This window comes from Uloborus diversus, chromosome 5, assembly GCF_026930045.1.
Source record: "Uloborus diversus isolate 005 chromosome 5, Udiv.v.3.1, whole genome shotgun sequence".
NCBI lineage: Eukaryota > Metazoa > Arthropoda > Arachnida > Araneae > Uloboridae > Uloborus > Uloborus diversus.
Genome location: NC_072735.1, coordinates 111,793,170 through 111,865,258, shown reverse-complemented (window position 1 = coordinate 111,865,258; position 72,089 = coordinate 111,793,170). Strand labels below are relative to the sequence as shown.

Here is a 72,089-nt window from a genome sequence, read left to right as displayed (position 1 = left end):
TACCTTAAATTTTGCAAGCATTTTTCTTCCTCATATTATAGAAAAATACCATTTTTGAGTCTTAAAATTTAAATTCGAACGGTTTGGTACTTTTCTGGTGTTCGAAAACGTCCCTATGTCCTTTTTTGGGTTCCCAAACACCTCTCTGCCAAATTTGGTCGAGATCCGACGCAAACTGGATTTGTATAGGAAACATATATATATATATATATATATATATATATATATATATATATATATATATATATATATATATATATATATATATATATATATATATACTAGCTGACCCAGCCACGCGTTGCTGTGGCAAAGAAGTTGGATTAAAATAAACTTTTTCTCATTATTTTGATAGAATCAAATAAATATTTTTAATAGAGCTTAAAATAGTATAGCCGATTTTAAAACATATGAGATTGATAATGGGCGTGATTCAATGTAAAAACGATTCCTAAATGTTCCTGGAAAATTATGGGCAGCTGATGTGGCCAATTTCTGCTAGTAACATGTCCTGCCAAAACCCGGAAAGTTTTCGATAAAAGTTAATAACCTTCCTGAAATCATCTCGGAAGCCTCTTGAAAAATTCGAAGATCTTCCCATTTGAAGTTAGTCGTGTTTCTGGAACTTTAGTGTAAACTTAGGAAGGGATACAAAAAAAAAAAGCTTAGCACCTTTCTGATTTATAAAGGAACTTCTATAAGCAGTAATGCAAACATAGCCAAAGCTTAGCCAGAACTGCAAGCAAGTATCGAAAATTTTTACTCATTAACGTTTCGGATTTTTTTTTTTTTACAGTACTTACTAAATTTTATATGGAAAAAGCACTATACTTACGCTTAGTAAATTTTGTAAACATGACTTCCGCAAAACAACAAACAAAAATAACTTGAAAGTGATAGTAAATATCGAAACTGATTGTAAAATAACCGAATGTAGAAACTAAGCGTAAACCACCATACACTTTTAGATTCTACACTACATTTTATTCGCCTCAGCTTTCTCTATAGTTTGTAATCAATAACTTCTTTACAAAATACACTAATAGGTATGATAACTTTCCCACTCGTGAGTAGGCGATAGATAGTTTTCCCAGGAGATAAATATGTATATTTCAAGTATAAACCGCAAATAGACATTTTTTTGTCTTAAGATATTTATAGGGTGATTGAAAAAGCTAAACGCTTTGAAAGCTGAAGTCTTCTAAATATGCTTCAAAGTTATGACGCTATTAATGGATTACGTGGCAACACAAACATTTCTCCTTTAAACTTTCCCGACAAAATTGTTGACTTTTGATGTAGAAACGTGTACCGTTGCGTAATTTAGGTGGGTTTAAATCGCGAAAAAGAATAAATTGTTGAGCCAATTTTCAACCGGAAATCGTGTAGTCGCATTCCTGGTGTATCCAGGGAATTTAAAAATTCATTTGGAATGTTTACTGCTTTGTTTTCATATACAACTGTATAGGCTTGTTCAGCATTAATGGGGAGCTTTTTTTAAAGCCGTCAGTAATGGCTCATTATTCGCAATAATTGTAGCTAAGACAGCGTCATTGCTCTGTTGTTATACGTTGCAAATCAGTGTTAACTAAGTCGGTGGCCCAACTATCAAGTGACGGCATATCATAATAACTAAGTGGCAAATTTGAAATTGAAACGCAAAAACCTTCAGTTAAAACTAAAGCTTCATATTCATCTCTTGTGTAAAATCTGGATTTGGACATTTGTGTGTTTGTTAAACTTTATGAAATACGTCTTCAAACGTGAAAGTTATATAGTTTCTCCTTAAAAAAAAAGATGGTATCGGATAGTATGTCGTCAAAATTGTTTTAAACAGTTGACGAATACTGTTTCTCCGTATGTCAAACCTGCATTAGAAAGTGTCAACTCCCAATGACTTTGTGCGACCAATAAATACAATTTGCGACATGCATCATGATATGTATTTGATAGTCGACAATTGACGATCTACAAATATTCCTGTCTGTTCGGGAATGTTTTCCGAAAACAAAACTGCAACAAAACCAGCGCGATTACAGTGGAAATTATAAGTTTTAAAAAATTAAATTTATCTGGGAACATACTCTCAATTAGTTCACTTTTCGTCTCAACGGCAGTGTAGAAATTGTCTGGCTATTTCTTGTACTGTATATTTTGATACAGATCAATTTCACCGTTTCCAATACTCAGCAATTGCTTAGAAAATACTTATGCGATTAGATTATTTTGCGTTTATACTCGCATGTTCATGGCCAATCGCATTATCTCGACATTACGCTATAAAAACGATTGTTTTAAACATGCGTTGATTTCATCGGAATAACTGGTAATGTCTGCCGGAAGTCCCCAGACAGTATTCAGACGATTTCGCCTAAAAGTTTATCGTTACCGTTCAAATCTTGCACAATCCTAGGATGTGCTTCGAATGAACCCTTTTACTCGTGAGTCATAGTACACTTATCCCAAATTATAATTTCACTCTCTTGCAACACTACAGCCATACCACGTTTTTTTTCTTTAATGTTACACATTGCGTTTTGTTCGTTATGAATATCTAATAGGCAACTTTAAAGCTGAATGTGCTGTTCGTCTACCATCTAAAAAAAGTAGCAGCAATGACTGACGATGCAATTGTCACTGCAATTTTCTGTTGCGAACGTATCTTTGCAAGAATTAATGATATTAAAAATCTCTTGGGGAACAAAATAAAGAAAATAATTGTTTTCCGCTTAAATTCATTAACCTTCCTGAAATTAACCTGGAATATTTTTGAAGAATTCGGTAGACTTCTTGGTTAAAAGCAGTTATGATTCTGGCACCTTCAGAGAAGCCTAACGCAGGTTTAATATAATAGCCTGGAACCTTCCTGCTTTTCTAAGAAAGGTCTCAAAGCATTAATACACGCATTGCCAACGCGAAGACGGACTCTCAAGCAAGTAGCTCGAATGTAACTCCTCTGCAACTCTTGCAAAACTTCGTGATCCAGTTAACTTTTCGCACTCATTGGGTGTTGAGTCAATCTGAACGAACCGTAATCGCTCCGAAATCGATACACCTATTAAATATGTTTAGTTAATCTTGATAGTGGTGGAGAAAAATACTTTTCACAACGGTGTGAAATCTGCAATTTGTAGCAATTCAAGGAAACGTTTTGAAAAATATAGTTGATTTTCTCAGGAAGTAAATAATAACCTGTAATATCCCGAAACGTTATATGGAAATTCTAAGCAGCATTTATGAGTTTTTTTATTATGGTTTATTTAGTAGTAAGTCATACGATGTTAGAGTTGTATCGATTAATTAACTTACATCGCCATCTATTAAGAATTTTTAGAACTAAACAATTAATTCACACTATTATGCATAATTAATATGAAATTTGGAATAAAAAATTATAAAAACTATCCTATCTTTTAAGTTGAACCAAATTACAGATAGGTATAAAATTTGATAAAAATCGGTTCAGTAGTTTCGGAGTGTACCCCGAACAAACATCGTGACACGAGATTTATATATATATATATATATATATATATATATATATATATATATATATATATATATATATATATATATATATATATATATATATATATATTCTCTGGGTTTTTTTTATAGATTTGTTGTCACGTAAGAGTATGATGACATTTAAGTTTCACAACATTCCAATAAAACATGTAATAGTGGCTAACATGTTTCTGTAATTATTAAATGAAGATGTTCAAAAACGTATCAACCCTCATGTTATGCCCCATATCACGTGAGATATTAACATTCACGTTGAAAAACACTGTAAAATGTTGGATTTATTCCACACTTGGAGATAGTAAACCTAAAATGTCTAACCATGTGATGATTTTATAGCAGGGGTTCAACTTTGAATTCAATTTACTCAAACGTACAGCTTGGTGGATTGACCCGTTTTTGCACTCACTGACCAAGGAATTAGAACCCTTTGAGATTTGCATTTGAATACGTGCACTGTGCAAGAGTCTGGAGGAAGTATCATCATATGGAGCCTGCTCTGCTGGCATGGAAGTGGTGCCACAAACACCCATGCGATACCTAAATATACTGGCAGATCAAGTGCTCCCTGCAATTTTGTATTTTTGTCCTGATGGCGACGGATACTTCATGGACGATGATACAACTATACATCGTGTCAGAAACGTTGAAAATTGGTTCGCTGAGCATCAGGCAGACTTCCAACACCTTCCCTGACCACCACGTAGCCCAGACCTTAACCCCATAGAAAATGTGTCTGATGTGGTAGAACGACGCATTCAACAGCACTCTCCTCTTCCGTCTGATTTGCAAAATTCAAAAAGCTGCATAGCCAATGCATGGTATTCTCTGGATATAAATGCACTCCAGAAGCTTGTAGACTCGATGCCCAAAAGAATCAGAGCGGTTATCCATGCAAAAGATGTTCCAATAAAATATTGATCTTTGGTTTCTAATTCATTGACCAATGAGTGTAGGTTGAAGTTCAATTACGCACAAAAAAAACATTTATGCAAAGATATATTCAATAGCTAAAGTATTATTCTTTCTTTCTGAAAACAGTATGTCGAATTTTTCATTGATCGAGGAGTACTGGGACTGACCAAAGAGGCTTCGCACACTGTCCTAGAGTACAGAGGAGATCCGATCAGTCCAGGGACGCGTTCCAAGTTCGACAGTTCGTCAAGCCTGGTAGTTCCCGTCATGCCTCCTACTCTTATAGGGGTCTGCAGACTACTTCAGATCTACTACGTCCTAAAGGTGAGAGCTACGTATTTCCGTATTATCTGTACACAAAAGATTAAATGCTGGTAAATATTTGATTCGATGTTAAAACAATTTTTGTGTATTAAAATGCAGAGAAATGCAATAATGATTCATTGTGCGTTAAAGCTCTTCATTTATGTAAATAACGTGACTGGGAAGATAAGATGGGCAGAATGGAATACGAAATGCAGCCCCTTCCTTATCTCGGTGCTGGGTAGTTAATGTCAGAAAATATAATTACATTTTCAACAAAGATCTGCAAAAGTGCACGTTAATTGAGCAAAACCTCATCTTGTCACACTTCCTATCTTTTTTTAAACAGGTATGCGTTAGGTTTTGCTGTAGATTAATGTTTTGTATGTATTTTATATAAATAAAACGAATAGCTTACATTTTATAAGATTTTTCTCATTAAATGATTTTTGATTACAATAGGAAGATCTTTGGCTTTTCCCTCCAGTTTTAAACTATTTTCCTGCAAAAAAATAATTAGGAAATAAAATATTAAACTAACATAGATAACAATAATAATAAAATGAAGAAATAAGTAAAATAATAAACTAATGAAAGTATTCAAGAGCAGGTATAATTTCTTATAGGAATGTCTCTAAAAACAGCAAACTTCTCCTGTTTGAAGTTGGTGAAAAATTAAGTCACGAACCAAAATACATTAAGACAATAACATTTTCCCTTGCTAAATAGGGCTACGAAATGGGGGACATTTGTATCTGCTAAGAAGCATCTGCAAAAACATAAGCTTTACATCACAGTTTGTCATGTGCACTTTCTGGGCCATTCAAAAAAAAATCAGCTGAACACATGTTGTCCTTGGGTCACATGTTGAATATATTTGCTCTATTTTTAGACTTCTGAGCTGTGTTTTTTTTTTTTTTTTTTGGTTCCATATCTTAATTAACCTTGCGTAGGAAGGAAATGAATGTTTCCTTTTAAACCTTAGCTCTTGATGTAGTAAACGAAAACACGAGAGATTAAACGAAAACGGGGTTTACATAGCTTAAAAAATTTTCATAGTGTTAAATTTGTCCCACAGAGTTACTCTTAGGTAGGCTTCGCTGCAATGAGCAAAATTTTATCTTCCAATTCATCCATTTAAAAAAAATAGCTTTTAAGAATTAAAACATTTCCTGGCATAAAAGGAGGAAGCAGCCATTATTTGTAGCGCACTATTCACAATGTCTATGTTTCAAGCCACGTGTCTAAAAGTGAGGGAGACATAACGAAAAATGTTTACAAATTTGCTAAGCCTATAAAATCTTCAAACAATTGGACTCGCAAATGCATTGAAAGACTACCGTTGGGCAAAATCGCTATTTCACAACACAATTCTACATTTCAATTTTCCTAAAACTTCCGATATAAATAGCACTTTTCTTCAAATTTTTGTTCAGAATGATATCGAGTTTGAGAATCGGAAAGTTTTATGGTCTCTTAAAAGTGTAATAATATTTCAGTGTGCAGCTTTAAATATTCCTTACGACACTCACAAGAAGAAGCAATTCTTGCGTATTTTTCGTATTATAGGAATAGTAGAGTTAAAGAATCTTGTTTTCATGCATGAATTTAAATGACTGTAGCGAAAACTCCCGGACTCCTGCAAAAACCCATCAATTCAGTTTTGTACAAGTTTTCTATAACTTACTTCATTCTGCAGCTTCTAGCAAAATTTTCAGAACTCAAGAAAAGAAAAAATTACCAATCGTGCTATAGGATTTAACAATTCATGGTATTTATGGCTTTATTACAAAGACACTCAATGAGAAACAATTAGTGTAACCGACGCTTGCATGAACGGTTATTCTTAAACTCGGATGACTTTGCCCTCTCTATAGCGTAAAATTAGAAGCAATAAATCACAATTTGCAGATATGTTTGTATAGTTTTATTGGACGAAGCTTTTTATTCCTCAAATTTTTCTTTAAAGTAAACATTATTATCTTAATTACAAGGACGGAAAACTATAGTTTACTCATGCATGTTTTGTTTTTGTAAAAGGTATGGGTTGAAATGGAAAAATCAGGCGATGATTTGCACATGAACTTCCCTATTACGATAGCAACATGTCCATTCAGAATTCCCAACTCCAACCAACAGCCAAAGATTGAATACGGTAAGTACATCTTATGTTGTTCTGCTGATAATTCTAACCCGTTCTTCGTATTTTGTTTCTAAGGTAGTTTTTTGAAAGTCGTGATGTTATTCCCGGGAGCAGAAATAGAGACGCAGCGACGTTCGTCGCAGATTCTTGAGGAAGTCTACAGACTATTTTCTGAATTCGAAAGACTTTTTTTAATTGCTTACTGGGCGAATATGTCGTTTTTTAAGTTGAAAAATACAGTCTCGAACGAAACGGGAAGAAAAAGTAAAACAATAAAATAAATGAACACTAAAAAAATACCAAAACGTTACTACTGTCTGACCACGGATTGTATGGAAAGACAAACATCCGTTTTACAGCCGGAAACGGACGAATCTATTATTTTTTAGTGAATTTATTTTTGCAGAAGCAGAGTCTCATTCAAATAAGCGGAATAACGGCATCAAATTTTTACTTTTCCCCCTCATTTAGATAGATTTGTCTTATCTGGACATTTGAAAATTCCATACAATTCGTGGTTGGACAGTAATTATTTCCGTATAACGTTACAGGACTTCCCGGGTTTTCACCTATTTCCCCGTAAAACCAAGTATCTTTGCAAACATGGTTTCCTAAATTGCTTCAAGTTTATATATTCTTAAATTTTTATCAACCAGTTTAAAGATTAACTGAGTGTATTAATTAAGTGTATCGTCTTTAGTTCGATTACGGCCCGTCTAGGTAAATTAGCTCCCAATTACAGCGTATAAGTCTCTGGAAAGCTGCAGCTTTGCAAGACAAGAATTATAGGCAAGTATGGTCTTACTTGCAATTCTGTCTTCATACTTTTGCTATGGTTGCATTGAGGCTTCTTGAGCTTTCTCGGTAGCTCTAGAAGGTTCTAATCAATTGTATTATACCTACCAATTTTCCTTGAATGCTCTAGACTGGCCTTAAACGGTGAGATCTCTATATTCTTCAGAAAGATTCAAGGATAATTTCTGGAAGGTTACTGATTTTTTAGCGGGAAATGTTCCTGGTTTTGCAAGATAGGTTACTGTCAGACATTGGGGACATCAGCTGCCCATTTTTTTTCCAGGAACGTTTCTGAATCGTTTCTACAGTGAAGAACTAAAGAAAAACTTAAAACCATCGGAGACAAGTCACTAAGTTCGAAGCCTTCTGGTATTCGTAAAGCTGGTTAGTTTCTATTGCAGAATATAGGATTCCATTTTTTTTTTCAAAATATTTTGTAATGAATAAGCATATTTGAATCATTGCAGTATTGGAATCCCTTCTTTACTGCGCTAGTTTGCTTTCTAGTGAAAAAAGTCCATTATGCCACCACGTTGCTGGATTTGCAGTTGTATAGTTGCAAAATATTTCATTTTAAGGGAGCCATTTGCGGATTTTTGTATCATTTGTATCAAAATTGAAAAGTAACTATCAAATTCAATGGCTTTCTGAATTGTTAACATTGAAGTTATTAGAGGTATTTTTTGTCTTAAATAACTTCTAAATTTTGCTGTGTTGTATGAAGTGTATACCTAAGGAATCGAGATTTAAAAAGAAAATCTTGGATTTCAGCATTTATATACTTATGACTACTTGGAGAAATTTCTTGTCTCATGGACTATGTGATCTGGACGCGAAAGTTTTTCTCGAAAGTTAAATCTGAACATCCTTTTCCATTTGGAGAGAAATGTCTATTGTTATGTCTAATGGGTGGCTGTGAGGTCTAATTTCAATTCACCCCTTGATTCGTTATACGGCTAGCCCCAGCACCTTTATCTGGCATTAAAATCACCCGAAATAATTAAAGTGGCTGGAGGAATTGAAGTTAAGAAATCATCAAGTTCAATTAGGAACTCTTCAATGGGCTCTAATGAAGAGAAATGTGATGAAATTAAAATTATTGTAGAGTTATTTAGTGAAAGTTTTGCAGCTACAAAATCATATGAGACAAAAATTACGTATGGAGTACTTTGACTATTTGGGAAAACTATTGCTGCCTTGTCACTATGGAAAAAAATGCTTCCCCAAGGTAATTAGATACAGGAGATTTTTGATTTGTGCAACTATGGCTCTTGGATTAGGAAAACATTGACTTTTTCTTCGTTTCCGATTCCAGTTAGATTAGATGTAGGATAGATGTTAGATGTAGATGTAGGATAGATGTTAGATGTAGATGTAGGATAGATGTTATATTAGACATTCGCTTTGTAATTCTTTACCATTCATTACATTCCTTATTGTTGCAACTTATGCATATGCTTTTCAATTTTGCTGCGTGTAACCGGATGACACCCTTTCCTTTCCTTTCCTTTCCCTAAATTTTTGCTGTAAAAATTCAAAAATTCATTATGAAATTAATCAATGGCTAATAGAACGAAATATCAAGGATTTGTATTCTAAGAGTTGTGTGACCTTCTGGTAGGAGCATAATTACATCATGTTCTGCAGCACTCTCTTACGCTTGCAGACAGATGTGCGTACAGTGTCCATCTAGAAAAAGTAAATACATGGGTTTTTTCCCCTGCCAAGGGTGGGCTACTTCGATTAAAGGTTCCAGTCATTATACCAGTATATCTGTGTCAATAAATCCTGTTTCGGGATTGTACGAAAAACTGATTCCTGGTGGAACTGCATCTTCTAATCCTTCTGCTAAACGTGTGCGTTTGCAAATTAAAAATGGTGGGACAGTTTATCTAGTAGACCCGCAGTGCTGTAGTTGTAACCTCGTTCTCTAATCTTGATGGAGCCTACAGTCAGGGTCACCTTGAATTTTTAATATTTGAGAGAGGATAAATTCTCAATTTACCGAATGAAACTCAGAGTTTTTCCTAATGATACAATATGAGCATGCACGCATACCTACATCTAATAAGAAATGACATAAGGCATCATCTTAAAAAATAGCAATAATTGTTATAACAATAATGAATAATTGCACTGCTGTAATATTGTCTCCAAATTTTAAAATTCTCCAACAAAATTTGCCGAATAAAGAAAGTCTTCGAGAGGACATCGGTATCCCTTGACATTCCATCATTGTATCATTCAAAGCACTTATTTTCGAGATTTCGTCTGCACTGTTGACAAGCTTATCTCGTCCGTCTTGCATTGCTTTTATTCTCGTTAATAACCTCCACCAAGTCACGAACAAGGTAGCATTATTTTTGTTTGTTGTTAACATTATCTTTCTTTTTTCCTGAATGGAGGATACCTCATGATTGTCGCTCAATAACTGCAACAGACAATATTTACTGCTGCCTCACACGGTGTAAATCACCTTAAGGTTGGAAAATTTTTTCAGTGCAAAACAGTGACACATCGCTAAAGCGCTCTTTTTCTTCCAGAGATGTGCTGTGACCACGTCGAAGGTGGCATGTACATTGGTCCCGAATTCCTACTTGGCCAAGTGTACGACGGTACACTGGGCTGTCCCGAAGAAGGGGAGACCGTTGTCCTCTACAGGCCAGTCTACGTCAGTGTGAAGAGCGGCAAGACGAGGACAGACCAAGGATGTTCCACCAGAACGGACCAGGACACCCCCCGGTCACCCAGACCTCCCTCGGAGGGGACGACGACGACACAAGCATGAAAGTGATGACAGAAATCGGTGTCTTCAAGCGTTGATGATGTTCGGATCTGTAATTGTATGAATTTCTTTGAAACCGTGTTGTGTTTGTTCATGATATAAAAAAAGAGTGTGGTGATCAAACTACAATATCACTTGGTGTTTCAGCACTTCTTGAGGAAGAAGTTTCTTGTGTTTTCCACTGGATGGCAATTGAGTTTTACACAGCAGAACTCGAATGTTCTGTGCCTGAGCATTCCTTGTGATGTGAATGCTCTGCACTCTCTGTACGTGTACTGTTAGCAAACGAACTCTACTAGCAACAGTGACGTCAGTTTAATTTTGCTTAAATCCAGTAGATTTTCTTATATCTTCATTTCACCAGAAATACAGTTGTCACGAAAAGACTAATTTTGACGACGTTTTCCATAAAATTAAAAGATTTTAAATATTGTTACAGAACTCAGAAGTAATGATTTATGTTTTTGGATTAAATATTTATGCATAAGTTCTGCCGATTGGAGCGGAAACTATATTTACGTATGCGCGAACGATTGTACAATTGCAACAGATTAAGGAGATGATGCTTTTCTTCCTAATGACATGATCAGTTATGAAAAGAGGAAACAATAGCAAAACAAAATGGTTGTCATCAAATATGGATGCACAAAAATTACGATGGTGTAATGAACATTTTATAATAATTTTCATTTTTCGAATATTTTCCCGTTGATAGCCAAGTTTACATTTATTTACTATTTCGTTTTAAAAAGTATTATGCTTGGTAAATTTTTGAAAATTAACGTACTAGAAACGCGAAAAATCCAGAGGGGTTTTTTTTCTTAAACTACTTTCATCTATTTGCTCAAATGAGCATTCTTCGATCTCTGATAAAATGAAGGGCTCCTGGCAAAAATGTCATTTGTCACACGATGTTAATTTTTCAGTAGACCAATTTCCAACTTATAAAAAATATTTGTAGAATTTTAAAAGGTATTATACATTCTATATTCTGTAATACTAAAGCCAGATATATTTTTTTCCAAATGACATAATACATTGTTATGTTTATTTCAATTTTAGTTATGAGAAACAAAAATTTTGATCGAAAGGTCACTTCTTGTGGCAAGTCACATTTCTACCCAGAACCCTTCAAATATAGTTCGTTTATCACAACGAAAAAAAAACTTGAGATGTGAATACATAACATATAGGTACCTTTCGCATTACTAAAGTTACCTAGAAATCTGCGTAGTAATGATTTGCATCGTTCATTACTAATTTACAATACTTTTCTCTATGATTTTTGAGGAAAGAAAAATGCAGATTTGGCTTCCAGTTACAACAAAAATATTGATAACAAAACCATGATCGCACACTTGTATGTGTTTTACGAAAACTTTGGCTAAATTGCAGTTGAAAAGCTTTGGTTTCTATTCGTAAATATCTCACACAAAGTTGAAAGAGGTTATTACTATTATCAAGTAATAGCTTTTATAATTACTGACCGACGCTTCTTAAACAAAATGTTCAGTCAACCTTCTAAGTTTTTTTTAGCATCGTTTATGAGCATTATTTATGGAAAGTGGATTAATCAAAATAATTGTTGCGATTCGAGCTATCTCTGACTTAAAACAATAAATCATTTATGTTTTTTTTTTTTTTTTTTTGGTTTATCCTCAGTTTTGCCGACATTTCAAGTTGCCTCTCCCTTTAATACATCCAAAGGTATAATTAAAACTGAAAAACGAGGGAGGGGGATGAAATGTCGGCGAAACTGGGGAGACGCCTTTTTTTTCCTTGTCTTTGGTGCTAATATCAATTTTGAAGTAATAATATTCAAAACGTTTTTGCTGGTCATTGTGATTATTCAACAATAGTCATACTCTTGAAGAGAAAAGATAAAGAGTTCAAAAATGTTGCATTTTATTAGTAGATATATGCACTATTCTGCGACGCGACGGGTAAAAATCTCTTTAAGGATTTTCCTTAAAATAATCAACGATAGTAAGAGGAAAATGCACACTCATCGATATCGCAATCTTTTATTCATTGAACATCTGAAAGTCTTTTAATTATGAGTACCAACCAATGAATCAATCCATACTGTCTGGATTAATGACATTTTTTTAGTTAAAAAAATTAAGAGTAAAAGAAAATAATTTTGTTCTTTTGCCATTTTAGCAGAAGAAATCCTATTACATTTCATTGACCTTTAACATTCAGCCTGTAACTTTTTTTTTAATAGAATCTAAATGCATGCACCTAACTTATCCATCCTGTAAAAGACCTTAATTTATTTTGTTGCAAATGCAAAAGACGCTTTTTTAAGAACTTTTCGTATGACCAGTTTTATCGTTTCTTACCATGGACACCATATGATAGTGTAATAATGTAAAAAATCTAAATAAGTAGCAATCAGTAAAACATGTTCCTAGATGCATAAATTATTTTCCCTCGTGTCCCCGTTGTCGAAATATATGGTCTTAAAATCTGCTAGACTTTTGAGGAAAGTCGCCAAATTTAGCGAATTTCGGTGAGTAATGGAAAAAATCTTTCACACGCTTTGCAGATGGATGTCCTGTCGCATTCAGACGATGCAATTGCGGAGTACCTTCAATTTCTCGCCAAGTCCTTAAATTTGGAACGTTATGAAAATGTCGGCAGACTTTAAGACCTTATTGGTTGGTTTGATTGGTTTTTTGGTGTACGAGCCTTGGTAGGTTATACTGCGCCAATTTAAGACCTTATATCTTGATAACAGAGTCACGAGGACAAATGCATTTTGTTTCAGAACAATGTCTCAATATGCTCTTGTGATTAATAATTGTTTTTTTTTTTTTTTGTTATTACACTATTCTTGGGTTTTTTGGTCAGAACCTATTAATCTGTGTTCTGCATAAGCTCCGCTCTCCCCTCCCATACTTTTCCTATTTGCAACTTCGAGAACATGTCCTTCACAGCAATCAGGGCTGCCAACTGCTCCGCAAAAATGGCGAAACTCTGCGGCTCCACAAAGAAGTTCGTTTGCGCCTCATTTCCCAGCCGAAAGTTTTGAAGCTTAAATTTTGCTATTTTATCACAAGAAACATGTAAATATGGGAAATTAAAGATGCATGTACTCAAAGATTGAAATAGTGTTTAAATCTGGTTTATTAATTTAAAAGTAATTATTTTTATACACTCGCTTAAAATGTTTTATTAAAGCTATAAAACAATTTTAGATAAATGGTTTTAGTTATTGAGCAATCACGATTGCTTATTGTTCTCATTTGACCATTTTTGGTGTCCGTGCCTTTTTCAACTTGGACCAGAAACCTTTGCAGCACCACCGCCCACCGTCCTCTGCTGGCGGCGCGGCGCGGCTGCTCCGGTTTTGAGCTATCCGATCTCCTGGTCGGAGGCGTCCATGTCCTACACACACGCACGTTCACACACATACACACACACGACTTCACACACATACACTCACACACGCCTACGTGCATACACACAGATCTACGCACACACACAACTACGCACATGTAACCGCCCAGAAAGAGAAGCAGGCTTGGGGGGGACAGGAGCCGTTTCTAGAAACAATAACTCCAATGAGTAGGGTCCTGTCTCAGTTCGTGATTGCGAAAAACATAATTTGGATTCAAAATTTCAGAATTCAAATTAATTTTCTTTTTTTTTTTTATTAATTTTCATGCAAAATACCGAACTGCTCCGCAAAGTTTTAAATTGTTCCTTAGAATCACCACAGATGCTCCTCAAATTGCTTCTCCAAGGTTGGCAACCCTGCAGCAACTATTTTGGTTCTTGAAGTTCCAGATGCTGATATCATCATTTTCAGTAAATTTGCTCCTTATTATTACAGTGGTATTGAAATCAGAGTTGGAAAAATCTATAAAACATTGCTTTTATTTTTGATATGCAATGTGCTGCCCTTTTTTATGACATTTTTGTTTCCAAACTAAATTGTTTGTATCGTTTACGACTAAGAGAGATTGGGCATTTTCATACATTACACAGCACGATGTGTAAATTATTGGCTTTATTGTATCAATGTTTCATAAACACGAAGCACTTGACTTGTTCTTAAAGAGCTTATCTTTATATTCGCGTTTTAGTTTTTGGAAAATGTAGCATTTATTGTCGTATCTTTGGCTATAGGCATAAAATTAGAAGAGCTAGACCATTATAGTTCAATTATTGAACCGTAAATATAATGAAATTGTTCGTGTAGTGAACTTTTTATATCAGTTTTCACCACAAATATAAATATCTTTCAATCTTAATGAGCATTTTATTTTCTGATTCATGTTAGAAATAATTTTCCAGACTTTATTTCTCTAGGAATTTTATTTTATTTTGATGCATTGTAGGAAAGCAGCAAACATTTAGCGAATGCTGTGAAATAATTGGGTTGTTTCCGAAATTTTAAAAGTTTTTTTTTTTTTTTTTTCTGAGAGAGCATGCTTAAAAACATAGGATTTCACTATTTTTTAAACAGTTTGACAAATGTTTAATATTTTTTAACACTTATTTCAATCTGTGCGCAGATTGAGATTCATTTTTTACGCTTCTGCATATGACATTACAGGTGATGAAATGCCATTCACTGATGCCATCAGCGCAGAGCGTAATATTTAATTTGCTTCTTTACTGACATGTCGTGGCAACGATGTGGTTAATAGCAAGTGTAGAGCGCAAAATATTTAATCCGCTTCTTAATTATCATAATCTGGAAACGCGGTAGACAGCAATCGTAAGCATTCAGCATGCCAAAGTACATCACTCGTGACGTCATGAAGACCACGCCTTATTTCCACCATCAGACATTTAAAGAAAAAATAATTTAAAAAAACTGTTGGGAAAATAAAAGTTTTCTCTGGCTCCATGTGATTTTTTTTTCTTTTGCTTATTTGATCAATTTCAGTGACTAAAAGCAGTACTTTTGACTGAAGGAAACAACCCCATTCTAATACGTTTGTGGTACATGCCAATTAACATTCATAATAAAACATTGAAACGTACATTTTACAGAATTCATTTTTTTTTTAGAAAAAAAGCTTTTTTCTTCGTCAGACATGGAGTAAAATTCCTGAAAATAGTTAGAACAAGAAAAAAAAATATTCGTTTAAGAAACACGAGGTTTATCTCGAGTTAAATCGTTAAATCAGACATTTTGCTAAAAGCACATAAAATATTTAGAACGGACCTTTTTTTTTTCTTTAAAAGCATAAATCAAGACATGATTTCAACAGTTTTTATTTCAAGTCCAAATTTTTATCCCTCTCCCAATTACAATTAAGGCAGTGAGAAACAAAGGGATTAAGTGCCAAAATAGAAGTTTTGGAAATAACTACCAGTACAAACTATAGAACAACATCTTCCCTTTTTTAAGGGGAAGATGTTGCTTAAGGGAAGATCATTTTTTTAATCGAGAAGTTACTAGTATCCCTGGTAGGTGCTGGTATACGGAATGATGTAGAAAACTTTTCAATCAACACCTACTTAGGAGCCAAACTTGAAACATGTTTTGCTCTAAACCTTAAAACGTCTATTTACATCCCTTTGCTTCTTCCAACATCAATTATCCTTACTAATTATAAGATCTTGATAGTAGCACTTTATTAAACGATTGATTCAAAGAAAATTCAAGACCTCTCTATTGAAATCTTTTTAATAAAATAAGATCTGATAAGTTTCGAGAATTTACGTAGACAATAGGTAATCTGCGATATTTGCTAAGAAAAGATTGATTTCAAGCAATGCCAAATTTTTCAAGCATGTATAAAAGTGCACAAAACAAGTAAGACAAAACACTAGATAATATTTTTTGTGCTAATAAAGTACCCTAAAAAAGTCGTTTTAAAAAGAAAATAGATGTTACAAAAAATTAAATAAATTTACCAAAATATACTCAATCCAAATAATAGCTGAAATATTGTGAGGCCTTTTTTATTTTTAATTTTTCGTTGGAAATAATTGAAAAAGGAACTTTTAATTTAATTGCACAAGCTAGATAAATTTACAATTTAGAGACCTGCAGTATTTTTGGACGAAATCACGTGCTTCCTGTGCCTTTCGGGTTATCAGGCGTTGGTTATGACTACGTTTAGTTGGTGTGAATCAGTGACGTACGCAAGGTTTAATACCCCTCTCAACCTTTGAGTTTCGAGTTTATCTAAAAACATTCTTATGTTCCGAAGTTTTTTTTTTCAATTTAAAGATATTTTTCCTTTAGTTTCTATTGTATAAAAATAAAAAGTACTCCACTAGCAAAAATTTTCGACTTCTGGTTCGTCTTTGGGAGAGAGGTGGAAGGACGGGGGGGACAAAACTAAACAGCAACTTAAAAACTTGAAATTGAAATCGTTTTATGTAATCCAATAAAGCAGAGGCTTCCATTTCGAAGCAGTGGCCCTAAATTGTCCCGCGAAAAATGTTAGCATTGGTATATTTTTCAAGGAGGAACCTCTAAACTTCCTTCTTTCATTTCAATAAAACTTCTTTAAACGTTTGCGTGCTTGGAGCTTCAACTTCTAAAAAAACAATTGCTAAATTGAAATTCCTCGAACCCATACCTTTGCACAGCGTAACAAAAAAAAAAAAAAACCTTCATGCAATTGTTTTTTTTTTTTTTTTTAATGCTCTAATTTCGAGAACCTCTCTTCTTCTTAAAATAATATGTAAAAGAGCCTATAACTACGTTTTTGGAACTTAAATATTGAACCATTTCCTGGGAAAAATTCTGAACCTCATGCTCATACCTTCGCCCAACGTCGCTAAAGATGGCCTACAATTTCATTGAAATTAGATTTCAATTAAGGAAATTTTCCGAGTGGAGTCCCGGACTTTTAGACCCCTTTTAGCTTTCATTGAATCACTTCATATATATACTTTTTAAAAAATGAAAGGAAGCGACCTGCTTCATTTCTACGTTTTTTTTCTCTCTTATTTACATCAGTCACCCCGCCCCCTCCCTATTAATGTATTAGTCATTCGCCCCTTGGCTCCAATGCTCCTTTAGATTAAACCCTGCTCCTTCCCCCTAACACTCCCTTAAAGAAAATCATTTGTACGCCACTGATATAAAAATCATATAGTAGTAAATTATTGTTTAGATCTTCTTTTTTTCCACGAAAAGTACTTCCGATTAATGTAGAGTTTAGGCATTCGTGAGTCCTATCAATAAATGTATTACTCCGGTGTGGCAAGCTCAGCAAACAAGAACTACTACGTTTTAAGAAAGTATAAGTAAGAATTTTAAAAAAATGAAGACTTTCAATTGAAGCTTTTGATTTACAACAATAGTAACATAAAAAAGAGTTTACAACGCATTGCTAGTAATCGAATTTTCAACTGTCCGAGCTGAAATTACAACCGGAACAATATATGAACAGAATGTGTACATTGTCGACTTAATGCAAGCCAGAAAAACCAATTACTCGTTGCAGATATACTCTCTAAAAGTTGAACTATATATTTTATAGACTATTAACATAAAGGAACATCACCGTCAGATCGTTTGACTACTTTCTTCAAAAAAAAAAGTATATATATATATATATATATATATATATATATGGTTTGACGTAAAACTCATCCGTAAGAAATGCTGATGCAATAATGAAACGAGTTGAAATGTTTATTTAAAAAGTTATTCGCAACTCAATAAACTATAGGGGGCGCTGCAGCCACTTTCTAATGGCGGATGAAAAAGGTAAAACAAACAAATGCCGTAACTTATAACTTGCTTTGACGCTTTGTGAATGACAGTAACTTTTCATTATGCTTGTGGGAAGCTTTCTTTTCTATTCTTCTGAAATTGCATTGCACCATATAATGTCTGAAGCTTGTAATTTACCCCAAAGAAAACACGTGGAATGGAATGTTTTACCTTTTTCGGTAGCATTGTTAATCACCGCAAGGTTGTTATTTAAAATGCCATTAACATTTCCATTAAATCCTGAATGTCTTATTAGTTAAAATCCCTTTCAAGAAAATTGTTATCAGCGTAATATCACGAGCGATCAAAACGTTTAGAGATTGAGTGTCAATGTTAAGTGATTGAATGAAACACTACAATATTAAAATTTGTAAACTTCTTGACAAGTTTTTTGTTTTCTTACAGCATCTTTTTTTTTTATCGCGAAAGAAAAATTTGAATGCTTGAATGTAAACAGCTCTTAAATGGGACAATGAATGTTTATTATATTTAACAGATGTATATATGTATGTTACTTTTATATTTTCTATGAGAAACAGAAAGTGTTTTCCAAATGCTGTTGTAGATTTTTTTTTTTTTTTTAATTTTCAGTGATTTCTTCCGTACTCACATTGAAATACATTCATTCTATATATTTACATCATGCTTTCGTTTAGTATACTTGCACCAGTAACATATTGAAAAACATCATTTCAAGTGTGTTACCATCCTTTGCACTTCTTGTGAGCTGCGAATATTGCTTTCATTTTTGTCACTTTTCGATGAAAAATCTTCATGGACTAGCAAGATGGAGATTGAGCAGTGATGTTCCCTGCCTTAACGACCGTGGCAGCTCCTCAGATTTTAAGCCAAAATGGCGCCAAGCGGAAACATTTAGAAGAAACTTTTACATAGACATCGAATGTGCGTTTCTTTCTGTTTCCTAAACATATTTTGCAAAATGTCCATAGTTAAATGCACTTTGGCTCTTCAAAGTATATGAAAAACATAAAACTATATACGAAATCACTATTCCATTGTTTGCATATTCAAGTAACAAGAGTTGACTGCCCGATTTCTGCAGAAAATTTGAAAATATGTTGGCAGCTGTGAAATGTTTGTTTATTGAATGTTGGTTTTGTTTTCTTTTTCAAAATAATATGATTAAAGATTATTTCATTGTCATGTTTTGGTATTTTTTCTTTTTTGATATAGCTGAAAAACATTTCTCATTTTAAAAAAACCTAATTTCAAATGAAAAAAAAGCCACTCTGAATTAAGTAAAAGAAAAAATACGAAATAAAATGTCTTAACTTGCCATCCCTATTTTAAGGGTATAAAAATGTGGTTTTTTGTTTGTTTTTTCTTTCGTTTTTTTCCCTCACCTTTTTGTATTTCCTTGAAATTTGGCTCATCGATTGTAACCTTGGAGGTAATTAAACGTCCAAATTTGTAAATTTTTTTCTCTTTTATCATTTTATTGATGAAACTTCGATTTTTAGAAAAACCCTCTTTTTTTCATGGATGCTTGAACATGAAATGGACGATAACTCAGCACCAAATGCAGATAGAAAGATTTGGAAAAAAGTACAGTCAGACCTCCATATATCGAACTTCCACATATCGAAATTTTCTATATATCGAAATCCCAGCAAATTTCTATGTTCATTACATAGAAAAATTGTTCTATATATCGAAAAAGTCTCTACATATCGAAATTTTTTTCGAGACATTCGTAGGTTTTTTTCCACTTTAGACTGTTTGTCTTATGAAAAATGAAGGTTAGCGGAGAAAACTATAATCACTAAAGGTTGCTACGAAACTCATAAGGGTTGCGTTCGACGAGCTCGACCGAGAGCTACCGGTTAGTTAATCACGTGACAGCTTATGATCACGTGCTCCAATCGACCAATCAACTGCTTAGAATGGTAACCGCTGTGGTAACCGGTTGATCATAGAACGCTTCGGGTTAGTAACCAGTTACTTACTGGTCGACCGGTGAGTTTCGTCGAACGCAACCAAGGAATATGGGGTTCAGGGGTGTGTAGATAGGGTCGTTATTCCGTTCTGGAGTTTTACATTCCCTCAAGTTTATTTCAAATCTTAGTTTTGTTCAAGTTATCCCTTTTGTCTGTTGATTATCATTCCTAGTATTTTAGCTTCAGTAAAATCATTCAAGTTAAGTAGATTGATTTTTTTTCTTTTCTCTCGATTACATTGTTAAAACGAAAATCCCCTATTGTGGCGGTTCAAGTTGAATTTCCGAAGAATGAAGGTGTATGAAGGAGCAAAAATGTAATTTCTGTTAATTTTTTAATTATTAACTTTCCTTTAATCCGATGCTCGTTTAAATTAGCAGTTGGGTTTCATGCACGAAAATTAGTTTTAATTTTAATGTTTTAGGATATTTTTATGATAAAATAAGATTGTTTCTATGTATCGAAATTTCTATATATCGAATTTTTTTCCGGCAATTTGCTACTTCGATATATGGGAGGTCCGACTGTATTTTAAAGTACTTAGTTGCTGTTTAAATGTGATATGCAACGTAACTAATTTTAATAAAATTTTCATTTGAAAAAATTAAATTTAAATTTCAAATTTAGATTTCTCAGAAAATGAAAAGTATGTTTTGTTTTGTTTTTTATTCTCAAAAATATTTGTGTATTTTGTCTTCGTTGTGCAAAATTTCAAGATGGAATCTCAACGGGATCATATTTCTATGAATTTTTGAATAAAATTGACTTTAAAGATAAGTCGAAGAAATAATGATACTTTTCAGATTCTATTTAGTTAAATATGGGCTTCTCTTACTAGTGATGGTCAAGTGGTAGTAATAAACATGACTACGCTTGAAATGAGCTGGCATGGAGTCTAGGCACACACTATCACATCATTACGGACACTGTCCGGTTAGATTTGTCCCAACTATAGAGTCAAAATATATATATATATATATATTATATATATATATATATATATATTTATATATATATATATATATATATATATATATATATATATATATATATTCTGATGCAGTTAGTTTGATGCTTAAAGAGTACTAAAAACTATATAAAACATGTCATAACTTTTTTTTTTCGAAGCATTTATCAAAAATAAGGTTCCGAGGTCACAACTTTGGCAAAAAGTACACCTCTTTACTAAATATTAGGATAACGACTCCAGTAATTGGCACTTTAAGAGTTTGTCCTTAAATTTACCTCTGGTTTTCTTACTTGGAAAAAGATATTCACTTGCAAATATGTTTGTATTAATGAATGCACATCTATGCATCTATTTAGTTCACTAAAATGAAAAATATATGAGTAGATCTTTTTAAAAAAATGTATGTATAAAAAATTGCCAAAATCACCAGTAATTGCCACCTAATACCCCAGTTTATGACACCTTGTGATCCAGTAATTAGCACATGTTAATAAAACTGGAAAATCACTTTATTTTTCACTTTTATAATACATACAAATTTTATCATCATAAGAAACGTAATTAATGTTAATTTAAAGAAGGCAATTTTACATGAATTAATGTTAAATCACACATCTTGACGTTGAAAAGTATTTTAGAGAAATAAAAATAAATTTGGAGTGTTGCATGTAAAAAAAATAATGAGATTATATTGCTGTTTCATTAGTCGGTATGCAGTTTGGATTTTATGAATTATAGCTACAGAAAAAGGACTATTGACCCGATGATTCTAAGGAACCATAAAAAATTAACCGATTCTCTACAGTCGCAATATCTGACAAAAGGCCAAAAATTTTTGTTTTTTGTTTCTCTTAAAAATTTAACAGTTACTGGGGGGTGTTACCCTATGTTTCAAAGTCGTATTGTTTTTCCACAGAGCGCGTCAGAAACCCATTAACGCACAAAATTCTTTATTGCAGGGATAAATATCAATCGTTGTTCGGTATAAAGAGCCTAAAATAAAATTTCATGTGGTTTTAACAGTGAAATTTTCCCGGAGAATCATCCGTTTCTTTCTTTTTCTGTTCAGTCTACTACTTCCTCCATTAGATAAAATACGGTGTTTTGGGGACTCCTAAAGGGAAAACATTCATACTATGGGGTCGTTTCCAAATTTTAAAAGTATTTTTTTCTGAAAAAGCATGCTTAAAAACATAGGATCTGACCATTTTTTAAATAATTTGTTTTAAGTTTAATGTTTTTAAAAAATTACTTAAATCGGTGGCTTTCATTCTTTATGCTTCTGCTGATGACATCACAAATGATGAAATGCCATTCAGTGTTGCCATTCACAGAACAAAATATTTAATTCGCATCTTTACTCACGTGTATGGCAACGATATGGTTGATAGCAAGCATAGAGCACAATTTTAATTCGCTCCTTAACTATCATAGCGTGGAGACGCAGTACAAAGATGCGCCAAAAAGCATTATTTGTGACGTCATCTAGACCACGCCTTGTTTGAAAAATCGGACATTTTAAAAAATAACTAAAAAGTAACTGTTGGAAAAATGAAAGAATGTTCTGGGTCCATGTTTTTTTTTTTTTGCTTATTCTATCAATTTCAGTGACTAAAAGTATACTTTTGACTGAAGGAAACAACCCCATTGCGAAATTTTATGTAGTCAACTTATTGCCTATCATAGTTGAATCGCTTTTTCTCAAAAAGGCGTAAGTCAATTTCCGAACGGTGTTAACTTACGCCCCTTTTAACAAAAAAGGATCAGTCATCCATCATATAATACTTTTTATCCGTTAGCAACACCCCATTTTACATATTATAAATATAATGAAGCTGAAAGTCTCTCTGTCCGGAGGATGTCTGTAGGATGTCTGGATCTCTGTGACGCGCATAGCGCCTAGACCGTCCGGCCCATTTTCGTGAAATTTGGCACAAAGTTAGTTTGTAGCATGAAGGTGTGCACCTCGAAGCGATTTTTTGAAAATTCGATGTGGTTCTTTTTCTATTCCAATTTCAAGAACACAATTATCATACGATGGACGAGTAAATTACGAAATTATCATAACGTGGAACCGTAACATGGGTACAAGCCAATTGGGCGAGAAAATTCAGCATACATTATTTGTAAATATACAGGCGAACCAAAAAACCTTTTAATTTTTCTATTACGGCAAAGCCGTGCTGGTACCACTAGTACATAATAAGATAAAACATAACAGGGGAGTAAATATATTTCTATATCAATGTCACAATTTAGGTTATGCGTCAGCATTGAAGTAACAGATATATAATCAAACCAATACTATTTCTTTTCGCCTGATATGCTTGCAGTTTAAATAGAGAAACTAAATTACAGTATTTACAAAGATTCATTTTAAAACTCAATAGAGCTGTGAAAGTTTACGAATTGTAGTTAAGTTCATGCTTCTATCGGCATTAACACAACACAAAAATTTTCAACCATTTCAGTTCAAAAAAAAAATGCTCTAAAAGTTGAGTTGCTGAAGAAAATTCTAATCAACTAAATCTTCATATTGTTTCCAGACAGTATATTCTTTGTTTCAACATTTGATACGTGCCACGAATTAGTTTAAAGAATAATAGCTACCAAGTGCGCTTTAAAGGTAATTTACGAAATTTAAGGGAGAACAGTTAATTAAGTTGCTTCTTAAATTCTTCTTCCTTAAGTATTCCTTACGTAATTAACGAAAGGACGCCAGTACAAACTAAAAAGAAGAAAACAAGCTTCGATTAATTGGAGATGGAGTTGGAGATTTAAAAAAATGAAAAAATCCGAAGGAATTCGTTCACAAGACATGCATTTTTTTTTCCCTCTGAGATTTTTGTGGAAAGAATGTTTTATGTAATTTCAGCGGGAGTTTTATTTATCAATCACATTCAAAAAATTAAGTTCGAGATTTGCTCGACAATGCTGTTTCTTTTAATTTAGTTTATTTCGATTCCAGTGCTTTTCTTGCATAAGAAAATGAGTTTTGTTATTGTGTTTATTTCGATATCAGGTCAGCCAGTGCTGTGTTTGCATAAGTGCGAAGTGCTATAACTTTGGGCGATGAGGCTGTAAGGGGACACAATATTTTGTAACCAATCCAAAAAAAAGAAAAGACTTGAAACCGTTTCATTCAAAAAACTGAGCTATGTTTTACCTTTTTTTTTTATTTCCACAGGGTGATCTCAAATGATGAACCCGATTTTTAAAACTCGCATGTTCGAATCCATTGCACATGTTACAAAGTGATACTTGATTATGAAGAGAAATATACCATGTTTCTTTCCGTTAACAAACGTCATAAGTGTGAGCCTTTTGTTGCACGATAAACATCAATACTGTAAAAAAATCTGAAACGTCACATGCTATTTCCGGACAACGTTTCAGGATTTCCCAGGTTTTGACCAGTTTCCTGTGCAAAACAAGTATCTTAGCAAAAAGGTTTCTTAAATTGTTACAAGTTGCGTGAATGCGGACTTCTCACTGCTCTGAAAAATATTTTTTACTACCAGTTTCAAAATATAACCAGCATTTTTATTAAGTGTTTCAGTTTCAGCTAAATGTTTCACTTTGACTGAGCCCCAAATCATGGCAAAAAAGCCTCCGGATACTGTAGCTTTGCAAGAAATGCAGACAAATAAGAGGGTGGAGCTAGATGTTCGCTTGCAGTTCTGCATTAGCTTTGGTCATGCTTTTACGATTGCTTTTTTGGTAAATCAGAATGGTGCCAAGCGATTACTATAAGGGTCATCCTCCAGAAAACGCAACTTTTGAACGCAAATATTTTTCAATTTCAAAACCTTTTGTTTTCTTTTTTATTATTCTTACATGAAAGTGTTACCTACTAGAAGCAACCATAAACAATGGCCCAGCTAAGTTCCAATTATTTTACTCATAAATAAAAAAAATGCCTTGTTCACGGAAATAAAAAAAAAATTAAAAAACTTTTTAATATTTAAAAATCGAGGTCAATTTAATATCAAAGTAGTAATTTTGTTAATTGGTGCATACAATCAGATATTTTAATGATTAGTGGGAATGTAATATTAAGCTCTCTTAATTAAAGTACGTCTTAATTAGCAGTTTTAAATGTATGTTAAAAATAGTATTTAGTAAATTTGAGGATATACTTGCAATTTATAATTTTGTTAAAATGCCTATTATATTGATGTATTTCCCCTCCCTCATTTATTTTCACCTCAGAAATAATGACATTGATAAGGTCTCTCACGGAGGTGAGGAATTTTCCATTAATATAGGCCTAATAGATACATTTTTCAGGGAATTTTTTTTTTTTTCTTTGCTACAATCTGCACATGTTAAGCATATGAAGACATGTTCACTTCTTTTTCAACATTAATTTACATTCCTGAAATTCAAGGTTTATAAATTTCTCAAATGATTTCAATAGTTTATCACCGAATTTTAGCAGAAATCTTCCTGATTTTTGCTAGGTACTTAACTGGTTGAATTTAGGCACAATAGCTGTGCATTATTTTCCAGAAACGTTTCTGAACTGTGTTTACAGAGTAAAGTTGGGGAAAACCTAACCTGGCAGAATCATAATTCTGGTGAGTCTTAATTGCGCAGCCTTCATAATGCTGCCATGTTAAGTTGTCCAACTATAATCAGCTCTCCAGTTCGTTCCCCACGCTATGTGATTTATTTTATATGGGGTTACATTAAAGACATTGTTTGTCAATCCCCGAAACACCTATAAAAACTTCAAGAATGCATTTGTGCAGCATTACAAACCATTGACAGAGTGATATCTACTCTTGTGTGAAACGAACTGCATTATAGGTTAGATGTTGTCATGTAACAAAAGGTTAAACACACATGAGTGTAAGCATTTGTAATTGAACATTTTTCACAATGCACGTTCATGTCATTGAACTTTGATAGGAAAAAAAAACTTTTTCTATTCCTCTCTAAATCTATGTATCACTTATCGCAATATGTGTAGTTGTCTCCAAAATTTTATTTTTTGACATCCGAATCCATCATTTTCGCACCCTGTATATTATATCCTTTAAAACTTTTTTTTCCCCGTTTTTCAAATCCATTGTAATTTTTAATGCAGGATGGCTATCGTTTGCTAAAAGGTAACGAAACTGCAAAAAAATAAAAATCCCTACTACACCAGATTCTGTCACGAAATTTCGTCTCTTACCTTTCCTGCTTGCGTACCTTTCTTTTTTCTGTAATCATAAGAAGCAGTGCGTCCGAGGCATTTGTATGTGTATGTAACCATCACACTGCAAGTTGTTTTATGTATACCTGCTACAGGTGGCACAGTTGAGACCTTTTCTATATAGCTTATAACAGGAGGATACCACATCAGACCTGCGAACAAATTTTGTCCGCTCCACGAAAGCTTACCTTTTTTTTATTATAGTATGTAACATATTTCTTTTTAAGTAATTTTTCAGAAAAATATGCCAGAAAATTTCCAAAACTACCACTGGGCGCATGATTAAGGGGGAGGGGATTGTGGATGTACGTGTGCGGGAGGGTCCGCGTGGGGGAATTGTTAGCACGCTTCACTTCTAGAAACTTACAATGCTGCCCTTGAGTAAAAAAGGTTGGAGACTTCTGGTTTATATATAGATTTTAACTCTACCTTCGTAATAAAAACAGAATTCAATTCGTCTACTATAATGTCAAAAGAAGGAAGCCTCATGAAACACAATAATCCTACGTAAGCGTTTTATTCGCCTCAAAGCAGTTCAGAAAGAAAATGGTTCATTAATTAACACTTTTGCGTTATTCTAGTTTAGGAAATTGAGCTTAGAAAATTACGTAATTTTAAATATCGTCTTTAAATTAACTACAACGTGCTTTAATATTTTTTTTTTTTTTTTTTTTACAAAACATAATTTACGTATGAGTCAATAGCTTGCAAGTTGGAAAGTTTCAATAACCCAGAGTATTAAGAAAAATTAGCTGTCGGAACCAGCGTCTAAATGAAAAAAAAAAAAAAGGTTTGGTAGTTGAAAAATCAACTGTCAACCGCTACTTCAAAAATAAATTAATGACCTGAAAGTGTACGAAAAGCTTTTAGTAATTGGTAAAGTGATTTCCACTAAAATCAAAATTCAGCCATAATAAACTACTTAGTTTGGAATATATTATTTATGCTATTTAATTTAACATAATTTCAATAAATTTTAAAAATATATGAGGCAGGGAGAAACAAAGGTTTTTAAGTAGACATTTTCAAGTTTTGAGTAAAACGCACTTTAAGCTAGCTTATAGGTTGTCTTTCATTGACTTTTTTTTAGAAATAATTTTTATAGCAGGACCTATCAGAGCTACTAGTACTATCTCTTTCCCCAAAGCAGAGAAGTAGTTCACCTTCCATTTGCACTGGTTATCTCAAAATTTTTAAATTTGGCAATTACATCCCATTGCTTGTCACTGCCTCATATGCCTTTCAGTATATTTTGAGTATTAAAAAAAATACCGCCAGTAGCGGAGCTAGAATAAATAAAACTTTTTAAAAAGCAAGCAAATCGCGCGTTTATACTCGTAAAAAGTGGAAAGCAATGTTTAAAAGTTTGAGAATCTAATAATAATTTTAAATTCGTCTAATTAATTTTTCATACACAAACTACTATGGATCTGCGGATTGAAATAAAAGTAATAGATCAACGCAAGGTTGCACTTTCCTTGGAGTTAACTTTTGTGTTCCAGGATTAATTTCAGGTATTCTTTTTCAAGATTAAGTATGCGATTTTGCACAGTTTCCGAGGCATAGCGCTATTTACCTGAAATATTCATTTCGTGGATAGTTGTCTTTTTTTACATTGCAGCGTATTCTCATTGGAGAGATAATAATTACAGCAAGCAGAGAAATCATAAAACTCAACACAGAAAGATACAGGATAGCAGAGGATATTGATGTTATCTGTGATGATGAGCTGGCCCCTGGTGCCTCTTAGATTTCTGTGATATCCATGTGTCACTTGATCTAGACCTGGATTGACAAACGTAATATGGACGACTGTCAAATTCGTGCTATTGCATATGCTACTATTGAAGACAGATATCCTGCAAATATCTGTACTCGTGTCTACACAGATGGATTTATGTTTCAAAGGTGTATTGGAGCTGGTGCCGGAGTTTTTTGTGAACATTCTGCTTTCTATAGAGTCGTTGGCATTGATTCAAGCTTCGACGGTTAACCGGGGGCAATTTATTTTACCTTAAAACAAATGAGTGTACTGAAACATTAGCTAAGTAACGTAGTCATCTTGTCTGACTCAAAAAAGTCCGCACTCCATGCCATCTCCAATACTAAAGTTTGTAATTCTAAACACCTTTTTGACAATAGGTGTCTCATAAATTGTGAAGTTAAGGATACTGAAAATCTGATTACCTCGCAAAGAAATGTGTACCGCTGTTTTGAAGGGACCAAACAATCTATTGATTTTTCATTCCGTTAAAATTTTCATCAAAATGGAATTTGAGAATAATAACAAACTGGATATTTTAACATTAGTACGGGAAAGGCCTGGGAACGTCTTTAGAATGATCGATCGACAATTCCGGACCTTCCATGAAATTCTGTTTTTGCCATTTTTCGGCTTTTAAGCTCACACGATTGCCTAAATGTCAATTGATTTAAAATAGGACTCGAGGACTAATCCGCTTGCAGCCTATGCAATTCTTGACTTTTAATCAACAGTTTACAATTGGATACGTGCATTGCACTAAAAGATTTTAATTGTATGGTCCAAAACCATTGGGAAGCCAGAAGGCGAATAACTTAAAAGTTAATTCCTGGCATTCGTATAAATATTGCACCGTGAACAAACGTGTAGTTGTTTTCCCTGCATTAACACCATGCTAGCAATGAAACAGGTTTTATGAAATTCATTCAATAATAGAGAACACTTAACACTTAGAACCAGGGCTCGACTATGACTTTAACTTTTAAGGAAACTGGAAGGCCCATCATAGGGCGTCAGGAGGGTGGGGGGGGAATTTCCTCCCTGAGAAATTAATGTATTTACATATAAGTGCACATGCTTTTTGTAGCTTTCCAATAACATTTGCATTGATTATATACCTTCCCCCCCCCCTCCCCTCCGCCCTGGAAAAACTCGAAATGACAAGCCTGGACACTGGACTCAACTTTAATTTGATGACCGACCGCCCTTGCAGCGATTAACGCTACTGAAAATTAAAATAAGAATGATGCTGTTTTTTCGTTTGCAGTAACTTGATAACTGTATTATATTTTTTTAAAGTAGGAATAATGTCACAAAGTCATGGCCCCATAAGAAATGCTTCACAACTCCATTTGGTGTACGACCCACAGGTTGGGAACCATTGACTTAAAATTAAAATGGTAAATCGCAAAACTGGGGTTAGTCGTTAACCCGGTTGCAAAAACAACGCGACGCCGCGACGTACGTCGCTAATTCTTGAGAAAGTCTGCAGATTATTTCTTAGTTGGTGAGAAAAAAAACTTAACTTTTTTTAAGAAGATAATCTTACATTTCAGCGAGCGAAGATTTGTATGTATTTTTAAGGATATAATCCACTGACAAATCGTTCTTATAGTTTTTAACTTTAGCTTCTTATTTTTAAGCATTTCTCTGTCCTGATTTAGATTTTACAATTAATCTAGTGTCTGCTTATCTAGTAGACTATTTTTGGGCTTTTTAACCTGCGTCGCAGACTGCTGAAATAAAATCCGCTGTTGCGTCAATAATCTGTAATAACAAACAAATTCATTAGTTGTCACTTTTCTGAAATAATGACCACTTTGAGAGTGAAAAAGGATACATTTTTGGATTTCATTGAATTTAATAATCCGAAATACGCCATTGAACTTTTTAAGGGGGTGTTTTCAAAAAGATTTTTATGAGGGGGAGGCTCTGGTTCTAGGTAGTGTTCCATGGTACTTGGGTGGGGGGGGGGGAGTGCGCCATTGATCTTTCGGGGATGGGCACCCCTCCTTTAATACTACTCAAAAAAGAAGATCGTGAGTGATTCTTGCCGGTGACCTGCGTATCATTTCCTTCTATTAAGATTTAAATCTTCCCTGTGCATTTTTCTGGAAGCATTATCTGAGGTATGTAAAGCTGTTCAGATTCCTGTCACGTAACAAGAAAAGTTAATTCACTCAAAAACGAGTTTGAAACAATACGACTTGTCAAATATTATCATAGGCGGATACAGAAATATTTTTTCGGAGGGAGGGGTTGAGAAAAGTAAAATGTGCCCATATACGATTTTTTGTTTAAAAAATATATCATGAGGTTTCTTCAAAATGCTTTTAAAGAGTTCCTAAAGCTAATTAATCTACTTTTAAAAAGTATTACATACTAATTTAGTTCGAGTGTGGTGGTCTAATATTTTTAACATTTTAAGATAGCGTTTTTCAACCTTTCATTATTCACGACTCAGCTTTCAATCATTATTTTCGTCCCCCCCCCCACTCACTGCATACAATAAAGTGTGCAAAACAGTAATGTCTATTGAGTATTTTGATTGATGTTTTTAGATTAATTTTGGCTAGTTACCAAAACGAGAATAAAAGAGCGAGCCAACGTTGGCAAGAAACCACATCTGGCATTTTGAAGATTGTAGAAACTACGTTTGGAGAAAATTTTTCAAAACAACTGCAGTCCATATCTCTTTCAAATGATACTGTTGCTCGTCGAATTGGTGATATTTCTGAAGATGTACAGTGTCAGCTTTTCTTGAAGTTGCCTGACAAATTCTTTGCAATACACCTTGATGAAGCAACAGATAGTAATAAATATGCCCATTTCATTGCCTAAGTTCGTTTTTGTTGATAACATGTCAGTAGTAGAAGAACTACTTTCCTGCAAACCAATAAAACTCGAAGCAACAGCGCGCCCATTATTTGCTATTTTAAATGATTTTATGAACGAGGTAAACATGGAATGGGGAAATTGCGTCGGAATATGCACCGATGGTGCTTGCTCAATGTCCGGAAGAATCCAAGGTATACAAGCACTTGTAAAACAAAAATCGCCTCAATGCGTCTGCATGGACACATTGCATGATCCATAGAGAAGTTTTGGCTTCCAAAGAAGTGAGTCCTGGTCTGAATATTGTGTTAACTACGGTCAGGGCCGTCGCTAGGTCAAAAATCTGGGGAGGGGGGTACGCATTTGGCGACCCCTTAATTGTTTCAAACGCATGTTCCAATATGCAGAAAGAGAGAGAGAGAGAAGATTCAGCTTCTGGTTTAGCAGGGATAGTCATATTAAAGGATAATATTCAGTCAGAAATAGGGGGTATCGAAGGGCTACCTCCTGGAATTTTTTCAAAATTGAAGATATAAAAATGCAGTTTTAGACTATATTTTAAGTTGGGGAAAAAGGGGAGAAGAGGTCCAGGAAAGCCTCTCCCGATAATTTTTCCAACTTTAAGTTCCCAAAACATAATTGTACGTTATAATTGGTTCTGTTCAGGAGAGAGAGGGGGTCCGAGGGGTTCTCTCCCGGGAATTTTTCAAGATTGTTATTTGGAAAACGCAGTTTTAGACAATCTATGGTGATGTTAGGGGAGGAAGAGACTCGGGGGTCAGCCCCCGATAATTTTCCAAAATTCTAACTAAAAATACACAACTGTGAATTATTTCTGACTCTGACAGGTAATATAAAGGGGTATAAAGGGGAGTCAGGGAGCTCTCCCCCGCGAAAATTTTCAAAATTATGGTTCGAAAAATGCAATTTTAGACGATCTATGGTGATATTAAGGTGAAGAGAGATGCGGGAGCCATCCCCCCGTAATTTTTTGAAATTGAAGCCATAAAAACGCGGTAGGAGGCTTTTTTTCTTTAAAATGTGCCCTTGCCAGTTTTTTGAAATTAACGCTCCGAAAACGTAACTTAAGCCAACCTTCGGTAAAAGGGGGGGGGGAGTTTTGAAGGGGCTCGCACACAGAAGTGTTCCGTAATTGAAGCACTAAAAGCGGGATTTAAGATGTTTTTCGATGGTGTTGGCTAGAGAGAGAGAGAGAAGAGCATTCTCTTGAAAAAATTTCGATCTCTATAGAAAACGCAGTTTTAGAAGATTTTGTGTAATGGTAATGGTGGAGAGATTCGGAGTCCTCCCCTAGCAAATTTTAAAAATTGAAATTCAATTAACGCTATCGTAGGCGATTTTCAATACCCTTAGAGGAGTAGGGGGATTGGGAGATCTCCTCCTCCTCCTCCAAAAATTTTTCTGAATTGAAGTATTATCAATGAAATTTTTAAGGAATTTCGGTAAGATTAGGAGGAGGACAGGTTCGGGAGAGTTCAGGGAGTTTTTTTAAATTAAAGTTCAGAAGACGAAATTTATTCGATCTTGAATGATGATGAATGAGTAATTGAGAGGGCTTTTATCGGGGGTTACGTTGGGAGTACTTGCATAGTTTTTAGAAATTGCAGTCCTAAATACTCATGTGGAAGATATCTTTAATGACGTTAGGCAGGGGTTGGTGCTTGAGAATGTTTCTCGGAATTTTTTCAAAACATAAGTTTGAAAAACTCACTTCCAGACCGGCTTTGGGGACGTAAAAAGAAAGGTTTGGAGTTCCCCGCTCTGCCCTCAGTTTGGCTAGATCCTTATCTTCATTTATAATTTTAATTTCTTTGATAAAAATATTGTGTCAGGACTTTCTTACAGTTTTCCTTTGCCGAAAACGATTTTTTGCTTGGATTTTCCATAGTAAAATTTTCAATTTTCTCGCTAATATTTTTGTTTCCTTGAAATACAAGCATCTGCGGCCCCAGAAAAAGAGCTTTTAACATTTTGAACGGATGTGGTAATTTTCTGCTATACCTTAGGTCTTCATTCCGCTTCATTTTATTTTAAATATGCCTCCTGCATCTCTTGATCAAGCTTCGATTTACTTATGATTTTTATATTCAAACATTTAGAACTTCTAGTGTGAGTATTCATTGCAATACTTTAAATCTCTCTCTGCATTAACTGTGTTTTTTTTTTAAATATATTTCGGCGACCCATGCTTTTTTCCCCACTTAGCAATGATTTACAGGACATGTTTTTCATCAAAAAAATTACATATGGGAATGTTTTGGTGGCCCCAATGAAGCTATCCTGTTCATTTATTTTTTTTCTTTTAACTGAAGAACCATGTTTTTGTATAACCGGTGCCGCCGAGAGACAAAGCGTGCACCATGTTAGTTTTGTCGCCGGTCCTCCCTCCCACTATGCTAGTTTTACTCTATGCACAATACTTTAATTTGAGCCTGACCCATAGTTTCCGACTAGCCAGACATACCCACTCTGCGGCCTAGTGAATGGTGCACTGAATACTTCTTTTTTCGCGTTAAAAAAGTTTGAAGTGTACATTTCTGCGGCCCTTACTTAGATAATCTTAATAAAAGGGTTTCATGGATGTTCCTAAATTGTATTTTAAAATTACATTTTCTGCTCAAATTTTACAGAAAAAATGCCTTTTGTCACTATTGTTTCAATTGTTCAGTTATAAATATTATTTTACTTTTTTAAACAACGAATAGTTTCCCCTTTTTTTCGTTTTTTGCATCGCAAAAATGAAATTGGCGGCCCCACTTCTGAAAAATTGGGGGTTCATTGCCCCTCCCCCCCACATCCCTCCTTGGCGACGGCCCAGACTACGGTTGTAACCGTACTAAACTATATAAAAATGAGACCCCTGAAATCAAGAATATTTTCCGCACATTGTAAAGAAATGGGTGCAATACATTCAGCGTTACTATTTCACTGCGAGCCAAGATTGTTATCAAGTGGGAAATTCTTGCAACGTCGTGTTTATAAATTATGAAAAGAAATCGCCATTTTTATAAAAGAAGAAAACAGACCGGTAGCCGAAATTTTTCGCAATGGTTTATTTGTTATGAAATTCAGCTGCTTGGTGGACATATTCTTAAAATTAAATAACTTGAATTTAATTCAACTGCAAGGAGCAACTAAACGAAAAATCAAGCATTCAGAATAGTTCATTTTAAAAGCTGTAAAAGGAAAATTTACACCGTTTTCTTTTATTTTTTCTCGAACCAATTAGTGCATTCATATGCGCTACTATATTTAACCGTAGCTCTAAGTGGTGAAAATAAGAATAGTAAAAAAAAGAAGTTTTTATTACTTTTGAGATTTTTTTACACCACATCGTAGTATCATACAGTAGAGCAATTATAAAATGGTTTTTTTTTTCTGGTGGGGGGCGCATTTAAAATTAAATTCTCATCTGTTAGGAAAATCGGCCGGAGTCCCCCTCCCCTTCCCGAAAAAGTTTTGAACTTATAGCATTAAAAAAACGCAATTTTAGACATTCTTTGGTAATGTTGGAGGGAAGAAAGTTACAAGGGACTCAGCGGAAATTTGTAGAAATTTAAACCTTACGCGATTATAGGTCATATTTATTGATGTTTTGAAAGAGAAGGAGCACACGGACTATCCCCGATCTTTTTTTTTAATAAAAGTTATATTCAAAACCAAATCTTTGCCCCCCCCCCCTCCAATTTTTCGAAATTGAAGTTCCAAAAATGGAGTTGTAGACAAACTTAGATTTCCTTGGAAATGAGTTCTAGAGCTCTTGCCTGAAATTTTTTTCAAATTAAGTTCCTAAAAATTTAATCAATATTTTATGAGATTAAAAGGATAGGTTCAGGTGCTGATGCTCCATAATATTTTCGGTGTGGGTGGAAGGAGGGCTCCGGAGAAGTAGCATTTTGAAGACTTTCTTACAACTATGCTATTACTATACTATACAACTATGCTAACTATTAGAAAAGAGAAGAAATGAAAGAAATTGAGCGGGTGGAAGGCTGGAAGGATAATCAGCTGACCGATAAGCTTTAATTATCAAATAATTTTAATTCGAAGATTTCTTTTTAAAAGAATTTAAGATTTTCCTCCAATATTATTTTTTTCTCATTAAAATCACGTTGTTTTAAAAGACGCGTTCTTTTCTTCTCTTCAGTAATAAAGAATGGTTTTGAAAAACATTCAGCTCAACATTCTGAGGTCTGACATGGGCCCTGCACCCTCCTGGTTGCACTAGAGTCCCTATATGAAAGCGTAGGGACTCTAGGTTGCACCACTGGTATCATATGAAGTCGATGATGTTCTGCCTTAATGGCTAAGCATTGTGTTCATGCGCGTCAGACCTCTAGCTTCCTTTTTGCTGAATGAATCGAGTTCCTCAATTTTTTTCAACAAATTTATTTCTAAAAAATTTGGTTTTAATAGTACTTATTCAAAAACTTGTATATTAATATTGTACTCGTAATTTCCTTTTTCTAAGGGATTATTTTTATTTCAAGGGCTGCGTTCGACGAGCACGACCGAGAACGACCAGTTCATCACGTGACAACTAATGATCACGTGCTCCAATCAACCAATCAACAGACTGGTTACATACCGGTAGACCGGTGAGGTTCGTCGAACGGAACCATCTAATTAAAAACTAACTTTTAGCAAAATGCAAGTGGCATTAGATGGAAGCCGAAAAAAAATTGTATCGTAGTGCCGTCACCGTTGTATGTGTGAAATAACAGATAAAAGTGTTGACAAGTTTTATTTTATAATTATTCACAAATTTATTTTCCATCAAAAGAAGCGGCTGTCCCAGTAATAATGCTTGTTTAAAACTGATTGATCAACAAAAAAGTGAAATATTTTTTTATTTAACAGAGCTTTGATACAAACTTAACAATGACTGTCATGGAGTTTTTCGGCTGCGCTATGATAGCGTTTGGCCCATCTGCAGCTATGTTAGCCATAACAATTGCCAGAGACCCTATACGTATCATAATTTTAATATCAGCGTATGTATAGTTTTCAATACGTTACCCATATTGTACTTTTATGTGATACTCTACTTTGTGTTGTCTTTTAATCTTTTCACCGCCAATCCATAAAAGATGTGAATTCGCTTGATTTGTTCTGTAATATATTTCACGGGCGAAAAATGTTTCATGAAATAATGTGTTTCAATGTGTCCACTTGCTTGAATCTGAAATTGTTGAAAAAAAAATATTTCTCTTTGTTGTGGTTATCCAAAATTAACCCTCTGAAACAAAATCTCTGCTGTCATCTTTATTTTGTTCTGTATTTCCGGATTTAATCCTCCGAAAAATTTGTTTGCTTTTGAATTTGAAGTTGTGAAAATCTAAGCTGATAAAAGTTATTTTTAATTGAAATAAACATTTGAATAAATGTTTTAAAATTCTAATAATTACCAGGCATGAGATATCTTATTTAAATTTTAATATGACTTGAGAAATTTTCTTTTTTGAAGGAGGAGGGGCTTTATTACGTACCAGAGTAACTCTTCTTTTTATATCCGTTCAGCTGCAGAACATTTATGATTGGGATGGGGTCATTTTTCAAGATTTTAAGGAAAAAAAATGTTTTTACCTCATAAGTAAGTTAGGGCTGGGCGATGCATTGCAAAAAAAAGGTGTAAATCTCACATCATTAAACCAGTTTAGAATTTTTCTCTAAACTAATGCTTTGATACTGCAGACTACAAATTCAAGCACAGATGTACAAACACCAGTTTCCGATTGTTACCGTTTTAATATCTAATTTTTTCACACCAATATTAAATTAGTAGTGTCAAGTTAATCTGGCTTAGCATTGAAGATATGAAGCATTCGGTACTAGAATCTTTTCAAACAAACTTTTCACAAGTGACAAATACTCTCTTTTTCCCAAAACATGCAGGAAATACAAAATTTTTAGCTCTTAACAGAAAATATGTATAGGACAAAGTTTATCATCTCTAATTAAAAAAAAGCTAAATTAATAGGGATATAAAATAGCAGACATGTGTTTTGGGATTACAAGGAACTCGTTTTTAAATGCACCAAAATGTGAGCTTATGACGGAAATGCATGACTTAGTTTGCATGAACTTATATCTTTTTGCATTGAAAAATAGGCAAATTGGAATCTCAAGTACTTATTGTTATCTTGCGCATTTTTCTTTATAGTTTTTTACTGGTGCTAGAATCAGAATAAGTATCTGGCATTTTTTTATATTATGTTTTCTTTGCTTGTATGTAAATCACGAAATTTAAATGAGCAAATTCAAGTAAAGCTTTAAAAAACAAAAAAATGTTTAATGCATTGCAATGTAAGTTTGACGATGCATCATGATGTAGAAAGCCCTATATTGCCCAGCCCTAACAAGTATAAATACTAAAATAGAAAACGACTATTTGTAAGTTAGCTTTTCAACATAAATCGATCATATTTAATTTTTTTTTGACATTCAGAACTTTCTCATTTCAGTAATTGTAATTATTAGTTTTTCAAAAAAGAAAGTCTAATATGACATGTGTATGCATTTGCATATGCATGTAATTAGGATAAAATTAAGCATTTTGTAATGTTGAAAAGCATGTGAATTCTGCCCTAGGCCTGTTGATGGTTCCCTCCTTTCAGGGGCGTGCTTAGAGTTTTCACAGCCCTGTGTAAAATTTGTTTTAGTAGTCGATAAATAATAATTTTTGTTATGTGTTTATTCTCCCCTGAAACATAACACGATGTAGTGTATCACCCAGCTATATAAGTTAGTTTGAGATTTTTATAAGTAATTACAAAATTAATGTGAAAAAATGACACATAATATGGTTGCAAAAAAAAAAATTTTGGAGTCCGAAAGAAATGTAATTGAGATGAAATAAAGGCTGGTATCCAAATTGCATTGTTTTCAGCCCGAAAGGAGGGGGGGGGTATGAAATATGAAATTGAAATCTATCTTCAGAACAATGTTCAGAAAAAGAATGAAAAATTTTGACCTTTTTCTGCCTTTTCATTTTGTTCTAAATAGTTTTGATTCCATAATGCGGCTAATTCAATAAAGCTGAATTTTGTTCTGTTTTTTGACGATTTGATTCATTAAAGCGGTTGACTCAATTAACCGATGTCCACTGTATCAAAGAGTCATTCTATGTCAAGTGACCTAGGTGTCCTAGCTTGACTACCTCCAATTTGAATGAATTTTGATGCCTTTGAAACTAACCTATGCAAATTTTCAGCTTCCTAGATCCAAATCCAGAGGATCTTGGATCTCCGAAAAATGTGATGCAAAATGGCGGATCAACTTTTTGTGCCAAATTGCCGAGTTCAGACTAAGTTTACTGAAAATTTTATCACACTGGAAGCTTGAAATTTTAGGTGCTTAAAGTACAATTGGCTGTTAATACATTCAAGTATTTTTAGAAATTTGAGCTCATTAGTAGGACTTGACCGATCCATCGGCGCCGATGGTACAACAATTTAGCCATCGGCATCGGCGGCCGATGCCAACATGCAGGAAACATCGGTTCATCGGCCTTAAAAAACATCGAAAAGCCGATGGAATTGGCCGATGTTTTGGAAAAAAAAAAGGACCTTTGCTCTTTTACTTTTTAATACAAAGTAAAGGGAAATATTATTTTCATATAGAATTGTTAACTTAAATTTCAGTATGAATTTCTATTTTAGTCACCTCTGAAAGCGTTTTTAATACTGCATTCAGGTACCAAACAAGTTAATTATTGCGTTTCTTGCAGCTGGATGAACGTATGTTTCTCTTATAAGACTCAAAAATGGTAATCTGCAGAAGGATAAATTTTCGCACGTGGGGTGTGCATACGTTCCTTTTTTGTTTTCGATCGGGTGTTCTGAAAAGCCTGTTTACTCATTTTTTGTGGCTATTAATTACTTATTTCTACGCAAAATTAATATAGCGTCTCAGACTGACGATCATTTGGCGATATATTGCCGAATTGGAGACTATGGAAACAAACATGAGATGGCAAAACCGGTTTTTGAGTTATTTTGTTAGATTCCCGTTGAAACGACGGTAATTTTTAATTTTTTGATACTTGTAATATGGATCACAGTAATGCAGTCTTTTCTGTATCGCTTCGGCGGAGTTACAAGTTTGAGGCCCGTCGAAATACATTTTTGGGTCCTATTTCTCTATCAAAGAAGTTGTAAAACATTTATCATAGGCATTTTTGTAACTCCTATGGTGCCCCTATGGTTATGGGGCCTCTCGCGCAACTGCAACATTTGCTATATTTTAAACCCGCCACTGCACGTCAAAAGAAACTCCGGTGCAAGTTTTGAAAGGGTTTTTCTGCTCAATGTTTATGATTATTTTGAACTCTCTTTTTTACGACTATTTTTTGAATTTCTGAGAACACTTGCGTGACCCTCCTCCCACTTTCTCAATTTCTGAAATTAAACTCTAGTTATACTTCTCAGTTGTTTAAAACTAACACCATTCATAAAATTAGAGATTTTTTTTTTTTTCAAACTTTATCTATTGTTTAGATTACTGTAAGAAATTGATTAAAGACGTTTTTGAATGGTGACATACTTCGGAAATCAAAGGGAATTTTGAATTTTTTTCTTTGGAAGTGCTAGAGTAGATTCACAAACTCTTCTGAGGTGTTGATGTACTAAAAAATGAGGCCGAAGTTGGGGCCGAAGTGTGACTTACTCCAAAATCAGAGGGTGACCCCCCTAACCCTCCCTCGTCGTTTCAAGCATTGCTTAAATATTTAGCCGTTATTTATTTTGGTCAAAAAATGTCATTTTGCGTATTTGTCATACTTGTTTCACCTATATTTTGTTATTAATAACGATTGATTTTTTTTATGTTGTAAGTAACTATTTTTATGTATTTATATAAAATCAATGAGTAAGTTGTTTTCGTTTTTTATGGAAAAGTTTCAAGGATTTTCTATTATGCAATTTTTTAAATTCAGAAAATTATTGGAAAATTGAAAAATTTAATTTGAACTTGTTTGTAAAGCTTCATAAAAGATTGAACAATCAAATTGTTCAGTATTATTTGTGCAAACATCAAGTAGTATATGCATTCACTTATTAACTTGGTGTAAATGTTGAGTTTGTTTATTGTAGCTGCGTTTTTAAGAGCGAGGTTCTTAAAGAACCTCACTCTTTTCATGGCTATTTCCTTTTACAGCAAAATTTATGTCACAGTTATAGCTTTTATGAGAAATGCAAATTTTTCTATTTTTATATGTTACCTTTTTTTGTTTAATTTGATGGCTAAAAAATGTCTACGTGCAATCTTTCCACTTTAATTGCGTAATTTGTTGACGGTTTCATAGTTTTATTCTTATGTTTTTTTTTTTGAATGATTAAACAACATAATGTTTTTTTAACTGTGTTTAATGTATCTAAATCCATACATTATTATAATATTACTGAAATCTTAGTTATATGTTCAATTTAAAAAAAAAAAAAACAAATCAACTGGTTAGTAAACAGTCTCTTTGTTTTTCTTTTTTTTTTTTTTTTTTTTGGCTGTTGTTCTTTTTCTTTCATCATACAGCAGTCGAAAAAAAAGGAGAAGCATAACTACACCCTAGACAGATTGTACGTAGTTCCAAAAGTTCGGGGACAAGATGTATAAAACCTTACCCAGAATAGTTCACATTACCGAAGCACATCCACCTTCAAAAGGTCACCTTGAGGCACTATGTACTTCTGCCAGTGTTCATATAACTTTTGGAAACACTCCTGCAAGCCATTTTTCGCTACCTTCTATGATGCAGCTTTATCTTCTCCTGAGGGAAGAAAGCGGTGTCCATGCAAATGTTTTTTGTTTTTGTTTTTTTTGCTGAGAACAGGTAAAAGTCACACGGAGCTAAGTCCGACGAAACGTTACGTTATTTTTTGTCATATCAGAGTATTGACTAATCAAACCGTGCATCCTCAACATGAAAGTCGCCTTCTTCAACACGATGAAGTTAAAGCAGCAGCGCAAGAGGCCTTACAGGAGGTTGCGAAAAATGTCTTCAGGAGTGCTTCTAAAAGCTATTCGAACGTTGACAGAAGTGCATAGTCGTTCAATGTGACTATTTTGTAGATAGATGTGCTTCGGTAATGTGAACTATTTAGGTAAGGTTTTATACAACTTGTCCTCGAACTTTTAGATCATACTACGTACGTATGAGTTTTCAACTTGCTGTTTCATAATGTTTTTGAGTGACGCAAGTTTACGCGCATGAAGACATCGCAAGAGAATTTGCGATAATTAACTGAGGAGGCGTTCAAACTGGATATTTCGGTCATCTATATGTTCTTAGGCACATATGCATGTACAGATGTGCCGAAAAAAAATTATGAAGTTTAAATTGGGTGATCGTTAAATAGAATTTTAGGTCGAAATCTGATTTTTTTTTTGTGATTACAATTCCTTATTCGTAGAAAGGAAGTAAAGTGAAATGAATCAATGATCCTTTAAATCCCTGACAATCTTATCAATTTATTTCTGTTTGATTTTTCTTTTTGCCATCGGCCATCGGGCATTTGGAGGAAAACAATCGGCCATCTTTGAACAATCCGCATCGGCCCATCGGCCAATAAATGCCATCGATCGAGCCCTACTCATTAGACTATTCAAAGTATGTGTGTCAACTGGTAAAAAAGTGTATCGGGAAAATTTTTTCCTGGATTTTAGGTTGTCATAAAATCTGAACAAAAATAATTCAAAGGTTTCTACTACATGATTACATTGTAAAAATACTTGTTTTTAATGGGTTACAGTTTCAGAGCTTAAATATCTAATTTCTAAAAGATATTGTCATCCAAAGTGGCATCTATCAAAACCGTTCAAGTGAAAAATAGCTTATTTTTAAAAAGCTGTAGCTCTCTCAAGTTGGTCACCTCGCATCTTCTTTTTGTTAATACAGTAGAAGACCGTTATAACGCACACCTTGAGACCAGAGCTTTTGCGTTGTACAGGTTTTTGCGTTATATAGATCATTTCACAAATTTTGAAACAAACATTCAGAATATATCTACATATTAGCACTTCCGAATGAGTTTTATCTGCAATGAGTATTAAAGCACCAATATTACAATTAGTTATTCACGAATAAATATGTTTCACAATCAAAAGAAAGTGCATTATCCTGCACTTCTGCTAGCTTCATGGCTCGCATAACAGCTGCATTTTCAAGAGCCATCTTGTATTTTCTGTTTACTATAAGTACAAATTTTAAATTTAAAAGCTTTGAATTAAGATGGAAAGATGAAAAACATGCAAAATTTAATTTGCCTAACCATTTTTATGTTTGCAAAGCAAACCAGAGGGATTTTTTAAACTTCCAAAACCTATTGTTTACTTCTGAAAAGTTGTGCGGTTTATAGAGAATTGCGTTATATAGGTCGGCGTTATAATGGTCTTCTACTGTATCATTAGAAAGGACAGATTTTTTCTTTCAAAAGAAGTTTTTTCTTCGATGGCGTTCTTTTGAATAAGGATAGAAAAATGAGTTTGAAATTCTATCTGTCTTAACAAATTGCCATGTTTAAGCTCAGTTTACGGGAAATTTTATCACACTGGAAGCCTGAAATTTTAGGAACTGAAAGTAATTTTGGTGGTCCATATGTTCTAGTATTTTTATGAATTTGAGTTCATTAACTTTTGTGTAGCACGTATGCAAAGTCGCAATTAAACACAGTGGAGAAACTTCTTCCTTTATTTTAAAATGTCATAAATTCTGAATAAGAATAATTTGAAAGCTCTTACTTTGTAATTCAATTGTCAATATACATGCTTTTATTGTGTTATAGTTGCAGAGCGTAAATATTGGTTTTCTAAAAGATATTGGCATCCAAAGTGGCTGTCAAAATCATTAACATGAAAAATATATTATTTTTAATGCGCTGCAGCTCAAGTTTGTCCCATTGCATCTTCTTTTCATTGATACCATTAAAAAAAAGATATTTTTTTCACACAGAAATATTTTATTCTCTTGTAATATTGCAGCGGCCCCTTAATTTCAAAATATTTTAGCGGCCCTGTGTGGCCGCACAGTTTGCCACCCCCTAAGCAAGGCCCTGCCTTCTTTGCATGTCTGTGTATATAGATTGATTGAAGAATGAAGCCCTAGCAATAAAGAATTACCTAGTAGGATATAGTAAAATCTCACTTCAACAAATACCAATACAAATACAACAAAAAAATAAATGTTTAGTTCCATTTTAATCACCATTCACTTGAATTTCTTTACAAGGAAATTCCTGTTCCAACAAAAAAAAATTGTGTTCTCTTGAAGTTAGTCGTAACAAAATTTTTCTGTGGGGTATATGTGCATTTAATCTGTGGGTCCAAATGTCCTGTGTCTCAGTAGTTGAGCTGTTACCCAGTAGCGTAACTAGGGGTTGGTAGGAGTAGCTCTCGCCAGGGGGCAGCATTTCAACTGTTTAAAAAAAATAGTTTTTTTTTTTTTTTTTTTTTTGATCATAGAATTTGAAAAATTCTTTAAAAATATGATTTTAAAAAAAGCAAGAGAGACATACATAACATCCATTGAGAAGGAACATTGGGCATCATTGAACACAATTCTAAAAAAGAAAAAATGAAAAAAAAAACGATACAGCCTCCCCTCTATATTTGTCGAATTCACTAATCAAAATGTCCCCCCCCCCCCCAAAAAACTGTTTTGGAGATCACAATGACTTCCCATGTGAGCGACCCTGTGGGGGGGGGGGGGGCTGAGCAATTTCTTTAGTTTGCCAGGGGTGCTAGACCCTATAGTTATGCTACTGCTGTTACCATGGGTATTGGAGACTGAAAACTTGGTTCCTCTCCTACAGCAACATGTCTTAATTGTGGCGGTGAAGATACCTGGTTGTGACATCTCTTGATGGCCAAACCAGTCATCAATCTGCCTACTAGGTACTCAGACCTAGATAACATAGACAAACGTGCAAGTGCTTATGTATTAATGAAGGTATGGGCAGCCAAAATATCTATTTATCACCACTGAGTTAACTCATGGTTGGCCGGATTGGACCCAATTGGGTTGAACCCAATGGGCTTTTAGAAAAAACCCATTTAAAAAAATCCATTATTTAGCCCACTTTTGGGTTTTTTAAGATTTTCTGAGAACTTTTTTTTAAAAAATAATTAATTTAAATACTTTTACAATTTAAACTTCTTTTTTATTTCTTCTTCACACTATGCAATGGACATAAAAAATGGATTTTGAACTTTAATAGTCTTTCTTAACTCTTAAGGGCATTAAAAAATGCTTCAAAGATTTTAAATATATTTAACTTTTTCCTTCAACTGGTCAATAAGGAACTCAAATTATCTTGACTAAGTCCTGTCACGTCAGATTTTCTCGGTATTTGCAAATTGTACAAAGGATACTACTTTAGCTAAAAGGCTCTCATGTGAATTATTTTCTGCAAACCAACACGTCACAAAACTCGAATAAACAAGGTATATTTTTTAGAAATTAACAGGTTTTACAAATGGTCGGACAGAAAACGGAATAGGATGTACAGTATTTTCATTATTTTACGAAAAAGTTTAATATTTCTTACTCTGTACACAGAAATAGAAAAACAGGCAACATAAAATTCAAAGAAATGTCTTGATTAAGCTGGAATTCAATAAAAAGGGATTTAAACTACTTGAGGTTCTACAGTAGTTTTGCAAAACAAAATGAAATACAATGAAGTAAAATACAAAAAAAAAAAAAAAAGTAATTATAAACAAACAATAGATTTTATCACTCCAGAAGTAACTTTGCCTTATCTGTTGGTAATCATGGAAACTAAAAAAATCTGAAACTTCACCATTCTTGAATTTTGTCATCTTTTATACCCTTCTTCAGAAAACGCTGAATTTTCCAGCTTTTTTTATCAAGACAATTTTTGTGCTTTGTCCATATACTTACAATATGCTACGAGTACCCCACCTTTCCCCTAAAAAAAGACAAAAAAAACCCACATTTCTTTTTAAAAATCCAGCTTTAGTTGGGTTTTTTTTTTGGGGGGGGGGTTATTTAAAAAAAACCCTGGGTCCATGGGCTTTTTTAAAAAAAACCCGGGTTTTTGCCAACCCTGAGTTAACTAGCATGAATTTTCGTGTGATGTTGGTACATGTATTTGTACATGTGTATATTGCATCGAGTTCAAAGCCAGTATCCTGCAGAAGGTAAAATTTCATATCATCGCACCATAACAACTGTGAGATATCTAATCTCAGAAACAACAGTTAAGATATGTTACTGTTGTTCTGAAGCGACAATATGCATAGTCTGTGTAGGCTTCAGGATCTTGTTGTGCGCCAACTTGGCGATGTATCGTTAAATTGGGGATAAAAGTGAGATGCTGAATTCTTGGTTCACCCAATATAGTGGCATTCAATACAAAACAAGTATAATGCTACAGTTTATTCAATTTTAATGATACAGAAAAAAGAATACTATTTTTGTGCTCAGTAAAATATTTGTAATGATTTAAAGAGGTTCAATCTGTAAATATAAAAATTCTGCAACCTTCTGATGGAGATATTGGGAAATATTTTTTAATCTTTCATTTGATTATAATTTTTAATTTTGAAAATAGCCGACAAATAATCTGCAAGTACCGAATTTTTTACAATTTTGAAACTTATTAAATGAATGCAGCTTGTTATTATTTAATTATTTTGCAACTGAAATTATTTTTATTTGTTTTTTCATTCTTTGTTTTTAAAAATATAATTTCTATGCCTATGAATATGCCTACACATCTTTTATTTCAGGGCCTTCTTTTGGTTACTATCATTATTACTATCATCTATACTTTGGAATGCTGTGGTTCCCTTAAGGAAAGAGCTAGCTTTTGGTGTTGTGTTCTCGGTGATTTTCCAAGAAGTTTTCAGATTTTGTTTCTACAAATTACTGAGGTATTATATCATTTTTTCAACTTATATATTGGAGTAGTGAATATTTTTGCAGTGACTTAAATTTAAAGTACAAAATCATAATTTTAGCCTACATGTAATTTTTCTGCTAATTTGTGGAATTTCACTTTTATGTTTGTTCTATTTTTATAAGCTAAAAAGTAGGAGACAAAAATTTAGCAAAAAAATACCATGCTTGTGCAGGGGTAGGAGTTGTCCTAAAATTTCAAATTTTGTCCTAAAATTCCTAAAACTTTCATTATTTTATTCCTTACTTGCTCAGAAAAAGAAAATTCAACCTAAAAATGAAACTTTTCGTGATGATATACCCATATTTTAGAATAAAATGAACTTGATAGACCCTAAGAAATTTTCTCCAAAAAAAAAACCTATGCTGCTGCTGCTGCCTTTTGACCACTTGTCTATTGTACTAAATGTAATTTTCTTACAAAATATTGTTTTTTATCTTTATCAATGGTAAGTCTGCTTGTTTAAGCATTTCTCTTGCCTATTACCTGTATATGTGGACTTTTAATTCTTTGAATTCTCTTTGGTTCAGTTGGTCTACATATATGAGGTTCGACAGTATTTTTTTTTAATTCTGAAATTGAGATAGTTTCTACATGTTTGTTTTTTAGTGTATTTGCTTTGGGGAGTTGACTTGGTTAACTTTATTTTAATGACGAAAAGTATTTTCATATTTCATTATTAAAGTTTTGTATTTTAGGAAAGCTGAAGTTGGTTTGAAGAAAGTACAAGAAGTTGGTGCAGACGGTACTGTTGTGTCCAGTAATAGAAGCACTTTAGCTTATGGTAAATTTTTTGATTATATGCACATAAATGTATATTGGGAAGAAACTTTCCTCAAGCGCTTTTTACGAATAAATTCTGGAGTTATTGTTTTTTTTTTTTTCAAAGTAATTAGAAATATGCATGGATGAGTCACATATGAGGCATTGAGAAGCAAAGGGATGTAAGTGGACATTTTCAAGTTTGAGTAAAACGCATTTAAATATAACATCCTAGGTAGGCTTTCATTGGAAAGTTTTTCTAAATGTGCTGTATAGCAGCAACTATCAAGGTTACTAATCGATCAACAAGCTCAAAGAAACTCCATTTCGGATTTGAATTGTGACCGAGCCATATCGACTACTATAACCAGACTTAGGACATATCACTTAAAGGGGATGAGGATTTCTGCAGACGGATAGCATAGTTACACCAACTTTTGTCCTCATTGACTAGATGACATCCCACTGTCTTGTCAACACATCTTCAGCTGTCCAGCAATCCAGGCCAAATTTTTTAACATCGGCTTAGAAGACCCAGTGGACCTACTCTATACAGATAAGGCTGTCGAAGTTGCAAATGCTGTCTACGACAGCTGCAGAGCCATATATTTACACATTATTATAGACAAGACATCATCACCAGGGCTACTTGTACCATTTCGTGCCCCAAGACAGAGGATAGGTTCACCTACCATGTGTACTGGTTATTTCCAAATTTGTAAGTTTGCCACTTACATCCCTTTGCTCCTCACTGCATCATATGTAAAACTCTCATTTAATACAATAAGACAGGGTTTCTTAAACTGGGTGCCAAGAAATAGGGGCAAGAGGTGCCCCGAAGTGTCCGTGTTACTACTATATATCTTAGGTGGGTTTGCCAAATAAGGTCATACGTACCAATAAAGTCATCCCCCCCTCCCCTTTTTTTTTGATGCAGTATAGTAAAAATTCTCTAGATCGTTATTTCGTTATCAGAAAGTGTATCTGATAATTATGCATTATCAACAAGTAATTTTTAATAACTAGTAAAAAGAAGAGTGATGTAAAATCCACCTGATCTTATTTTGCTGTTAATTTTATGTCTGCATGGTTCACTGCTGTTTACTAGTATTAAAAAAGTTGCTTGTTGTTCTTCGAGTCTAATTTATGTAGTTGACGAATTCACAACGATAAATGTTGCTATTTATTGTCATTTTTCCTGTGATTTGATAACCTCAGAAAATAGATTGTTGGCTGTTGAAGCAGTGGTTAGCCTTCTTAGCTCTCCAGTGTCCTTATAATATGATACTGGGCTATCGAGTGGAGGATATGATCATATTCCGCATATATATGCACGAATTGTACGCATGGGTGCCAAAAGAAAATGATGAATTTTCATTTGCCCCTAATAAATGACTGGGCTTTCTTTCTCCTTCCATGGAAGTAAACATGGAATTTTTGATAATGTTTTTAAAGGCTGTCAATGTAGTTTAATATTAAAGACTCTTTCAATTTGTTTTAGTTTGATGGTACTTTTTGGCATTTTTTGTCTTCAATTCTGCATGAAGTAATCTTTGCCCAGAGTTATCACTATAAGGGTTCACATTCCTAATAAGGATAACTTTGCTAGGCATGTGTTTTCAAATTTTGCTCATTTTTACACCAAACTTCTTTTTTTCCTTTGGTTATTCTTAATGAAAGTATGCTAAAAAAGTTAAGAATAATTTGCATTGACATATGATCTACAGATGTTTTTTGATTAAAAAAAAGAGTTCTGACTTCCAAAATTGGGTCTTATACTATATATAATTTTAAAGTACTTAATTATTTTTTTTCCCGTATAGTAGAAGATTTATTTGATTATTTTTTTTAAACAATTGTTTACTCTCTCTAAGAAAATTGTTAAATTTGAAGAACAGTTTATAGCTAAAATCAGCAAAAGTGTTGATCCTTATGTAGCAATAAGTCGCAAGTTTCATTAATTTCCTATCAAATACATGACATGCAATTGCAAAACTAGTATTCTATACTTTTTTGCAATGGTGTAAAACTGGTGTTTTATAAAGTAAAATACTGGTACTTTCAGTATTTGCCGTGAATAATCAGAATTTTTTCGGTTAAAAAATTTCTAATTTTACTTATTAAATGCCTACTAATCTTTTAATTAAAGGGGAAAAATGCATTACTTATATTATCAAAATCAATCTTTTTTTTTTCTCGAAATTTGGATTCAAAAACATGAATAAGTAGCGAATCAATCAATAGATCATTGAGTATTTTCATTATTGTGTAATGTGATAAATTACTTTTATGAACTTTTCATAATAATGCTGTAAATTTTGTTCCTTCGTTGAATTGTAATACTATAATAGTTAATTTTACCTTTATTATTTGACTAATGGTAACCACACGGCTTTGCCCATAGTATAAAATTAAAAGGTTTTTTTGGTTAGCCTGTATATTAACAAATAATGTATGGTGAATTTTCTCACCAATTGGCTTGTGCCCATGTTACGGTTCCACGTTATGATAAATTCGTAATTTACTTGTCCATCTTATGATGATTTTATTCTTAAAATTGGAATAGAAAAAGAACCACATCAAATTTTCGAAAAATCGCTTCGAGGTGCACACCCCCATGCTACAAACTAACTTTGCCAAATATCATGAAAATTGGCCGAACGGTCTAGGCACTATGAGTGTCACAGAGATCCTGACAGACAGACGTTCAGCTTTATTATTAGTAAAGATTCTAATGTTATACATTATTATTATTATTCTGCTCTTATTGATATTTGATCATTACATTTGTTCCTTCATTTTATATTTGTTCGTGTTGCAATTGTTTATATTTTTGTAGTTTACTCCTTTTTGTAGAAACAGTTGATATAGCAATGAACAATTATATTTTTGTTCCTTTTTTGAAAAAAATTTCTAATACTGATATCCCAGTACCACAATTTTTTGAAATACTTAATAAATTGTATTGTGGTCCAGTATACCATTTACCAATAGCATGTGACACTAGCTCATGATATTAATCATTTTAAAAAAATGTTGCCTAACTTCTGTACACTTCTACTATCGAAATCAATGGTAGAAACATAGTCATGTCTCCTCACTTTTCATACAGGCAAGAAATTATCTTATAAGAAAAATAAATAAAAACTTCTATCTCCAGATATTATTCGTTAAATGAGCTTAGTCTTGAAATGTTGTGAAAAATGTTTTTCCTTTTTTATTTTTCTGTGTTAAAAAAAAAAAGCTACATTAACACAGTAATGGTTAACAACTATTGCTGTCGAAATTGCTGTTCAAACATTAAACAATACAGCATAAAATGTTTTGAATTGTGCACAGGTTCTTAAATTATTTGAATTTTATGAACTTTTTCTTTATTCTATCACTGAAAGAATGTTTTCTCTCTAACTTTATTAATCGAAATAATTGATTAAAGGTTTTGCTTTCAGTTGCTGGCCTTGGTTTTGGTTTAATGAGTGGCTTGTTTTCACTAATAAATGTTTTAGCTGATTCAGTTGGTCCAGGAACTGTTGGTTTATTTGGAGATTCACATTACTTTTTTCTCACATCAGGTAACATTTTTACGCAACTTTCTTTTTAGTAAGTAAAAGAATAATAATAATACAAAAAAAAATGTTCATTTTTAACAACACGATAAAGTTTTTAAAATTTATAACTTTTTTATTAAAATGTATTATGCTCTAATCTAAGTCTAATCTAAGAAATGTCTATGATGCATTAGAAAATATTTTTATTCAATTTTTATTTGACGTGCAAAAGTTTTTCATTCAAGTTATTGCACATACTCACTTCTTTTTTAATTTGCACATAAGTCAACCTCCTCATGTGAAAATGTTTAAAATTTCATTGTGTTTTTGAAAATATACTTAAAAAAAAAGAGAGAATAGGATTGTTTACGAATCAGAGATGTGTGCTTTTTTTTTCTTTTTAATACCTACATGTGTTGATAAAAAAACTTTTATTTTTTGATTTTCAAACCCAGAAAATGATTTAATCAGATTTCTGTCATAAATTAAGTTTGGTCAAAATCTGACATTGCTTGTTGTTCCTGCAAGGTACAGAATCATACACTTGCGATTTACGCTCTTTTTTGCATGATTCCAACAGCATAAATCTTGTCTTGTTTGGAAAGTAAGCATCTGTAGTATGGCTCTGATAACATGATGCTTGACCTTTGACAAGCTTATTTATTCTTGGGTTAAATGAGGAAACATTCACTGGACACAGTTATTGCCACAAAGCCAGTAACCATTATTGGCAACTTACATCCATTTTATCAAATGGAATAGTTTAATGCTTTGCATATTAAGAGTCATCTTACCAGAACCAGACAGTAGTTTACTTTAAAGTTATTCCTAATATGCTAGTTTTTAGGAAACCTTTTTTCTTAAAATGTGCTTATAGCTTGTCTAATTGTTAATTCTTTATTTAATTTCATTTATTTTTTTTATCTATTTTCTTTCCAGCATTCACTACTTTAGCTTTCACTCTACTTCATACTTTTTGGGGAGTCATCTTTTTTCATGCATGGGACAACCATAGTTATGGAAAAATTGCCTTTGTATTTGTATCTCATTTGCTAGTTTCTACTTTGGTAAGTCATGATTAAGATTCAGTGGATGATGATTTTTTGTGCTATTTTTAACCCTAGCATTTTGATGAATATTTGAAATAGAGTTTTTGTCAGTCATTATTCACAAAATATACTAGAAACATTTTGCTTAAAAGAATGTCTTGTATTACAAGAAGCTTCAAGGTTGAAAAACTAATTTTTGATTTGGGTTATTTTTTAGGGATCAGGCAGCAATATGATACTAAATTTTTTATTTAGCCTATCTCAAAGGTGGGTAAAGTATCCAACAGCTGTTGTAACTCTATTAATAGTGCATTGATGAATTGTAAGAGGTTAACTAAAAATTACTTGGACAGGCTTTAAACTTCTGTTTTCCAATAATGCTTGAAATACTAAAAACAAAATAAAGAGCTCTTTTTTTTTTAATTTAAATGTATGCATATTGTTGGAAAAACTGAGAGCTGATAATGATAGTTTTTTTTATATATTGCTATGTATAATCTATTTTATACAAGATAGATTGAAAGAGGTACAGGGTTTTATTTCATATTTAAGAGTTATTTAGACAATAAATTGGTTCTTAATGGTAAACTGTAAAAAATAATATTAATATGGTTTTGTAGAGCTGTTTAGCAATAAGCGTTAAAAGTTATGTGTTTTGGGGGCATTTATGGGGTGCGCCCAATACAAATTAGGATGAAGTATTGCAACATTCAATCATCATGATGGAGGATTTTAACTTCCCAGGAAGTGATAGGAATGCTTTTTTTTTTTTTTTTTGCCCTAGTAATGATAGAGAAGAGGCGTTTTTGAAACTGGTTTGTGACTGTTTCTCGATCAAGTTGTTACCCAACGAACTCAGCGTGATACAATTTTGGATCTGGTTTTATGTGATGGCCGACTTTCTGTTTCAGGGTTGAGTGTTGGGTATTGTATTGAAAATGTTGTCCACGGCACGCTGGATTATATTTAAAGTTAACAAAGGTGAAAATTGTAGATTTGTACCTAATTTCAGAAATGCTGATGTAGTTGCACTTGCTACAGTTGAAAAGAGTTTTTTCCTCAGAGTTGAAAAATAATTATGTTTGTCTTCAGTGGGCACAGTTCAGGGAGAAAAGAACAATTAGAGACTACATTCCTTTTAACAAGAAGAGAACTTCTGCAAAAGTATGATACATGCATTCTCAAGGAAGGTAAAAGATGCTCTAGACCATAAACAAGCTACTTTTTATCAGTTAAAAGAAAATAATGTTTTTTTAAGGCTGGGGATAATTTTAGGATTTAATAAGGGTTAAGAAAAGAATTGGAACAACGGATAATAGAGATAATATTGGTAGGAATCCTAAGCAGGGTTTGTAAGCTCCAGGAAAATCTGGAATTGTCAGGGAAAATGACATAGTTAAAAATGTCAGGGAAATTTCCAATTTTGCCCAAAAAAATTATTTTTCCAATTTTTTTCCCTGGGAATTTCGTACAACTATATCTAATCTTCGTTTTTATCAATGTTTACTGAGAAAAATTGTAAAAGTTTTGAGGCAAAATAATGCTGGCAATTTAAACAAAAGGGGGCATCCCAAAAAAAAAAAAACTTCTGTGGACGCCATTTTTGTCCCTCAATAGTTCCCTAGGGAAAAAATTCCTAGAGTGAACAGAAATTATGCACAAACTCACAGGAGAGAAGACAATTTACTGCTTCTGAAGCACAAGCCTTTAGGGTTGATTGGGAAAATCTTTTTTTTTAATCAAAGTCTTTTCAGCTACGTGTGAAACATAAATGCAAAATGTGCTGCAATTTTATTTTTTTTTAAATTTTACTTTAAATAGGAGGTAGTGAACCCTGTGGCAGAAAGTTACCAACACTGCGACATTGTCGCAGAATTAGAGAGAGTTTGTGCAGAAAGATTTTGTACCAAGGGGGGGGGGGGGAAAGGGAAAGGGTAAAAAAAGTCAGCAATGAAACCTTTCTGCAGAACAATACCAAAGGATAGCTGTTTCACAGTAAAAATGTAAATCACTACAAATTAAGGAAAAGGCCTGATTTTCTGCGAAAAATAAAATAACTGCAACATTTAACAACAAAAAAACTTTGGTGAGCGCCAAATCGAGCAATCATTGATGACCGAGGTAGTCCGATATGGCATGGATAAAAACCAGTTCTAACGAGAACTTCTCCCCACATTGAGTGATTTTAAAGCAACCTTGTGTTGATCAAAGAAGAGTGGTTTCGCATTGGCTTCCCAATGCACATGTTTGTTTGTGTGAAAGACTTATGCGGACTTATTTTGGAGCTTTTTTTTTCACCTCTGTTGAAAAATTAATTTAAGCCCTTAAAATATTTGCAGTGTCTTAGGTTCAGGGTTCGTACAGGTCATGGAAATCCTGGAAAGTCATGGGAAAAATTTAAGCCAATTTCAGACCTGGAAAAGTCATGGAGAATTGAAATTTTCAATCAAAGTCATGAAAATTTATTTAAAGTCATGGAAAAATGTCCTGGGTAAAGAGAAAACAACAGTAGCTCAAAGAGCATTACAAATTTTGAGTGATTTAATGCACATAAAGCTATTAAAATCTTAAAATTGGACACACTGAATTTTGAAATCTCATTGCATCCACTTCTGTAGCAGCCGCTCATCTTTTTTTGCAATGTGATTTTACTGCTTGGACATCACTCATTTTGCATTTACCATTGTTTTCAACACTTTTGATATTTTATATTCTGTAGTAGCAAACTTTCACATTCTTGATTTTGCCATGCCCTGTCAAAATAACGCAATTAAATTGCATTCTAGTTGATTTCCATCACTCGTAAAAACTTCATTATTAAACTTATAAGACTTTATCTTAATTTGTTGAAGGTTTTGGAAAATAAAGATCTTTAGTCAGTCGATAGTATACAGAAATGGGGAATTCTAATACCTACTCTAAAACAGTGTGCCCAACATACGGCCAGCAAAACGAATTCATGCAACCCACTGCTACGTTCAATGTCGTTAATCAAACACTAAGTTCTGGAATTTCTAAACTTATTAATTTATATGTATTTGAAAAGGTGGATTTGAATCAAAAGATTTATTCACTGCGGAATGTGTTTTTTTTTTTATATATAAATATCTGGTTTAGAAACATGAATTTACTAAAGAATGGCTTTACTTTAAGGAACCAAAATACTGTCAAGTTATGTGGATGATTAAATGCACAGTTGATACTAAAAGGCAACTTTAGTCATTACTTGGAAACTTAGTTAATGACTCATTCAAACTTTGTCTCATTCATTATCATTCTGCCTGTTTATAAAAACAAAAAAAAAAAAAAAAAAAAAAACTGTTAGACATTTAAGCATCATTATATTACATTCACTGTATTTTTATTTTACTTAATTTTAAATGAAGAAGACAATAATTGAGATTTTTAGGTTTACACATAATTTCTGTGTCCACACAGTTCAGGGGGGGGGGAGCCCCCCGGCTAATGCTCATTTCCGAAAAAATTGGCAAGTTTTTTTGTTATGTAGTAATATTCTCTTAATGTAACAAGGTCATGAAAATGTTTATGAAGTCATGAAAAAGTCTTGGAAAAGTCATGGAATTTTTTTATCTAAATAGAGTATGAACCCTGTAGGTTGCAGCAACAGAAAACTTAATAAATTGTGTGGTATTTTGGACTGATCAATTGTTATTCAGGTAGGGGTGCTTATATGAATAAAAATCTTTTCTCTTTGGAGGAGTTTTAGATTTTTTTTCTAAATGCATATTCTATTTAAATTCTTTTTTCTTTGTACGGAAAGAGAACTTTTGTTTGCTCCAATACTTGATTTAAATTCTTATTTTCTCATGAGAGAGAGGACAAGGTGGAATTTCTTTTTTTGCGTTAAATGCATTAATTTTACTTTAAATTTTGCAATAAATTTTGCTTTAGTATTTTAATAAAATCCTATTTTCTTCTGGGGGATCGTTGAATTTTCGATCTGTTCTGACTAAAATGTGTTTTTTAATTAATTTTCTTTTGGGAAGGGGGGGGGGATATTTTGTTTATAATATTGTGTATTGCATGTATTAAGTTTTTTTTTAATGGGAAGGTGACCATTTTTTCACCAAATCATTCATGTTTTAGTTTTTTTTTTCCTTCACACTAATGCATATTTTAATTAAGTACATTTTCCTTTTGGGGGAGATAGGTATACTTCGATATAATTGTGTAATTCATATTTTAATTTAGTTTTTTTTATGGGAGGAAGAGAGGTTATCCTTATTTATTTTTCAAATCACATGCATGTTTTAATTTGTTTTTTCCTTTGGGGTAGGGTTTTCCTCCCCAACTGTAATGCATATTTTAAATAAAAATTATTTTTACTTCAGATCTTATGTCTTGGAATTTTGAATAGATGTTGCATCTGTATTTTTCTGGTATTAAGAATTACAGATAAGCGCTTAAGAGATTAAGACTGAAAACTTAAATATCAGAGTGGCATCTCTGTTTAAGAAATCACTTGCTGCTATAACATAACAATTTACATTAGCATTACATAAATTAACATAATAATTTACATTGCTTTTGGTTAGATTTAATTTTTTTCTCTGCTTACCAATTGCTGTTACCATGGTGTTAATATTTTTAACCATATAGATTTAGCTAAAGGTCCCTGTTTTTTCTCTAGCAAAAACTGAAAATCTCTTGGAAGCCCTGATACTGAGCTATAATGCTTTTTGTTTTTGTATAAATGAATTGACTTAAATAAGAAGTTGTGCAAAATTTCTTAATAAATAAATAAATTTTTCACTTTTGAAAAAAATTGCACTTAAGTTTTGTTAGTTCATTTTTCACTTCACTGAGCATAGCTACTTTTACACAGTTATATGAATCGGAAACAAAAAATATGCATTAGTTAATGCAGAGTCATAAGACATTTTCTTTTTTTCTGACTAATGTTTAATATTTAATTAGACACTTTTAATGTAAATTAAAACTGTTACATTACTTATAATTTTGTGAATATAAAATAAAAAATTAATATTATATTAGTTTGTTACATTAATCATTTATTAATACATCATAAAAATATAGTACATAACTTTTTGGCTATTTTTAATAATAAATAAACAATGATACTATGATTAATTTCATTTTTAACGTTGAAAATACTGTAGTTGAAAAAAATAAATATCGAAAATATCAAAATATCGAAATCATGATATTTTCAAAATAAGTATTGTGATATTTTTTTTTGATATATATCATGATATATATCAACTGCATGATATATATCAACTGATATATATCCGCAAACCCTGAAATCCGACCTTCTATGCTAAAAACTGACTATTTTGTCTTAATTGTAGTTTTTTAAGGATTATTAATTATTTATAACAACTTTTATGCTATAAATTCAAAAATCTACTTATTATCTTTTTACTTAGTCACTATATTTGGTCATTTGCAAGATGGAAGTAGACATAAATTTGCAAAAACATAATTGGATGTTCATCTCAATGTAAACTATTGAAAGTAAATGTTCAATTAATTTTGACTTTTTAAAAATTAATTATTTTCTAAAAAAGAAAATTTTTGATATTAAAGTAAGCATCCTTTATGTATGCAAAAGAGAAAAAAACTGACTATTATTGGCAATGGCCTATGATCGACGAATGTTGATTTTTGTTATTATGCATTATATGGTATGCCCATCGATGCAACAATTTAATCATATTTATACTGGAAAATAGCTTTGTACTTTGCTCAATATGTTTCGTGTTACATACTAATAAGAAAATAAAAAGAAGAATTGTAAATCAAAAGCGGAGAAATATTGCTGCACAATTACAGGATAAAATGCTAATATGCATGACATGTAGCATCAAAGAAGGGCTAAAATAAGTTGAAAGTACTTTGTTTTCGACAAGCAGTAAACAAATAAAAACAATTTTGAACAAAATGTTAAAACAAAAAAAAAAAAAAAAAAAAAAACTTGAGACAAAAAATTTTAAAAAATCAAAGATTTTTTAAATTTTAAATCTACAAGTGGAAAAGTTTCAGTTCTTAAGCATTGCCACTTTAAACAATTTTGATTATTTTGAAAATATTGTTGCTTAAACTTAATTTTGAATGAAGCGAGTAGCTTGGAATTTTCTAAAAAATAACCTGGAAAAGTCGGGGGAATTTTTTTTAACCATAAGTGTATGAACCCTGCTAAGGTTTTTGTTTATACAAACTCTGAGAAAGCTTGTATCAGTTCAGAACATCGACTGATAGATGAGAGTGAGAACTTAATTCTAAAGGATAAGGATATTGCTGATCTTTCTAATGCCTTTTTTCTAGTATGTTAAAGAAAACTGCACATGTGTAAAACCCAAGCTGATGAACAGCTTGAAAAATTTGGGTTTTCTTGGGAAATATTCATTTTATTTGAAAATTGAAACTAGTGAGACTTCAGGGCCTAAAAAGTTTTATTAGAATGTTCGGAGGAAATAGTGTGGGTGTTAACTAAAATTTTTCAATGCTTCTTCTAACTTGGGGATAGTGCCAGTACACTGAAAGCTGGTAAGCATAATTTCGCTCTTTGAGGAAGGGCCTAATAGCTGATGCAGGTAATTATAGACCTGTGACTCTATTGTATGAAGTTTGAAATTTTTTTAACTGATCAAAGTAAAGATTATGCTTATTTTGCAAAGTAATGGTCTGTTTATTTATTTGCAGCGCTATTTTAGGTGCTATTTTTGGAGGGATTGATGGTGTACAACGAATTTATTGTTTTTTTCCGATAAGGTTAACATGACTTTAGATTTGAAAAAAAAAAACCTGTGTACTTGCCTGCCCATGGTTGCTATGGAATTGGCAGTTAGGAAAAGTAGATTTGAATGAGGGATGAAAGTAAAAACTTAATGCCAGTGTTTTTTTTAGTTTCAACATAACTTTGCTTAATTTAGAGGCTTATACACATCTACAAAAGCTGGCATCCCTGAAAACTAAAAGATTCATCCATTTCCAGCCTGTAATTCAGATGTTCACCTTTCCATCTCAGACAGTAGATCTACTGTGTCCGTTCAGATCAGGTCTGGATGTATAAATTTTGGGCCCCCGCAAAAAGTCAGCAGGGCCCGTAACTTCCTACTGAATCTACACCACCAAGTGCCATGGACCCCTTTAGTACAGTGGGCTCCCCCGCACTTCAGGGTCTGTGGGTATGTAGATCCGGGCCTGGTCCGGGTAATTGGAAACAAAATTACAGCCTGAATTGTGATGCGTGTCAGCCTCAATTTACAGATTGACACGCTTCCGTTTCAGCTTGTAAACTACATGTTCACCTTTCCATCTCAGGCAGTAGCTCTTCTGTGTCCGTTTGAGTAGTTGGAAAAAAAAAATTACTGCCTTAATTGTGATGTGTGTCAGTCTTAATGTTGAGGTTGACCCACATCTGCAAAAGTTGGCTGAGAGTAACTGCATGACAAGTTTGACCTTGACTATTTGTCAACAAATGAAATCCCAGTTTTCATTCAGCTCATTCTGTATCAATTATCCTATACAACTAGGAGGCAAATGGAAGCAGCTTTTCTTTCCCCACTTTTAGAAGGATGTTTTAAAGATCCTTCTAAAAGTGATTTTCTCTTCTAAGATTTCTCTTTATTTGGGGGGGGGAGGTACTCTGTAGCATTTGAGGTACTGCATCACTGCTTAAGGAGAAGTACCCTTGAACTAAGTATAACAATCATTTTTCCATTGAGCTAAATTTTGAGCCAAATAAGTAATTCTTTAAAATAATCTGACATGGATGATTTCAATTTGAATTTGATTAATTTTCTTTAGTCATGTTAAAGACACACTTAAAATGTGCTGCTGTTGAGTGAATCATTTCTACTTTATTTCAGACTTTGTTGAATCCACAACGTCACTACTTGGCATCTATAATACCTGCGTATATTGTTACTGTAACTAGTGGAGTTTTAGCGTACCAATCTGCTGGAGGTTCTTGGAAAAGTCTTCTAGCGTCTTTCTCTAATAAAAATACTAATTGATATTTGTTAACATAATTGCATAATTATCTACAATGGAGTTTTTTTGAAACTCAATATCGAGCTCAACGATTAAATGATGGTCATTGTGAAGCTCACATTTGTATGATATATTGCGCCAAAGCTTATTTTTTATTGATACAAAAGTTAAATATTCATTCTGTGGTATATGAAGTGTGCTCATGGTTTAGAATTCCTGCCATATATTTTGTGGAAAAGGACTGAACTATGGTTAATGAGAAGAGTTCGAATGCGCTCGTTAAGTATTATACTTTTTTTTTTTGATGTTTTTATGTACAAATTGTTTTATCGCTGGTCTTTCAAATGTTGAACATTTTATTGAAATGTGGAGGAAATGTTCCATTTTTATTGAGTTGAAACATGTTTTCAGTTTTTGTTTTTTATATTTATTAATTTTATACTTAACTGTAAAGTTCAAAGAAAACATAAAATCTTTGAATACAAGGCAAGATGTGGTGTGTCTTTATTTGTAAAAAAAAAAAGTTTTTTTTTTTTTGGACTTAATGTTGAAAAAAAAAACCACACCTTTTTTTTTTGTATTGGCTGACTTTAAAAATAAGCTGAAAGTTAGGTGTTTGATTGCAACAATATCTGACAAATGCTTATGACAAAAATTCGAATGCTAGGTGTTAAGATAAAAGCTTATCTTTTTTTAAAAAAAATCATTCTCAAATGCTGAAAAATACTTGACCTTTCTGGAAAAGTTTTAAACTGTTTTCTAGGGGTGAAAGTTTTCAGTCATTTGACTGATATCTGTTTTTAAAAGTTGAAACGATGCAACTTAAAAGCTGATGAGTAATCAGTAACATATTTTGTTGAGAATAAGGTTTTTTAAGTATAAAATGCTTCACTCAATGCTTTTATATACTTAAAAACTAAATTTGGGACACATCCCCTTCCTATGTAAAGAATTTGCATTTGAGAATTTTTTGCCCCTGCTGTTTTCTTAAAAAGAAGACTTTTAGCATTTGCAAGAGAATAACTGAAAATTTAAAACAAAAGGAATAATTGTATTAATTTTCCTTCATGTGTGGCAAATAAAAATCCTTGGCTAATGTTGCAAGTCGAAATATTTGTTGGGCAGAGTAGCCGTTTTCTCATTTATGAAAATATTTATAATTTAGAAAAAAAATTTTCAACCCTTATTTTTATAACACTGTTTTGTCAAAGCTGTTTGGGCTATTACTTAAATAATAGCTTAGGTGATAACACTTTAATGAAAACTTTACAACCAATTCATGTTTCTTATATTCTTTTTATGTTCACAAACAAATCAATGATCAGTAAAAAATTGTTTCACACTTTTGTAAGTTTTTTATCTGTAAATATTTCTGCATATTGAATTGCTTTTCATTTGACAGTTTTGGACATTCTGCATTTTTGTATTTTTAGCTTTTTGTTTTCTTTAAATTATAGCATGTTTTATTTCATGCAAAGTTATTTCATATTGGTTTAAAAATACATTTATCTCATTTCCAACATATTCATCTTTTCAATTATTTTAAATTAAGCTTCACATTTAAAAGTTGTATTTAATATATAACTTTTAAACTCTTATTTATTGAAAAGCTTTTGCTATTTTTTATGTTTTTTATATAAAAGTAGTTACATGCTGTGTGGCACAAAGTTTCTGCTCAAAGTAAATACCTTACATCAAATTAAAAATATGCTTTCAAATTTTGATTCTTGCCAAAAAATATCACATATCATTCAGTTTTAAAAACAATGAGAAAGTTTTTTTTTTCTTTTTTTGGTTTTCCATTGCATCTTATGAGATTGTGAAAGAGATTTTCCCTTTAATATGCTACTTCTAGATTGAGAAGTGTGCAGATACATAGTTATAATGAAATTTTTACTGCACTCTGAGGATTATCAAATGGCAATATAGGTTTACTAAAGTTCATGCAGGTTTTTTTTTTTTTTTTTATAAAAATTAATTTTATATATCTAGGAGATTGGTGAGCACAATATTTTTTTCTTACAAAAATTAATTTTTTATTTTATTGATGAATCAATTGTGAGTTAATTACTCTTACTATCCTAATTAAATTAGTTTCACAGAATTACTGCAGACCAGAGGAAACCTGGAATTGTCAGGAAATTTTATTTCAATCCAAAAAATTATTAGTTCTGTCAAAAACCTGAAAAAGTGTGACAACAGTTACTGCAGACCAGAGGAAACCTGTAATTGTCAGGAAATTTTATTTCAATCAAGAAATTATTAGTTTTGTCAAAAACCTGGAAAATTGTGACAACAGAAATATCACAGTTCAATCTATGAAAAATAACTAAAATTGATTTTCCTTCTGTCACACCTCCGCAACATTTTAGAAAATACTTCACTGTTATGTTGTCCCATCTAGTTATCACTAAACTTGATACATAGAAGCATTTTCTTGGTGAGATGTGCATAACAAATTAGAAACTTAAGTTGTAAAATTTTTCCAAAGAATTTTTATGTTTTCCAAACCTCAAATGAACATTATTTTCAAAAGCATTCCATTCTTTTCATTTAATTGATGTATTTTTCTTGAGCTACAATGTTTTGTGCTACTTATTATTATCTATATTTATTTATTTATGCAAAACTCCTAATCGGTGTAAAATTAGTTTGATATTATCAGCTAAATTCTAGATTATATTGCAATTTGTAAATAACTTAATTCAAGCTTTTGCATACATGTTTAAGGTATTTATTTTATGCATCAATAAGTGGACAATCACTGAAAAAGAAACAGTATTTAATGTTTATAGAACAATTTTATATCTAACTTCAATATATATCCACCACTGAAGTAATGAAAGTTAGTTTTATGCTGAAGTTCATATTTATTTATAAACTGACATTGCAAAGATTGGAAGTTTCTATTTAGTAATTATCAGGCATGTAGTACAGAAAAAAAGTAAAGTAGTGTTCAAATATGAAGTAGGTATTTTATATGTTAATGAATGAATGTAGCGGTACATTTTGGAAATGATGAAGCTTCACAGCAAATTACATTTTCTTCCAGTTCTATATTTTAACTTGGAAGCGACAACATACAGCAAGACCTCCACATTTCAAAATGCATCATTTAAGTGATATTGATATTATTTTTGTGCATTGTGCAGTTTATTACACCCACCACTTACCCATTCTAGCAACTTGTATGTACAGTCAACTCTCTATTACACAAAGTCCCAAGGGACCGGCTAAAACCATTGAGTTATTGGAAGTTCCTTTCCCAATCTTTTCAAGAATAGTTTTTATTTTCTTTTTTAGGAATGATGCATAATTGGTAGACTATAACACTTATAGAGATAAAATTAATTATTAGTACTAGGAAATATTATTCTTACAGAGAATAAATTTTATTAAGTTACTTCAAAAAAGAGAATTTTTGACTGTTTCCATTTTTTTACCGCATCTTATAACTTCATTATGTTTGTATGTCGTAGACCAGATTTCTTTTCTTTTGATATCAGTTCGTATTTCTTTTGAATGTCTTTTTGTCCTTAAAGCAGATTATTCGATTCATCCAAAAAATAAAACCTACTTTTTTAAATTTTTGCCATAAATTTAAATCAAAGATTAGCCAGCAGTAAAATTTTAGGTTGTCATTCAGGAGAAAAAGTAGCCCAATCAGATTCTTCTCACTTCGTAAACTTGCAACACTATGTGCATAAAGGAGCACTATTGCAAATAAATTATCTCTTTCACATTAGCTGATAAGCAAAGTAATGTGTGAAAGGGGGGGGAAGGATTTTATTTCTTTTTTTTATGCATAAAATGAAAATAAAGCACTTGTAAAAACTTCAACTTAAAAGGAGTACATTCGAGATATAGAGACAACTTTGTGTTGAAAATACTATGTTATTTTAGGACCGAATGAAAATTTTGGGATAAAGGAATATTTGCGTTATTGAGAGTCGACTGTATTACCTAACTTTTATCGTTTAGTTTTATTTATTTTATTAGTAGCTAAGAAAAATCTTAGCTCCTTATAAATCAGTTCATGAAAATTTCTTTTGGGTAAAAGTTAAAAATTTCAAAAAAAAAAAAAGTTTTATTTTTCTTTAATAAAAGTTTTCAATGTAGCCAATAGCCATAGATGCATCTTGTGCTATATCAATCATCAACATTTATAATGTACTTAATAAAGATCAAAACTGGGGAAATTCTTTAGTCGAATTATACCTACTACTACTTTTTGAATTACATCTGTTTCCACTTTTTCACATAAAATGTGCATTGAATTCAATATGGAGGTTTTGCTGTTATCAAGTACTTTCTCCTCTTGCAAATGAAGGGGAAAACAATGAATAAAGAATCAATCTTCCATACCCTCATTGGTCATTGCAAGTTTTTTATAGCTACTTCAAAAGTTTGAATTGTAACTGAACTAATTTGCCATTTCTTTTTTTTTTCTTTTTTTTTTGATGATTTAAATTTCCTGTAGGGAAAAAGGATTTATTTTACTTAGCTAAAATTTGTTACAATATTTTATGCTTTAAAAGAAGAATATTCGTGCATATACTTCTTTTAACAAAGTCAATAAAATATTTCTTATTTTACATTTAGTTGCATTAAGTCATAAAATCTGCTTTCTGAATTAAGATTTTCAATTTTTCCCCCATCATACATTTAATATTTTAAAAAATTGGTGTACTTTTAAGAGACACAAAATGCTGTACCATTATCGTTTTATATTTCTTGGGTGTTGTCTTAAATGCATGTAATGTAATAAATTATTTGTTATTTTTAAATGTATATTTATGAATGAAATGAAAACAATCCTAAACTTTTAAATTGAATAAAAGATTTTGGAGTAATTTCTTCTTGTCATTTAATGGCTAAACATGGTTTTTCAGGGTTAAATTTCGATGTTGAATACAGTACTTGAAAAAATACATTTTCAAAAACAAAATAAATTTTGCTAACTAATAATTTCCAATATAAAAAGCTTTTGAATATTCAATTGGACCTTCGAGGAATGAGGATCATTGAATTACAAAAACAAAAAGTAAAGAAATTTACCATCCACGTTTTCTTAAGAGTTTATTCAGTCTTTAACAGAAAAAAGAAAAGTTACTGTAAAAGAATTATTTCCGCAAAAATGAAAATATCTGATTTCAAGGGCTGAATGAATATTTTACAGCTTTAATATGAACAGCATAAAAGTTGATTAGATAAAAAGTTCAAATATTTTGGGAGACTTAAATTTTCCCAATTATAACAGCCTTGCAAAAATAAATGTTTTTACAGTGTTCATGTTATTGATTTTTTGACCAAGCACAAAAAGGATTTATGAATTTGAAACTAACAGCCTGCACATATACAGATTATTTTCATCAGTTTTCAGTGAAATAAAACACAAAGATAATCTTAACGAATTTCATAAGTGCATAAGTAAAAATTCACAGCACAACGATATGATGTTTGGCAAGATGTTGCAGTATAAATGGATGCTGAATGCAATCCGAATTACATTCCTGAATCCGACAAACATTCTAGCAATGGATCAATTTGTGATAGCCATTGTAACAAGCCACAGTCAAGTTCAAAAAACAAAATTATGGATGACGGGTGGGGAAACAAGAATTCTTTTCTAGTACATCTTAATAAGCACAAAAAAAAAATTCTCAAAAAAAAGAGAGCAACTCCAAGCTCTAGGATAGCTTAAAATTTGGGCCTTCCCCCCCCCCCCCACCTAAAACTTATACAACTTTGATGCCATGCTCTGCCAAGAGTTGGGCCTCAAGATTGCAGCAAGGCTGGTATGGCCTCTCGTCAGCCCTAGAAGCCATTGGCGGTGGGGGAGGGGGCATTTTTTCAGTAGTAACTCAAAAATTATTCACCCTAACATTATGAATTATTTTTGGGTAATAACTAATAACAGAAAATTAAATTTATTAGAGAGACTAAGAGTCTAGTGTGACCCCTTTCATTATTTGTAGTCACTAATTCTAATGATAAGTAATTAAACATAGCATAGATTTACATAACATGATCCTATTAGTTGCCTATTATTTAATCATGTTTGGATTAACTTCATTGGAGCATAAATATTGAACATTGTACTGTACTTCAAATGACCACAACACAATGAAAATTAAAAAACTTCTTCACTTTTCTGAATCACTGAAGAATAAGTGGGTCATTCCAAGTCAAATCAACCATAAAAAATAAGATTTTGACACCCATAGTCTCAGATTTTGATGAAACTTGGCATAATTGTTCCTTTTATGAATTTAAAAAAGAATGCTTTTTTTTTTTTTTTTTGTATCGCAAACGGTTTAGGTTTTATAGAGTTTCAAAGTTTTTGGAATTTTAACTATTTCCTGCCGATAGCACGCAGGAAAACCAATTTACATTTATACAGAAAATAAATTATAACTTCCCTATTTACCAACCAATATTGATGTTTTCTTTTTTTTTTCATGTACCTGATTATACAAGGATTACAGAAGAAAATATAATTTTATCAATAATTACCTGTAAAAAAAATATAAAAAATTCCCAATGTACAATTTAGTGGATTTTTTAAACAAAGTTTCGAGTTATACTTAAAATGAGATATCCCCATGTGGGCAGTAAAATTATCCCTCCATTATTTTTCCTGATCTAAAAGATCAATTTTATCACATAAAAAAATAATGTAGGTTTTTACACTGCTTCATTTCAACTAGGGGGACAAAACATTTTTTTAGAATGGCCAATGAAGGGGAAGAAAAAAACCATTAAAAATATCCTTGCTCTTAAAGGGTAAAAATCTGACTACTATTATGCAATTTTGTCTGGAACATACATTATTTATATTGAATATACAACATATTAATGGTAAAAACAATCATGCCGCCTGCCTTGTCTAGTGGTCAGAGAAGTCTGACTGTGACAGGAAGGTCCGGGTTCGAATTCCGGCTCGGGCATGAACGTACTTTCTCTCTCCTGTCCTTGTCCTTTCTTTGTGTGAATGTTTTGCTATGATGTGAATGGTTGCCTACCCTATAAACGGGTCCTTATGGCATGTGTGTATTGCAGAAGTCGGACTTCACACCAAATTACGGTACAGTTGGAAAAGTAAAGCAGCGCACCCCAAATCGCCAGCCTAGCTGGCACACGACAACAACTACAATTAAAAATTTCTAAAACAAAATTCAATGCAATCATGAACATTCTTGAAACACGTTCATTGTAATAAAAATCATAATCTTTAAAAACTTACCTCAAGAACCTATTGAAAAAACTTTTAATTGCAGATAGGTGAACTTGTATTTTCAAAAATTGAGTTCATTGTTTTTATGAAATTTTGAGAAAATTGGTAAGTTCTTCCAGTTGTTTTGGGAGGCTCCACAACTGCAAGGACATGAGTAACAGAGACTTCACAAATATCCTCCCTCTTGGGCCAGAAAAATGATGATGACTGTCCATGAGGATGCATAAAATTTACAGTGACATTTTTTTCCCTTCATTTATCTCAATAACCATGCCAAAATACACAAATTGTCTTACACACTTGTAATGAAGCACCCAGAATATAACTGTTCTGTTTTCACAGTTGAAATTTGTTGTATAGATTGTGAGATCTGGTTTTTCTGCACTACTAAATCTTCTGGCTTCAATGCTTACCAAATCATTTATTGGTCCAAAATTGTCGAACATTCTTGTCCCAGGAAGAGTTTCTACTGATTTAAATTAATGCTCTAAAGTTTGGCGAGTTAAATTGACTTCTTGTTTAGATATCAATTGGAAGCGAGTACTTTCAAAGCTAGATTTGCAAAACTCAAAGAGCTCAATTGGAGTTACTATTTCTTTGCCTAGCTCTCATTCATAACTGTTTCCTGGCTCCACATTTAACAGCCTTAAGGGCAGTTTCACTTATCGGCCAACCATGCTGTTTTTTGACGTGACAGACTGCCAACGAAAACAGAGTAGCATTCACATGCGGCCGCCGCACATCAATCACGTGGCTGAAATCACCCTCCAGAGAGAAGAGCACTCTGCTTGGCAGAAACCAATGAAATGCTGTCCTACTTTTGACGGCCGTCAGATATCAAGGTTCTTCTAATCGAAACCGCTCCCATCAGGGTTGGCAAAAACCCCGTTTTTTTTTTTTTTAAAGCCCATGGACCCAGGGTTTTTTTAAATAAAACCCAACTAAAGTTGGGTTTTTTTAAAGAAATGTGGGTTTTTTTGTCTTTTAGGGAAAATGTGGGGTACTTGCAGTGTAAGTATATGGACAAAGTGCAAAATTGCCTTGGGGTAAAAAAAGCTGAAAAACTTGTTAAAATTCAGCGTTTTCTGAAGAAAAGTATAAAAGACAAAAAAAAACCAAGAATGGTGAAGTTTCAGATTTTTTAATTTTCATTATTACCAACAGATAAGGCAAAGTTACTTCTGGAGTGATAAAATCTATTGCTTGTTTATAATTACTTTTTTTTTTTTTTTTTTTTGTATTTTACTTCATTGTATTTCATTTTGTTTTGCAAAACTACTGTAGAACCTCAAGTAGTTTAAATCCCTTTTTATTGAATTCCAGCTTAATCAAGACATTTCTTTGAATTTTATGTTGCCTGTTTTTCTATTTCTGTGTACAGAGTAAGAAATATTTAACTTTTTTGTAAGATAATGAAAATACTGTACATCTTATTCTATTTTCTGCTCGACTATTTGTAAAACCTGTTAATTTCTAAAAAATATACCTTGTGCTTATTTGAGATTTGTGAGGTGTTGGTTAGCAGAAAATAATTCACATGAAAGCCTTTTAACTAGATTAGTTTCCTCTGTACAATCTACAAATATTGAGAAAATCAGAGGTGACAGGACTTGGTCAAGATAATTTGAGTTATTTATTGACCAGTTTAAGAAAAAAGTTAAATACATTTATTTAAAATCTTTAAAGTATTTTTTTAATGCCGTTAAAAGTTAAGAAATACTATTAAAGTTCAAAATTCATTTTTTATGTTCATTGTCAGTGGTGAAGAACAAATAAAAAAGAAGTTTAAATTGTGAAAGTGTTTAAATTAATTAATTTTTTTAAAAACTTTTCAGAAAATTTAAAAAACCCAAAAGTGGGCTAAATAATGGGTTTTTTTTCAAAAAAAACCATTGTGTTCAATTCGGCCAACCCTGGGTCCCATCCAAGATGGCTTGCTGTCATGGCAACCAGTTCCCGAGGATGTCCCATCTGGTAAGTCATCACATTGACAGGCACAGGGGCTCCTCGGGGGTGATGTCATGGCAACCAGCAAAGAAAACCTGTTTCAGGTGAAAAAAACTTGGGACGGACAGCCGTAGTGTGAACTGCCCCTTATCCTGTCTCATTTCATGACTAGTTGTGTGGAATAACAATAACCACTGAGCTTTAAGTTGAAAGTCATTCTTGTGCATGCACAAATTTAAATAATTGAACTTGTTTTTATACTGCCTGGCACATCCATCATGGAAGTAATGAACATTTGTGATTTGGGGGTATTTCTCTTTGATGAATACTGTTACTATTTCCTGATACTTATGCACCATTGCTACAAAATGTTTTTGGTCATCCGATATTATACAAAGTGATGAAATGATTTTTTCATAACTTGGATCTTTGCATAACAGGATGAATGGTACATGATTGTTAGGACCAAGTGGTAACCTAGAGCATCATCTTGTATTGTGAAACCATAATTTTCACTAAAACCAATTGATATTACAACAATGTGTGGTGAAACCATTCTTCCAGATTTTTGAAAAATGAATCTTGTGATTTGGCTATGAATGCATGTGGAATCAATTTTTCAATATATCAATAAATTCTGTTACTGAGCTTGAACTCTTATCATTTCCTGTGACGCACATTTTTTTTTTTTTCTTCCTTTCTCTTTTTGCTTCACATTTTGGTTTTGAAAATTTCCAGAGGATAAGTTAGTTGAAACAATTTCCATCTTTTAAGTTAAAAAAATAATGAAGGAAAGGAAAAACTACCAATGTGATTTTTAAATGTGGTAAAATAAATCTTTAAGATCATAAACAAAAAAACAAAATTTTTTTTAATAGGGGGAATATTTATTGCAAGCCTCGGTTCTTGAAAGTACTAGTTCATTTGTCTGCAATTAAAAGATTTTTTAATATTATCTATGTTCCTTGAGGAAAGTTTTCAAGGATTAAGATTTTTATATAAAAGAATACATTCATTGAATAAGTTATCAATGCATCTAATTTTGTCATCGAAATTTTTATTGTTTATATGTTGTAAATTCAATATAAATATGCTTCAAACAAAATTGTGCATAACAGTAGTTAGATTTTTACTCTTTAAGAGCAAGGCGTTAATGTGGTGTTAATGTCCCCCCCCCCCCATATAGCAATCTTTATTTTGTTTTGTGCCCCCAGTTGAAATGAAGGAGTGTAAAAACCAGCTTTTTTTTTTTTAATGTGCTAAAATCCATTGTTTAGATCAGAAATTTTAAAAAAAATGGAGGAATTATTTACTGCCCCATAGGAGATATCTCATTTTAAGTATAACTCCAAACTTTGTTTATAAAAAAAAACCTATTAAATTGTACTTTAGGAATTTTTTTAAAAGTATTGATGAAATTATATTTTCTCTATAATCATTGCATGATCAGGTACATTTTTAAAAAATGTCATCAATGTTGGTGGTAAATAGGGAAGTTATAATTTATTTTCTGTATCAATGTAAATTGGTTTTCCTGCTTGCCATCAGCAAATATCATTAAATTCCAAAAACTTAGACATTCCATAAAATCCAAACCATTCAAGATAGAGCAAAAAAAAAAAAATTGCATTTTCTTTCTTAAATCCACAAAAGGGATAATTATCCCAAGTTTCATTAAAATCCGAGACTATGGGTGCCATGACATGGTTGAAATGATATGGATTGACCCAAGTGTTATTCTGTATAAATTTTCGGTTTTCACTTTCCACAGCCAGTTTCTCAAATGCTATCCCTAGCCCCTTCACTGCCAACAGCTTTCCTCACATGAACAATCCCAGTGGCAATAAGTTTTGTAGCTGTCTGCGACAAGCTTTTAGAACTACATAATCTGTCTTCAAAATTCGTGCATAGTTTCAAAAATTCCCTTTAGGTTAATACCTTTCAGAAAAACTAACTCCCATATATCACAAAAATTTCCTCCATGCCCCCTCCCCTTCATAATTGTATCACAAAAATACATCCCCCTGCACTATTTTTGAGACTGGCAACATCCAAATTCTTCCTCATTGGGCCAATAGCTTTCAGAATTTTTTTTTTCCAATGGCTAGCAGCAAGAAAAGTTACAAAATAGCAAAAACAAACACAATACACAGAACAATGAACAATAAAGTGAAATACTTAGCTGCCAATACGCTCTCTTGCTTCCCAATAACGGTCACACAGGCTACATCTGGAAAGCTGAGTGCAAGTGTGCAGGTGGCAAATGTCCATTTCTTCGTTTGAATTGCAAAGAGGACAATTGGGACATTTGACAATCCTTAAGCAGTGAAGATGTTTTAGTAAACAGTCATGGCCAGTTAAAAGTCGAAGCAAGGCAAACTTCGTGGCTGCTTCTAGCTTTTAAGTCAATTGCTTCCATAATTGTACCACAAAAATCGCCTCCAAGCCGCCTCCTCCCTCCTGCACCATTTTAGAGATTGGCAACATCCAAATTATTTCTCTTTGGTCCAATACCTTTAATAAAACCTAACTCCCATAATTGTCTCCATGCCTCCCCCTGCATAATTGTATCAAATATCCCCCCCCCCCATTTTTGAGACTGGCAACATCCAATTTCTTTTTCTTTGAGCCAATATCTTTCAGAATAACTAACTCCCATAATTGTGCCACAAAAATTGCCGTTCTCCCAGCATAATTGTATCACAAAAATCCCCCCCCCTCCTCGCACCATTTTCGATACTGGCAACAAATTCTTTCTCTTCAGTCTAATACCCTTCAGAAAAGCTAACTACCATAATTCTATCACAAATATCCCGCATAGGCTAAAGTATGACTGTTTGCTCCTCTATTATTAGTTCCTACTTTTCTAAACCTCCTCGCGAAAGCGTACGCTATGGCATAACTTGAATCGTTCCCTGCAGTTCATGCAAAGATGCTGAAGTTTGCCTACTGTCGAGGGAAAAAAATATCCAACAATTGCGGACTTGTTTTTATTTTCTGTGAACAACTTTGTTTTTAGCGCGGACCAGGGTTTGCCGATATATATCATGATATATATCACAATATATATTTTGATATTTATTTTTCGAGCTATGGTATTTTCAATATAAAAATTACATTAATCAGAGTAATATTGTTCATTTATTATTAAAAATAACCAAAAAGTTATGTGCTATATTTTATGATGTATTAATACAACAAATTAATAAAGTATTTTTTTATTTTACATTCATAATGTAACAATTTAAATTCATATTAAAAGTACCTAATTAATTATAAAACGTTGATCAAAAAAAAAGAAATGTCTTATTGACTGTGCACCCGACTAATGCATAGTTTATTTCTGAATCATATAACTATGTAAAAGTACCTAACAGAAGACAAATAAGTAAAATCGCTAATGCTAAATTAAATCTATAAAATTGACAAAAATATAAAATCAAATATTAGATAGAATAATGAAGGAAACCTTAATTTTTTTAGTCAACATAATGTAATAATAATTAAAGAGTAATTTGAGGATGCATTTACTATTTTGAAAGATATTAGTTCCTGCTGATTGTAAATATCGAATAGATATCAAAATACCCGATAGATATCAAAATATCGGATATTTTCGAAAATACCATGATATTTTTGAACCCTGGCGAAGACAGAACTGTCCGTGATAAGAGTTTTTTTGTCCACGACAATGTCGCCGTGTCGTGCCGTTTCTGCAACTGGGTGAACAATCACAT

The 72,089-nt window shown here is 32.7% G+C and overlaps 2 protein-coding genes across 2 annotated transcripts; both read left to right on the top strand.

The window, feature by feature from the left end:
* The first annotated feature begins 4,471 nt into the window (after window positions 1-4,471).
* On the top strand, window positions 4,472-10,469 carry LOC129223083 (uncharacterized). Its single transcript, XM_054857649.1, has 4 exons — window positions 4,472-4,477; window positions 4,567-4,764; window positions 6,784-6,898; window positions 10,225-10,469. Exons 1-4 carry the CDS (start codon window positions 4,472-4,474, stop codon window positions 10,467-10,469), a joined length of 564 nt encoding a protein of 187 aa, XP_054713624.1.
* A 25,158-nt stretch (window positions 10,470-35,627) lies between these two features.
* LOC129221967 (gamma-secretase subunit Aph-1-like) lies at window positions 35,628-59,294 on the top strand. Its single transcript, XM_054856365.1, has 6 exons — window positions 35,628-35,908; window positions 45,660-45,803; window positions 46,528-46,613; window positions 50,041-50,163; window positions 51,079-51,206; window positions 59,045-59,294. The coding sequence occupies exons 1-6, from the start codon at window positions 35,796-35,798 to the stop codon at window positions 59,189-59,191; spliced, it is 741 nt and encodes a 246-aa protein (XP_054712340.1). The 5' UTR covers window positions 35,628-35,795; the 3' UTR covers window positions 59,192-59,294.
* Window positions 59,295-72,089: the final 12,795 nt, after the last annotated feature.

Coding starts and splice junctions, on each gene's coding strand:
- LOC129221967 (XM_054856365.1), top strand. CDS start 35,796: ATGACTGTCATGGAGTTTTTCGGCTGCGCTATGATAGCGTTTGGCCCA. Junction 46,614..50,040: donor TAGAAGCACTTTAGCTTATG/GTAAATTTTTTG, acceptor TTTTGCTTTCAG/TTGCTGGCCTTGGTTTTGGT. Junction 51,207..59,044: donor ATTTGCTAGTTTCTACTTTG/GTAAGTCATGAT, acceptor ACTTTATTTCAG/ACTTTGTTGAATCCACAACG.
- LOC129223083 (XM_054857649.1), top strand. Junction 4,765..6,783: donor AGATCTACTACGTCCTAAAG/GTGAGAGCTACG, acceptor TTTTTGTAAAAG/GTATGGGTTGAAATGGAAAA. Junction 6,899..10,224: donor ACAGCCAAAGATTGAATACG/GTAAGTACATCT, acceptor TTTTTCTTCCAG/AGATGTGCTGTGACCACGTC.